The 72,089-nt window shown below is 41.2% G+C and overlaps 1 long non-coding RNA gene across 1 annotated transcript; it reads left to right on the top strand.

Annotated features, from left to right (window-relative positions):
- The first annotated feature begins 34,477 nt into the window (after positions 1-34,477).
- Positions 34,478-64,757, top strand: LOC127204564 (uncharacterized). Its single transcript, XR_007832482.1, has 4 exons — positions 34,478-34,573; positions 60,774-60,901; positions 62,108-62,364; positions 64,652-64,757. It is a non-coding gene; the product is annotated as an uncharacterized LOC127204564 (long non-coding RNA).
- The last annotated feature ends 7,332 nt before the right edge of the window (positions 64,758-72,089 follow it).

Below are 72,089 nucleotides of genomic sequence, written 5' to 3'. Positions count from 1 at the left end.
CAGACTAACAACTCAGAAGGGTTTCTTGTGCCAGATATTGGGATTTTTGTCCATTGCTCTTGACAATGGCCTTATTATCCTAAGTGGCATAATTTTACTTATGTGTGCATTATATACAACTTTAAGTAAATATAAAATAATATGCTTACCTATGACTGCATTAAACATACTTATTCTGCTGCACTAAAGAAGAACCAGAATTCCTCTCCTTGTTTGTTTGTTTGTTTATTTATTTATTTTGATTTGTGTGATAGTTTGAATGGGAAATGTACCCCATTTGAACATTTGGTCCTCATTGGATGGCTTTGTTCAGAAGAGGTTATAGAACTTTTAGGAGGTGTATATACTTCATTAGTTTCTATAAAAAGTGTCCATTTATGCTTTAATTTCTTTTATTACCCATTTGGGAGCATGTTATTTAGTTGCCATGTATTTTTACACTTTTGACTCTACACATTGTTCAACTCTGTTGTGGCCCATGACAAGATACAATACAATTTCAGCTTTTGAATGTGTTGAGAGTTGATCTATGGCCTAACATATTCTCCATCCTGGGCAATGTTCCATGGGCTGTTGAGAAGAATGTGTATTTGCTTATTTGCTGTTACTGGATGAAATGTTCTGTAAATGTCTGTTAATCAATTTGCTCTATGGTATACTTCAACACATATGCTTCTTTGTTAGCAATTGGTCTTGAAGATCAATCCATAGGGGAAGGTAGATACTGACGTGTCTCATTTTTATTGTACCAAGAGCCATTTCTCTCTTTACATGTAATGAAATGTGCTTTTTGTATTTGGATGGTCCCATCTTGGATGCAAATGGTTATCATTTTTCTATCTTCTTAATGACTGATTCTTTCATCAACAAATACTATATAAAGTGTTCTTTGCTCTTCCTTGTTTTATGTTTCCACTTGGAAAATAGTATTTTTTTAAAATCCTCTTCCAAGAGTTTCTTACAGGTAGTAAATAGTTGAGTTTTATTCTTTTGCCCACTCAACTGGTTGACTAATTTAATACATTGACATACAAAGTTATTATTCATAAAAACAAACTTCCTTCTTACATTTTTGTTAATTCATTTCCTCCTATCTTGATTATTTTGGTTTTCTACTTTTTATTATTTATTTTGTGATTTAGTTGTTTTCTCTCATGCTGAGGTTTAATTCTCTTTATTTTACGTTCATATATCTGTTCTTCAAGTGAACTTTATATACGCCTTTCAATCTATCATCTACCTATTTATCTATCCATCAATCTACTTTATATCCCAGTTGTAGCCCCTCCCTCCTCTCCTGCTGGTCCCACCATCCATTCTTCTTCCCTCTATTCCCCATCCCCTACTCTTCAGAAACGGGGAGCTCCCTCACCAATATACTCCAGCACATCAAGTCCCATCAGGACTGAGCACATCCTCTTCCACTGATGTCAGGCAAGACAACCCCACCAGGGGGGAAGGGATAAAAAAGCAGGCAATAGAGTCCATGTCAGAGTCAGTCCCCCACTCTCCTTACTAGGGGACCCACATGAAGACCAAGCTGTCCATCAAGTACTTATCAGTAGGGGGCCTAGTGCCAGTCCATGCATGGTCCTTGGTTGGTGCTTCATTCTCCACAAGCCCCACTTGAGCCCAGGTTAGTTGGCTCTGTTGGTCTTCTTGTGGAGCTTCCATCCCCTCTGGGTCCTTCTATGCTTCCTCCCATTCTTCCACAAGGCTCTCTGCACTCCACCCAATGTTTGGCTGTGAGTCTCAGTGTCTGTTTCCATCTGTTGCTGGGTGAAGCCTCTCAGAGGACAGCTATGCTAGGCTTCCATCTGCAAGCATAGGAGAGTGTTGTTAATGATGTCAGGTGTTGGCTCTTTCTCATGGGGTGAGTCTCAGATTGGGCCAGGCATTGGTTCGACATTCCCTCCATCTCTGCTCTATCTTTATCCTTCATATCTTGTAGACAAGTTACATTTTGAGCCAAAGTTTTTGTGGGTGGGATGGTGTTCTCCTACCTCTACTGGGAGTCCTGTCTGGTTAGAGGGTAGCTGTCCACACTGGGAGGCAAGAGTCAAAAGCATCAGTTAAGTTTTCCTTATCCTTCATAATGCACTCTATAGCCTCTGCCAATTCTCTTACTCTCCATTTAGAGGCCATTCTCTCTCTCTCTCTCTCTCTCTCTCTCATATATATATATATATATATATATATATATATATATATATATATATATCACATATCACACCTTTCTCTTCAAAGCTTATTTTCTCTTTTGTTTCCTTGACTAGTTCTGAAGCTGATTCACACTCACAGGAGCTATATTTAACCATCTTTACTCCCTCCTCATAATTTCATTTCATATTAGCTTGCTGACATGGACACTCCCTTCCTCACAAGAAGAAAACATCTTGACAAATGGGCACATTTTCCTCTTGAATTATCTACTTTTGATGACGTTCTGTGAAATTTTTAATCAACCCAATAACTATCACAAAGGAAACCAAGCAAGTCTTGAGAGCCACACTGTATTCAAACCTCTTCAAATATTAAAACTTAGCTATCACTCTTATAGTTGGACTTTCCTACTACAAATTTGTGAAACACTTTTTGATGTTTTATCAGATGCAATCTCCTGTATATCTTTACTTTACTGAATATAGTTGAAAAAAAACCTGGTTGTCCCCATAGGAGCCTCTAACACATTTTCCAGGAGACGAAAGACTGTTACATGAATCACAGACAGCCTAGGTACCTGGGAGGGACATGGGAATAAGGCATTTTGTCTGATTTACTCTTGACACTCAAGAAGCATCACATAAGGGGTCTGGAAAACTATTACTTGGAAGCCTCGGAAGTGATGAAAACTATTGATCCTTTTTTGATTCTTGTGTTCAATTTTCTCCCTCAAAATCCCCATTCACCATTTGCTGAAATATTGACTCTATGACAGTCTTTTTTATACCCCATTGAGTCACTTTATTCAGCAAGAATTAAGAATTAGCACTTGTTTCAAAGACATCTGTGAATTTTCAAAGGCAACCTGCCTACCTTGTTCTGGAGGAATGAATGCAAGAACCATCTTTTACTTCCAGAATGTGCTTACTTGCTATATTACAAAAGCTGATTGTACGTAGTCCCCAGATGGGCATCCCCACTGTCCCTTGCGACCATATGATCTTGGGTAAATTACAACTTTGGAGCATTTCAGTTCAGTTGCTAAAATGGACAGTATAAGATCCACTGCCATTGAAATCCAGCATCATATGTGGTTACTATTTCCCCTAACATATATGGTCATGCTGCTGACTACTACATGAGATCCACAAGACACAGAGGAAAGAATACATCAGACAGGATACAGGACAGAAATTATGAAGCCCCATAGATGGAGGCTTTCTTTACCACTGAGGTGTATGAAGCCAGTGCTATGAAAGATGATGGAAAGCCTTCAATGGCCCTTGATGAAGAAGAGGAATTGATATTCTTAAAGCTGTTCAGCATTCCCATTTTTGGTTATTATGCAATTAGTTTGACCTGCAAGCATTCACGAGATCCACAATGAAGGGTAAGTTATAGATATTTATATATGTATTCTAACTATATACATATATATCTTGAATTATGTATATATGTGTGTGTGCATGTGCGCGTGCGCTCGTGCCCGTGTGTGTGTGTGTGTGTGTGTGTGTGTGTGTGTGTGTGTGTGTGTGTGAGTCCTTGTTATTCAATGGATGGCCTCGTTTAAAGGATTTAGGAGATATGACCTGGTTGGAGACAGTATGTCACTACATGCAGGTTTTTTTTTGGGGGGGGGTAAAAAAAGATATATTTATTTATTATTATGTATACCATGCTCTGCCTGCATGTATGCCTTCAGGTCAGAAAAGGGCATCAGATCCCATTCTAGATGGTTGTGAGCCACCAAGTAGTTGCTCAGAATTGAACTCAGGACCTCTGGAGAAGCAGTCAATCCCCTTAACCTCTGGGCCATCTCTCCAGCCCCTAGAGGCAGGTTTTAAGAGTAAAAGGACTCTTGTCATTTTGAATTTGACCTGTCTACTATGTGTTTGTGGTCCACAATGTTAGCCTTCAGTTTCCTGTTTCTGCCACCTTGTCTCCTCTCTGACATCATGGACTGTCACCCTCTAGAACCACAAGCCAAATCAACTCTTCCTTTACAAGTTTCCTTGATCATGGTGTTTTATGACAATATAGAAAAGTAACAAGTACAGACACATGTTTGATTTGTAGTGAATAGAAAAAATAACAAGTGCAAAAATACTTCTTTATTCTCATGAGGTGCCTACATTAATTTCTCAATTAAATATGGCTATCACTGTTGTTACTGTTATCCTTAAGAAGGAATCTGAGAAAACAGTAATATCACATTGTTTTGAAGAGAGGACTTCAGAAGAGAAGTGTGTGAGTCATAGCTGGTCTCAACATCTCTCTTCCTAACTATAGTAGAACCCTGATGCGTACCTCAGCCTCCATTTCACTTTAAACCTTTCTTACTCATTTGGAATCTCTTGATTCCTAGTATGCTTTACTCTAGTGGAAGTTTTATTCTTCCAGTAAATGATCAAAAATGAGCCAGCAATTTTGTGTATGTCTATGTTTAAGCTTTTTGTTTTCAAAAAATTACAAGGTGGGAGGAAGGAATGTGAGAATACAAGTGATGGGATAACAATTGAGTTGTAATCTGAATAAATTAATAAAAAGAAAAAGAAAAAATACAAGGTTATTTTTTCAAAGTAAAACATAAAGATATACTTGTGTCATATACATTCTTAGCTCCCTATACCCAGAAGGGATGCCAGCTTTTGTGTTTTAAGCCTAGCAAGTAACTTTGATTGGTACTTGCAGAATAACTGCAGTGAGGCTTTGTTTCCAAAGTTCTTGTGCAAACTGAGGAAGCCAACATTGACTTTTCTTAAGTAAATATGTTGGGTTCTGGGTAGTCAGAAGAGGGAAACCTCTGGCTATAGAGGAAGAATGAGTTGGATCCCTGTGGCTGAATGTCAGGGACAAATGACTGGACCCAAGAGTTGCCAAGAGTTGCATGGATTGGTTATGCTTTGATGAGTGGTGAAGCCATAACCCCATTCAGGAGTATCTCTGACCCACACGTTCTGCAAAGAGCTAGGGCTGAGCCCTGTGAATGAGCTGGCTGTGTCAGCAGTAGATTCACTCAATTGCCTTTATAAAAACCACCTCAGCTTAGACAGTGGCCAACTCAGTAGTAGTCACTGAGAACCAGCATCATGGATTTCTCCACCATTCTGAGTTACATGAGCTGTGAAGTCCTAGGCCAAAGGAACCATAAAAACTAACCCTTTATTTAACCATAGGAAGTACAGCTTGAAGCTTGTTATAACCTATGTTACAAATATGGAAACATCTATCTACCATACTTTAAGTGACCAAGGACATTTCCTACTGCTTCAACTATTTTCAGGAGATGCCTTGTTTGAGCATCTGGTATCTCCAGGCCAGCACACTTACACCTAAGCAACTCTGACTATGTACCATTGATCTGCTGGTTTCCCTTCTATTGTGTAAGCTTTCCTGTAGTGACTACCTTTGAATGCCAATATTATCAATAGGAAAAATCTTAATTTTTTTCCTCATTCTTTTCATTTTCACCTTTCAGTTTATGAACTAGAGTTTAGGGTTAGACAGAAGAAAGCCAGTCAGTTGTAACTGTGTTAGGTAGCAAAGCAGTTGTTACACCATTAGTAATCTCTCCCATTCACAGAGTTTACTCCCTGGTAAAAAGTATTTAAAGAGAAAACACTTACTGAGAATCCTGAGAACAAACTGCTCTTCAACTAAGGTAGCATGGTGTGCTGAGCATCAAGATGTGGAGATTAAAGCACACATCAACTTTTCTCTCACACTAAGCTGTCCAACTTGTCATTTCAGAAGACTGGCCTATGAAGTTTGTGCTTTGATCATTTGCAATAGATTCTTTTTGATTGGCTGTCAATGTGAAAATTAAAATGTCTTGTTGAGAAAGTACAACAACAACTTTGGTAATTGAGGATTAACCATTTGTTCTGAAACTACAGATAACGTAGTCTAAAAATCAATCAATTAGACTGCCTGTTTGTTTGCTTGTTTTATCAGAAATCATGTCACATAGATCATTTAAATTATTGTAAACTGGGGGGCTGGAGAGATGGCTCAGGGGTTAAGAGCGTTGTCTGTTCTTCCAAAGGTCCTGAGTTCAATTCCCAGCAACCACATGGTGACTCACAACCATCTGTAATGAGATCTGGTGGCCTCTTCTGGCATGCAGGCACATATGGTGGCAGAATACTGTATAAATAAATAATAAATAAAATCTTAAAAAATATTGTAAACTGTCTTTAATATTATGATTTTTATTTACCTGTATACCAGCAATTAACTACAACATATGAGTGTAGTGACTCTAGCTGGCATATTAAATAACTAAGAAAAATTCTAGCCCCAAACAACTGTTGTTCACATATTTAAATTAACTTTATTATGAGACATTGGTATATTCTTAATCTTCTAACAAGTTAGAATAATGAAGGAAATGAGATCATTAAATACCATATGGACATCTATTTAGGAATGTACTTCACTGACAATAAATTTTAGATAGTTTGAAAACTGAATTAGCTTTGTTCTATTTAACAAAAATATACAGTATACATACATACATACATACATACATACAATGGCCCTATAAGTGGCAAAAATAATGTAGCTTTTAAATGTTCAATTGTAATAATTTAAAAAAAGGAACACAGGTAAACTAATCAATATAATCATCTGTCAGGAGACTGTGGACCTATTCTTATTTCCATTGTTTTATCAGAAAGAGTATAGGCACATGGTGTATGGCTTTTTAAAATCATGAACCAGAAATGGTTTCTATGTCAGACATCTTCATTTTTATTCATAATTTTAGTCCATCACAAATTATAGCTATTATCATTTGTACATGTTTTATAAGAGATATAGGTACCCTGGAGTCCCCAATATAGGAGCATGAACATAGAATGTGTAGTGGCTGTGACAGAGAAACTGGGTAGCTATCTATTCACAGAATAACAAAAAAGAAACAATACCGAAACATTGTGAGCAATAACTAGATGTATCCGCTCTCTGGCCTTCAACTGTAGAAAGCATCTATGTTTATATTTCTACCACATGTTCTGCTGTGTATTCTGTCAACCATCAAAAGAACACTTCTTTGAGTTAGTTCACACTGGATATAAAACTAAATGTAGCTAATATAGCACCCAGTGATCACTGTCCCTAGAAGAGGAAAGGTTAAAGAGGTTTTTTTCTACGTAGAGCACTATTTTCCAAACCATGTTGCCCCAGACCCTAGTTTTCAAGGTAGCTTGTGGTTTAGGCTTAAGAAGTGCTGTTTTACCTGACTTCAAGCTACACGTTAGAGCCACAGTGACAAAGACAGTATGAAACTGGTACCAAAGCAGAAATACAAACAATATAAGACCCAGAAATAAACCTATACACTCATTGTTGCTGAATTATCATAAAGATACAAAAAAAATGCACTAGAAAAGGGACAGCCTATTTATTAAATGGTGCCGGCAAAACTGGAATTTCACCTGCAGAATGATTGAAATGGATCCATAGCTCTTACTGCTCAGACATTTAAAGGTGCATCGAAGACCTTAACTTAAAGCCTAGACATCAAAACTTCTAAAAGAAAACATAGAGGGAACAAACACTTCAGGACATAGACCCAAGAAAGAGCTTTCAGAATAGTATTCCACTAGCCCAAGATACAGCTCAAGAACTGAAAAGTGGGATTTCACGAAATCAGAAATTCCAAAGGGAAGAAAAACTCTCATCAGAGCAAAGAGGCAGCTTCTAGAATGGGGGAGAATCTTTGTCAGCTATACTTCAAACAAAGAGAACTGCAGGGGACCAAACAGTAAAATCCTACACTACCATCAACAAATGGTCCAATGAGCTAAATAAAAAACTCTCAAAGGAAGGCATGCAAATAGCCAGTGATCACTTTGAAAAGTGCTCAGTATTCATGAAAAATGCAATAGATTTTCATTAAGATTACAGATCAGTCCAGTCAGGATGGCTATCATCCAGAAAACAAATGGTAACAAATGCTGGCAAGAATGTGGAGATATGAGAATCTTTAACATTTCTAGTGAGAGTATAAATTTCTGTAGCCATGTGGAAACTTATTTTTAAAATCCGAAATTTTATATTTATCTAATCTATATCTGTTATCTGTATTTGTAAATATACCTATATGCATATATATCTACCATATGATCCAGCAATACTACACCTGGATATATGCCCAAATGACTTTATATTCTACCACAAGTTCTACATGCAAGTTCATTTCTGTTCTATTCATGACAGCAAGGAAATTGAATCAGTGGGAATGTCTATCAACAGATGAACGGCTAATAAAACTGTTTCATACATATAGTGAAATTTTATTGTCCTAAAGAAAAATGAAATTATGAAACTGTAAGGGAAAGAAGATAACTGGAAGATGTTACAATGCGAGAGAAACAAATATTACAGGTCCTGTCTCATACACGCATCCTACTTCTAATTTTTATGTATGTGTATTAACATGGGAGTGAGCGTGGGTAAAGATCAGGACTCTAGAAAGAAGCCCATGAGGAGGGAGAAAGACAAGGGTCTGGAAGGGTTTTATAGGATAGATAGGACTTGAAAGTAGAAAGGACACTGATCAATACAAGTGGTTAGGAGGTGCAGGGAGATGGGGGAGCCACGGACCAGGAAAGAACACAAGGATTATGAAAATGCCATAAAGAAACCTGTGACTTTGCATGGTGATTAAAAGTAAAAAACAATATTAATGGGTGTTATGGTCAAATTAGCTGAGAAATACTCTCAACTGTATTCAGTCTCATAGAAAATCATGTATATAAAAAGACCCAAAATATACAGGGGGAGGTAATCCCCCTCAGGAACAGTCATAGGGGAGGGGAATTATGGGAAAATGGGGGAGGGGAGGAATGGGAGGATACAAGGGATGGGATAAACATTGAGATGTAACAAGAATAAATTAATAAAAAAAAAAAAAACTAGGCAAAAAAAAAAAAAAAAAAAAAAAAAAAAAAAAAAAGACCCAAAAAAGGATTTAAAAATTTAGTGAAGTGAAAAATGTATGGGAGGGAGTTCACAACTAGTTAGATACCATAGAAGACAACAATGGTGAATTTGAAATCAAATAATAACTAATCAAAATAAGTAGAGGTGAAAAAAGCAAAAGACTAAAGAAAAATAAACACAGCCTAAGGATACATTATGCAATAGCAATATGCTGATGGGCGTGTAAATACAGCCTTGGAAAGGAGCGATATGAAAATATTTAAATGTGTAATTACCCAGATCTGTTGTAAACTATAAACTCACAGATCTGAAAGATCAATTAGCACTGAGAAAATGAAGTCTAAAGAAAACCCTGCCAAGACACATGAACATCTAATTGCTTAAAATCAGCCTGGAAACCTTATGAATGGCCAGAGAAAGAGAGAGAGAGGGAAAAAAGCTGCAAAGAAACAAAGCAAGAATGACAGCAGATCTCTTCTCTGAAATTATATAACTCTAAAGATAATAAAAACACCACATTCAGCTTTTATGAGGAGAAAAAAACGATCAAATGTACCCTATCACTTCACACACACACACACACACACACACACACACACACACACTATATATATGTATACATATACATACATATATACAGACAGACAGACAGACAGAACAATAGCTTCCCTACACCAGACAGTAGCTAACACTAGACAGAGGAATACATGTAAAACCTAACAGTGTTTCTGTTGCTGCTAAAAGGAATTTTCAAAATAGAGGCTTGGGAGTTAGGATGGGGTAAAGTGCTTACTGTGAAAGCATCAAGACCTGAGTTCAAATCCTTATAATGTACACGAGGCAAGACCCATTAGGTCAGGGCTGAGACCCCAGTGTTCGCACACTGAGAGGAACTTGGGAACAAGAGAATCTCCAAAACTCCATAGGCCCACCACCCTGATATATGCAGCAGTGGATAAGAGATCCTACTGTTGGCTTTGATCTCTTTACAAACCTACTTTATTTGGGGTTCTTTAATGGCTATACCTCCCTCCCAACCCACCTACCCCAGACAAGAGAGAAACGAGGTTAACGCGGACAGGTGACGTAGACCTTTTTAGACTCAGTTCCTTGGGAGGATTCCATTCATCAGGATCCCAACAGACTGGTTAAACAGCAAACCAGAAATTCAGCAAAAGTGACTGCAACTAAGCAACTGGAACCCAGAGCACCAGCCAGAACCCAGAACCTTGAAGCGTTCTCTGGAATGTTTCTCTAGGAGCATCTAGAAGTGAAGCAATGAACAGCCAAAGGATACCAAAAAACAAAACGCCCTGCTGCTGGTTTGGGGGGTCATACAAATCTCTTCTTGGAGTCTATACTAGGATGTTTAGCAACTGGCAAAGACCATGCCCTCACAAGAGGGAGTTCCTCTTCTAGCGGACAAATACCACGTGTCCTCACACAAGTCTACTTCACATCCCACACTTTGGATCAAAACAAAAACATGTTTACATCCACTACATCCTGCCCTACACAAAGAGGGTGAGGACTCAAAGTTGTCTCTGACCACATGTAAAACAGATGTTTGTTGTGCATTGTCTGCACACACACACACACACACACACACACACACACACGACTAAAATGCAACAACAAAGAAACCAATATATTTCAACACTCTTCTGGAACAGCATCTAAGCAAAGCACAGCAGTGTACTGAGTGTGTGTGGGACTCTTTGCTTTAAACCCCTATTAGTTCACTGTTACAAAAAGTGCATCAACATTTTATAATCCTCAATACTTTTTTGTTTAACATTTTTTGGGGTTTGTTGGTACTTTTCTTGTTGATTTTATGTCCTAACACTTTCCTTACAGATCTAGGTGTACTAATATTTGCTGTCTGGCTCTAGCAAGGTAACTATTTTACTACAGTGTTAAAGTGTTCTGATTAAAACGCTTTTTATCATGCCTGGCCATTGCGTGCTTGGTACAGTTGCCTGGTTTGTTTGTTTGCTTTTATTTTGTTGTTGTTGTTGTTGTTTTGGTTTGGTTTGGTTTTGGTATTTTTTGTTTTGTTTTGTTTTGTTTTTACTTTCCCACAAGTCCCATGAATGAATCTCATCTTTTTGGTAAATTGGTTTTAATTTATTCCCTAGGGAAGGACATTTCTGTGAGTGAAAGTGTACGGCATTAATAATTATGCTCAAATGACAGATGAACAGTCAGATCTTCAAGTTAAGGGGGAAACGTTGATGAGTTTTCTAATTAAATAAAAGTTCTCATATATTAATACATTTAGATAGTTAATTTTGAAAAATGTTTCTATTCCTGAATATTAAATATAATTCAGATCTGGTTAAAATTTCATTTTACATTTAAAGAAAGTGGTGCCTTACCTGGAGCCTCAATATTTATCCATAGGTTTTTCATTGCTTACAAGCAAGTCAAGATTTTCTTTCTCTTACACTTTAATGATAAAAAAGTGCACAGTTCATAGTGAGATATTGACAAAAATTAAGCCCCAGGGATGTTGGTGTAAGTACACAACATTTACTATATTAACAAACACATCTAAGAAAATTCATTCTATCAACCCAGGTGTCTTCCACCAGAAGTACAGGAGAAGGTGGTACCATGCACAAGAAGTCAGCCTAGGAGTCCTTTTATCTGCAAATGGTCCCAGGACATGATAACTCCATTTGCATGCGCACACCCCGCTCCCACCCCCACCCCCCCTGCTCCCACCCTCCCGCATGCGCGCGCACACACACACACACACACACACACACACACACACACACACACACACAAGTCTGAGATCCATGGAGAGACTCAAGAAATTTTAGAGAGTTGGAAGAAAAGGCAACTATTTTTAGAATAGTTTTCTCCTCTACCAAAGATGATGTTAAAATAAATGATCTCAAAATTTTCTTCTATGCTTAATTTTTCCAAATTAGTACTGTATATATTAGCATATGAAAACATACAATTAGGATCAAGTATTATTTTATATTCTGTAGTTCTGTAGATCAGAAATTGGCATTTTGTTTCTATTTTCTGCCCCAGAAATGTACAGCAAATCCAATGTCTGCATGCAAACAAGCTGAGCGATTAAAGCTATAATTATTTATCTCTTCCCCCCATTAAATCCTCAATCTTTTCATTTAATTACTGGTGCAGAATTGATGTGGGAGAGGCTCCAGTGCTGGTAGTTTGGATGGAAAGGGCATCACTGGCAGTGCGTGCATGCGCGGCTGACTTGCTTCCAGCAGGCAGCTGAGGATCCCTTTCCTAGAGCAGTTTCATTTTCTTCGCTTATTCAGGAGTCAGCCTCAGCTTACATGGATTCCCAGCTAAGGTAGAGCTATATCCCTTGGGGTTTAGTTTGTACAAGTTACTGTATTTCTGGCATTGCTCTTTGCTGCCAACCCAGTCACAGGGACAGTCTCTAAGGGCTTAGGAGTCCTGAACGGATTTGATAAGGGTTTTGACTTAAACTCAGATGTTAACACACAAATCAGAGGGCTTCGGTTCTGTGATGAATGTGAGGATGATACTTTACAGAAAGGTTATTGTATATAAAACCACAAAAGTGGTTGTGGGGCCATGAGTCTACAGTCACTCGAAAAACAGAGTGGGCTGCAAAATGACCACTTCCATTTCCTAATTCAATTACATAGTTCCCTTGCCTGGAATCACCCTGAATTAGCTTAGAATGACAACCTGTCCGTGATTACCCAGTCATGGAGCAGTGATCCAAACCCAAGGAGATGGTTATATATTAAAAAAAACATAATCTCATTTTTTTTCACTATCCATTCTCTCACATCAGGAAACAAGAATGTCAAAGTCATCTAAGGGACTTTGTGACTCTGACCTGAAAGGGATGCAGTCCAGAAACATCACTACATCTAGAACAGTGGTTCTCAACCTTCCTAATGCTGTGACCATTTAATACAGTTCCTCGTGTTGTGGGGACCCCCCAAGCATAAAATTATTCCAGTGCTACTTCATACCTGTACTTTTGCTCGTGTTATGAATCATAATGTAAAAATCTGATAGGCAGGATATCTGAGATAAGACCCAATGGGGTACCGACCCACAAGTTGAGACCCCTGGTCTAAAGAAAACAAAACTCAGAAATAATTTGACCTTTCTACCACCTTACTGCCAATTGTGAGGTTAAAGGTTTAAAGTGGAATTTTGCTTGCACAATGATTGCTCTCTGAGCTGCTGTATCCTTCACGTTGGCCTAAATCCCCAGCAGCTCTATGCTGAGATTAACAGGAAGCAATAACAAAACACATTTAAAACCATCAGCGCTCGCTCTCTGTGTGTGCTGGTTAAAATCTGCCCTGGGTTAGGCAGGTGCCACCGGTGATGTCATCCATGGGATAAATATAGAAAGCATTTTTGTCTGTAGGGTGCTGGGTCTAGGAAGGGTTTTAGATTAGCCTGGTGCAAATCCCTGCTGCTTGTAGGTGAGGAATGAAGACCTAAGCAAAGCGATCCCAGGACCAGGCAAGCTGCTATTCCCTTTGCACTTGCTCTTCACGCGCACTCTGACACCCTTTCTACCACACTCTAGCTTCCTCTCCTTCATCTAAACTTGTTTTTTTTTTTTTTTTTTTTTAATCTCTGCACAGCTAACTCTAGGGGGGTGGGGAAGCACAGAAAAGAACAAGATAAACCATGGGGGAAATATAGACGTGGTTGATGTATGGACAGTAAATCTCAGTTTCTAACCTTGACTTCCCTTAGTGGAGAATTTACCAAGAAAAAAAAAAAAAAAAAAAAAAGGCTTCACGTTAGAGCAGCTCATTCATTGAACTTGCTTCTGCCTTTTCAACGTCTCTTTTCCACTTCCCAGAAACAGCTGCCAGCTTTATAAACACCAAATTTGGTTCTTTCATTCTTTCGTAGAGGCAGTTTCTTTTCTTGGCCTTCTAAAACTCCCCTGTGTCATAATGCCACTGAAAAAAAAAACACATCATTTTAAGAAGGATACCTACACCAAAACCTTCCACAGAGGCCTCCTGGTTAAATTACTGCTGCTTTCTCTCTTTTTAAAAATTTATTTATTTATTTTTATTATGTGTACAATGTTCTGCCTGCATGTGTGGCTATCCATAAGCTCTCATTATAGATGGTTGTGAGCCACCATGTGGTTGCTGGGAATTGAATTCAGGACCTCTGGAAGAGCAGATAGTGCTCTTAACCACTGAGCCATCTCTCCAGCCCCTCAAACACTTCCTCTCTCCACCTTGGTAGCTGTTGCCGAGCCTTCTAACGTGCAGTCTTTGGCAGAGAACATGTCTTTTTTACTTGTTACAGTCTTGGTTTATTTCCTTATATGCATGAAAAGGAATTCTGACCCCCTTGTCTCACCCACAGGAGGTCTTCACAAACTCTCTAACTGAATGCTGTGGAATGAGAGCCATGCTTAAGTAACTGCTCGCATAGTTCACTCATTTCTTACGTTAGTCTTCTCTGCACCAACTCCAGGGTTGTTTCATTTATTTATTTTGTTTTTTCTTTTCTTTTTTCAATAGTGGGCTTCTTTAAAAGAAAAATTATCATCCACTTCCAATTCTTGGTTTAATGCATTTCCCTCCCTCTCTCTTCCTTTCTTCTTTCCTTCCTTCCTTTCTTTCTTCCTCCCTTTCTTAACTCCACAACTTTCATCCCAGAAGGCCTCCCCAGGCCTTGCCTGACCCCGACGTTGAGAACTCTGGCATTTGTCTCCAGAATTCCCTTTCTCTCAGCTGTCACTTTCTCCAGGCTCTTATTATCTGTAATATGAAATGCAGTGTGCTGATAGATATTGGCAGAACCTGGTTAAAATTCATTTCACATAGCTTGCTCTTACTTCAAAGGAACAAAGATTTTATTTCTTTTGCTTCTTTCTTTTCCTCCCCCTTTAGGCTCCCCCCCCCCCCGCCCGCCCCCACCTAAGAACAGAAAAATCAAGTCATCTTTGTGGTGTTAAGCATGAAACTGTGTCTTTGTTTGAAAAGCAACATCTGATGTTTCCTCTCTTTTCAGCTGAAAACAACTGGGCACTTCTGCTGGATTCAGCCAGCAGCCCCACACCGAGCCTTGGGATTTTGTTGTGTCAGGCACTGCTGACAGCTGACAAACTGCTGTGTGAAAGGGATTCTTGGCCTTAGGAGCCCACCAGGTAAAGAAAAGCCCTCTGCTCCTTTATTTCATCAGGAATCCATCTCAGGGTCCCATGGCTCTGCCCCGCCCCAGGCAGAGCCATTAGTATCCACCCCCAGCCCTTCTAGCCCTCTGTTGAGCAGCACCCAATCAGCTTTCTATGCAGACAGACTCCATCACAGCTCTCTCTCTCTGCCAGAGCCTCACTAAATTTCCAGCCAGTTCTCTATCACCAGAGTTCAGCCCATAAATAACCATTGAAAATGTGATCTGTGAGTAAAACACAAAAACCCAACAAACACAATGGCCAAGTCATTGAAAGCAATCAGAGTATTTTTGTACTGATTGATTGACATGCACAGGGCTTAAATTAAGCATCCAAAATGAAGACAATAAAATTAATTATTGCTTAGGGTGGGAGGCTGGGCACAGAGCTCCCCTGCCTTCATTTTGTCAGCGCACTGCATTAATATGGGTCAGTAGTTACAACACCTCTAATGTCTAGCACATAACCCATCATCTGAGAAGCGTTTGACTTGCTTATCGCCATCTGTCATTTAAAGAGATCGTGTCTGCACTCCACTGCTGTCAACCTCATAAAAGACTAAATTTTTGACTTGGATTCTGGAGAGGCCATGGGGAAAATGTTCCTGCAGCATTTTTTTTTTTTTTTAATTTGAATCTTTTTTTTTTTTTCTTCCTTCCTCCAGAGAAAAAGACGGCATCCTAATACAATACTCACACATTGAAGGTATGCCACCCTGCAAGGGAGCCTGGACTGGTCATTTGGGAAGATGGGCACAGTCCAAGGTTCACCATTCCCTGTACATTTGTTTCTGTTCTGTGTTGCCTATGAACTCCTTGAAGACAAATAAACAAACTAAATAAATAACAGACTGCACTTAACGTGCTTACAGAATTATAGGGTTTTGAGAGATGACATGGCATCGTGCTGGAAGCCATAAAAATACCCCAGCTGTTTCATAGTGTGCAGGAAATATATTGGTTTGACGTTTTATAATTTCAAACTCTGTTGTCAACAGGCAACTTACATTACTTTATATTCCACTCGTCACAACCCACCATAATTCCTCATGGCAGGGCAGAGTAAAATATATTCCTCTGTGCTGACACTACTTATTGTTTTTTTGTCTTCTACAGATGATTTGTGGCCCTGCTTTGAATTTTGGTAAGAAAGTACGTTTCCGGGGGCTCTTATAAGCAGCCGCAGATTCTGCGGCCTGGGAGACTCAGTCTCTTAGGAAACAGCAATAGGCCATTTGGCTCTTTCCCACAGCCATTTATGTGTTCTGTGTTCCTTTCTGTCAGTGTCCTTCAGGCCTCTCTCTGCCGAGAAATTCATCAAACAGCTATTGACTCTGTTAATCCTGTTCCTGTGTGCCCATCAGCCCGCATCTGCCTCTGGTAGTCATTGCAAGCCCTTGACAGCCTCTTCTTAGGGTCCAGGTCAGACTCTCTTCCATTTCCATTTTATTGTTGATTCAGAGACTATCAGGTCATAATTGTCAAGAGCAGAGAAGAGTTGACACCATTGTCAGGGAATCTTAAAAAGATTAGGAGCTCTACCCGAGGTTTTGTACTGCTGTGGCTCTGAACAGCTTACCCAAATATCCACCGGCTATCAAAGTCACAAGAGGAGTCAGAGGTTTTGTTGTTGTTGTTGTTGTTGTTGTTGTTGTTGTTGTTTTAGATTTGTACACCTACACTGAGATATACCTTCGTGGAACTTTTCTTTTGAGTCTCAGGATCCTGCCTGTTTGACAAGGCTGATTTTTCAGGAACCGCAGTTTGGAATAGAAGGAGAGCACGGGGAGTGGATCCGGGAACTGTGGCTTTCCTGTCGGTGTGGAGATATTCTGTTCTGGGGCTGTGAGAGGCTCCAAAGACTACAGCATGGTATTTCACTCAGAAGACAGAAAAAAATCCTGCGTTCTCAATGTGGTTCAAGGTCAATTCAGCTGAGTCTAAAGCTGTCTTATAGCTGTCTAGGGAGCCACATTAAAAACCTTATGGCCGGCATGGAGTGATAGCTTGATCTGGGCTTGTTTTACAGTTACGAAGATCTGAGTTAGAATCCAGAAAAAACAGCCAGACATAATGGCATAGACTTGTAATCCTAGCACCTGACAGGTGGAGACGGGTGGTCCTGGTACGTGCTGGCAGCCAGGCTACCTGATTTAGTGAGCAATCGGGCCAGTGAGATCATGTCTCAAAAATCAAGGCCAACACAACCTGAGTATGACACACACACACACACACACACACACACACACACACACACACAAAGAAGTACCTTAGTTAGTGTTTCTGTTGATATGATAAAACACCATGACCAAAAAACATCTTGGGAAGGAAGGGTTTTATTTGACCTTACATATCCCAATCACAGCTCACCGCGAAGGGAAATTGGGGAAGGAATTCAAGGCAGGAACCTGGAGGCAGGAACTGAAGAAAAGGCCGTGGAGGAGTGGTGACTACTGGCATGCTGTCCATGGCTTGTTCAGCCTGATTTTTTGTACCATTCAGGAATATCCACCCACGGGTTGCTCTGCCCCCTGTAGGATGGCCCCACCCTGTCAATCATTAATCAAGAAAATGGCTCAGAAGCTTACCCATGGGCAACTCTGGTGGGGACATTTTTCTCAGTTGGGGTTCCCTCTTCCCGAATGACTCCAGCCTCTACCAACTTGACACAAACCCTAGCCAGCATAAGAGGTAACAATAAAACACTGCAAATCACAATAAAAGTTTTCATCTGAAAATAGTATTGTTTCCTTAGAGAGATTCTATACTTGGCGATACACGTATGCTACTTTGATTGAGAATTATGAATATCAGGAAGCTTTATCTTAAGCAATTTGAAATTCAGCTAAGCTCACATTAACTCTAGGAAGTAGTTGTTATTATTTACTTGTTTTTTAAAAAAGTACACAAAGTCCAGAGAGGCTAAATAACTTGCTGGAGGTTACCCAGGTTGTAGTAGTGGAGCTGAACGTACGTCCTTGCACGGGGTCCAATATCACTCTCACCACCATCGCCACCCAGGGACAGGATCATGCAAGGTAAGGGTTCCACCAGTGAACTGCATTCCACCTCACAGACCATCTTTTAACCACTGCCTCCCAAATAGCTATTGTGATATTCCTTTGAATCTTGTAAACCACTTGTGTTTTGCTTATTTCCTATAACTTCCCAATAAATATGCCCTTGCTTGTTGAAGTCTTCACTTTTCACAATGAACAAGTAAAAAAAAAAAAATTATATTTTACATAGACAGCTTTCTGCCTGCACACCAGAAGAGGACACCAGGTCTTATTATAGATGGTTGTGAGCCACCATGTGGCTGCTAGAAACTGAACTCAGAACCTCTGGAAGAGCAGACAGCGGGAGCTCTTAACCTCTGAGCCATCTCTCCAGCCCAACAAGTAAAGTCTTTAAACAAAACACTCTTCCTTGTTTTGTTTTTTTTTTTCACATGCATATTCGGGGGAAGGGCATTCCAGCTGAGGCCAGATGAGGGCATTGAATCCTCTGGAATTGCAACTATGATGTTGATGTCCAACATGAGTGCTGAGAACCAAACTCAGGTCTTCTATGAGAACTACTTCTCTTTACTGCTGAGCCATATCAGCACCTACCCCCCAAGTCTTTCTTCTTGAAGTTAAAGAGGGTTTATACTTAGAAATTGAAGCAGAATATGCTGTTCATTTTGCTGCTTACCAAGTTACCCAAGAGTCCAGCGAAGCAACAAATGGAATGGTAAACTCTCATTTGCTTCAAGCTCAGCAAATACATTGTAAATGTCAACTTTTTTCAAATAGTCATAAATGTGTCTGGATGCTATATATTTTTTCCCATTCTAAAAATAGGAAAATGGGATTTACCATTCCACAGCAGTGAGTTGCAAAATCCACTTTAAACCGGATGTCCGCACCTGCAAAGCCTACGTCCACTTCCATGGCCTCAAATCAATTTAAGTTAGAAAGAAATGCCTGCTTCTTCCAACCCATAATCCCCAGCTTACCTTTCAGAACAGCTGCAATCTTCAGTTTGGTTTGCTGGTGGGAGTGCAAACTTGTACAATCACTTTGGAAATCAAACTGGCACTTTCTCAGAAAACTGAGAATAGGGCTACCTCAAGACACAGTTATTCCACCCCTTGGAATAGACACAAAAGATGTTCCACCACACAACAAGGATGTTTGCTCAACTATGTTCATAGCAGCCTTATTTGTAATAGCCAGAATCTGGAAACAACCTACATGTCCCTCAGTCGAAGAGTGTATAAAGAAGCTGTGGTACATTTATACTATGGAATACTACTCAGCTATTAAAAACAAGGAAATCTGAAATTGCAGGCAAATGGATGGAACTAGAAATGATTATCCTGAGTGAGTTAACCCAGATCCAGAAAGATACTCATGGTATATATTCACTTATGATTGGACACTAGCCCAACAGCGATGTCCTCTGAGAGTCTTCACTTAGTAGAGGATTGGGATAGATGCTGGGATTTCCTATTGGGACTCCAGGTGAGAGACGTAAAAGAGAAAGGGGAAATAGAAGGATCCAGAGGGTCATGGAACCCTACAAGAAGATCATCAAGGCTGGCAGATCTGGATTGGGGTGTGTGTGCTCAAACTACTGTACCAACCAAGGACAATGCATGCAGTAACCTTGGAACCCCTATTCAGATTGAGCCAATGGACAGCACATTCTCCACAGTTGTGTGGAGAGCGGGGACTGGCTCTGACATGAACTCTGGTGCCCCTGATGGCACTCAAAGAAAGAATAAGCAGGCTACCAAGATGAGACCTGATAGGCTGTGATCATATGGTGAGGGAGGAGGTCCCCCTTTGTTACAGACCTAGGGGAGGGGGACTAGGTGAAAGAGGGAGGGAGGGGGGAACGGGAAGTTACAAGTGAGGGGATAACAACTGAGATGTAATCTGAATAAACTATTTAAATATAAAAAATAAAAATAAAACTCAGCGAAGAAATGTCATGCTAGAAATGTTTTGTTTCAGTCTCCGGGGTGGGGAGTATTTAGTCTGCTTCTCCGGGGAAGATGTTCCATTTTATTTCATTAATCTGAAGTTAGCAACTCATCTTTCTACACAACCTCATTTCCACTCACTCATCTGTACTCATCTGTGGCTGGTTTCTTCGTCCTCTAGGAGAGAGAATTCATCAACTAATGAAAGGAATAACCGCTCTATCCCCAGCAAAGCTAAAAGCATACAACCATTTCTCCACCAATGCCAGACGCGCTATCAGTGTCCTGATCTTTGGCCTTTGATACTTTTAAGAGGTGTCCCAGGGGAAATCTCTCCCAGGAATGTTAATCTGTTGCTTCCCTGACCTTCTACACATGTACCACATTATTATTACAAACCACATGCTTCTCTTTTCACGCTGTCATTTTGACAATAGAACCATCGGGCAATTCATCTTTTGGCTGGAAGGCTGGAACAAAGTGCACGTCGGCGAGTGGGATCAGATTGGCTAATGGTATTGTTTAAAATGCAATAACATTTCTCTTCTGAAATCCGCCCAGGTTTCGAATGATATGTCGTGCCTGTGGGATGTGCTGTGACAATTAGCTACTGGCAATTCATCAAAGAGTCTCGGTGTGGGGATTTTCTTTTTAACTTTTTTCTCCACATGATCTTGGAACATAAATTAGTCCCGAAACTGGATTGCTATGGATTTATCACGCACGTTTCCTGTCTTTACTCTCTTTCTTCTTTCATCTGGCAGATGTTTGTTTCATGGACAGAGTTATTGAAAGGAGTGTGGGGAACTGAAAGTGTTCAGCAATACCGAAAACCCAACCTTTAAAGACTGCTCAGATTTCAAATGTCACTTCCTCATCTGGGCCTTCTTTTGGCCACCCCATATGATATGGCCCCTCTCCTCTTAGTACCCGCTCTCTCTATCCTGTTTTATTTTCTCTTATGTCTACCATCCAGTGTCATGGTATATTTTTTCCTGGATTGAAAGTAGCCACCACCTTCCAGTAGTGAGTGTCAACAGTTAACTTCATGTGCTCCCTGCTGTCTCTGTGGGGGACAAGGACAGTGCCCAGTTCAGAGCAGGGGAGACCCTTATATTTGCTCACGGCTGTCTCTATGGGGACAGAGCAGGGTGACCCTGTATTCTTTTGAAAGATGCTTAAACAGGACAGATCGCAACAGGAGTCACAGGAGAGATGGAAAATGGAGTCATCTGAGGTGTGGGAGGAAACTGCCGCACAGAGCCAAGGGGCAAAGATACAATGATGGCCAGGGGCAGAAGGCAGGATGGAAGAGCACATTAAGCTACCGGGGAAATCAAAGCATGGCGAGGGAACAGTTTAGGAAGTTGGAGTCGTTGTGAGGGACTGTGGACAAAAGATCTAGCCCCAGCCACTGGGCTTTGGCCTTGAGATGATTAAAACACAAAGTTAGTGCCTTCCGGTATGAAGGGGTCCTCTAGGGCAGGGGTTCTTACCTTCCTAAGGCTATGATGCAATTCCTCATGTTGTGGTGACCCCAACCATACAGTTATTTTTGTTACTACTTCATAACTGTATGTCTGCTCCATTTATGAATCACAATATAAATTATTTGATATGCAAGATATCCAATATATACCCTGCAATGGGCTGTGACCCACAGTGAGTATCACTGATCTAGAGAAAGGAAGATTTGGGGCTTATTAGCTTACACATTGAAGGCAAGATCTAGTTGGGTCTCCTGAGTGGATGCATTCTATCCACAGCCAGAAAAAATTTTATTGTTGTTGTTGTTTCTTAGAAGTCATAATACCAGGGGCTACAGTGATGCTCAGCAAGTAAGAGCGCTGGCTGCCCTGAGAGAGGACTTGGGTTCAGCTCCCAGCACCCACCTGCTGGTTAACAACTATCTTGTAACTGCAGTTGCAGTGGTCCTTATTCTATCTTCTGACCATCATGGGCATAGTATGTACATGCTGTACTTACATACAAGCAGGCAAAAACCACTCTTATAAATAAAATAATAATTAAATTAAGAAGTCATAATATTACACTAATCAGAAATATTGGTGGTAGTCCTGGCTCACAGTAGATTCTCAAAAAGAATAATATCTCTAGAGTGATGTGAGACTCTCCCATGGAAAGTACAAGGAGAGAGTAGGGCTCCTACTGAGGTGCATGAGCTGCAAATCCCAGTATTAATAAGCATGTCTCTGTTATACCCACATGATGAACACAAGAGAAAAATATTAAATACAGAGGCCTGCTTCTCTATGGCTCCAGCTTACCATCAGAGCATTTGAGAAATGTGCCGCTGGGAAGCGGTGGTCCATTTTTCCATATTTCCCCCTATGTTTCATATCTTACTGTCGTATTCATGAATATAGATAGTAAGTAACCAATGTTTATTTTAAAGGACTCCATGTTAGAGGCCAGGAAAGACTTAAGCTATGGCAAACCAGCTTTCTTCAGTATGTTTGCAAAGTCCCGTGCACAGCCAACATTATAAACTGTGCTTATCTACCCACGCTCATGGGAGATCATGTATTTTTGTAGCATACTTTCACACCCAGAAGGAGTTCACTCGGCTTCAAAACTATCGATCACAGTAAGAACTGTTCCTACAAGTGGCAGGAAAAGCTCCAAGCTAGTGACGTATCTTTCTTGGATGTTCCATCAACCACTCTTATTTTCTTTCTCTTCTGAGAAGATGACCAATCTTTCTTGGCAGATTTGATAATGACCATATTGATGTAACAGCAATTTCCAAGAGTTGCTATGGAGCTCAACAATTCAGTCTTAACTGGTAGACAGCATGGACCAGGGATGGACTCACAGAAAGATGATGTTTGTGATCCTGTGGTCATAATACTTAAAATAATGTTCCATCGTTTAATCATTTTAAATATTTATTTATTTTCATTTTGTGTGTTGGAGTGCTTGCCTATATGCACGTGAGTGTACTTTGTGAGTGCCTGGTACCCACAGAGGCCAGAATTGGGCCTTGAATAACCTCATACTGGAGTTAGAGATAGTAGTGAGCTGTCATGTGGATGCTGAGAGCTGAACCTGGGTCCTCTGCAAGAGCAGCAAGTGTTATTAACCACCGAACCAACTATCCAGCCTCCCTTCTTAATGTCTCCCTTTCATTGTCCATAACCTTCTGAAACACGAAGTAAAATGTTTGAGGAAAACAATGATCACCCATACACTGTTCCCTAGCAATGGCAGCACTTTCAAACAGAATCCTTTGGTTAGTGAGCAAGTGATCTGGGGATTGCCCAGAAAAGAAAGAAAGCATGTCATGAGTTCAAAGTAAGCATCTTAAGGATAGAAATGCTGAGGCTGAAGAAAAACATCAATGCCAGTCCCGTCTTCCCCTCCTGGGAGAAATTTCACACCCATTTGAATTTATCACAGCAGGCCACTTGGTCAACAGTACATTCTTTGAGTGTGGAATTAAAGGAGGTCTTTGCTGTCTTCAAAGACTATCAAGGGAGTAGAGAGGGAGGACAGTAGACCATAGTCCTCACCCTCAGGATCTTTTCTTCCTAAACAGGAACTTGTCCTTTCAATTCTGCATCCAATATTCACTTTCCTTGGTTATTGCTTTTAATCTTTATTGTTAGCTTCCTTTAAAGAAATCTGTTTTTTAAAAAATGTAATGACACATTCCCAAGTGTCTTAAACTAGCATAGAAAGCTGTGAATTTCTACTTCATCTCAATGCAAATTGACTTGTTCAGACCAACCTTTCATTCAAGGGAAACAGGTGTAAGGGAAGGATTGTTTGGACTGGTCTTTCTACATGAATGAACCAGAATTCCTCAACTTCAGTTTCCTGTTTCCTACTCAACAAAATGTATGAGATTAAAAAAAAAAAAAAAAAAAAAAAAAAAAAACTAGAGAGGGGAAAAAAGTAGACCTTGAAATTTGGCTCTTGTATGAGCATTTGGAAAGATTGGAAAACCAGAAGTGATACCAATGTACAGTATGGATCTATGAATAAATTCATCCTGGACTATGATTTAAGAGTACATGTTCCTTCCCAAGCTGTGTAATGAAATTCATCTCTCAAGGAAGGAGCATTAAAAAGGGGATACTTCTGGGAGGCAGTTAGACTGGGGAAGAGAGGTGATAGTCTACTCTAATGAACAGGATCAAGCTTCACGTACACAGCATCTGGTCTTTCCATCTCTTGTACCCTACGAGGACACACCAGAAAATACATGCCCTCACCATGCACCATATTTGTTTGTGCCTTGTCTTAAGTTTTTTAGCCTTTATAGGCATGAAAATACTCTGCTATTTATGCTCATCTATGCTGTTTATAAGTTACTGAGCCTGTAGTATTAAGTACAGCAAGAGTGGACTAAGACCACCAGCATGTATCATTTGAGCACCCCTTCCTTTCAGGGTATAGTTTAGGCTCTAATCACAGCCATGTTGGCCAGGCACTTGAAGGTTATCTGTGTAACTGTTTAGCCCCAGGAATACGTGAATCACCTATACAAGTCAAGTGTTGTCCTTAACTTGGGCTCTGGGTCTCACTTACTCTTTTCAATTCAATTCTTAACTTTTTGTGTTACTATAAAAAAATAATTGAGGTGGACAAACTTTATAAGAGGCCTAAACGTCCAAACAGTATGACACAGGATTTGCCAAGGTCCTCATGGAAGATGGTGATGACAGGAGAGAGAGAGAAAGAGAGAGAGAGAGAAGAGAGAAGAGAAGAGAAGAGAAGAGAAGAGAAGAGAAGAGAAGAGTAGAGTAGAGAAGAGAGAGAGAGAAGAGGAGAGGAGAGGAGAGGAGAGAAAGGGGGAGAGAGAGAAAGGGGAGAGAGAGAAAGGGAGATCTCACATCAACAAGTAGCAAGACAGCCAGCTAGACAGACAGACTCAAATCCTACAACTCCTTCTGAAGACACACTCTTAATTGATCTAAGGACTTCCCACTGGGCCTCATCTCTGAGAGACAGAGACAAACCTATGGCCATGTCTGTGAGAGAATTTCTAGTTTGGGCTACACCCTTCCATGGTCTCAGATCCTGGGATGCATTTAAAAAAGGAGCAGCCAGGTGCAGTGCCTCACACCTGTAACCCCAGCATTTAGGGAGGCAGAGGCAGGCCAATCTCTGTGCGTTCAAAGCCAGCCTGGTCTACAAATTGAGTCCAGGACAGCCAAGGCTGCACAGAGAAACCCTGTCTCAAAAAACAAAACAAAAAAAAACAAAAAAAAAAAAAAGGAGCAAACTGGGTGTGAATATCCATGTACTGCCTGAATGTTAATACAACAGGAGTAGCTCCCTGTATCTTCCACTGCAGACAATTAGTACCAGGAAGTGGGCCTGTTGCTGTGATTCCTAGGCCTTTGGAACTGGAGCAAGGAGAACACGGGGGAGTTTGCCACAGTGTGCTGCCAAAGTCCTAGAATGTTGAACTAAGAGGGGTTTCAAAAAACAGCATACAAATGGAAATGTGGACAGTAAAGGCCCAGATCATGAGATTCCAGAGAGTGATGAGAGCTCTATCAGCAACTGGGCAATTGGCCATTCACTTTGTATTCTGGCAAAGACCCTGGCTGCCTTCTGCGAATGTCCTAAGATTTCGAGTGAGGCTGAATTCAAAAGTAATAACCAACGTGTTTGATAGAGGATATCTTTACAAAAGATAGCACTCAAGCCAAGTCATGGTTTCTGTTCACTGCTCCTACTCATGTGTAGAATGAGAGACAGCAAAAGGCGAAGCAAAAAAAAAAAAAAAAAAAAAAAAAAAAAAAAAAGAAAAAAAAAAGATGTGGAAAATATTCAATCTGTTAGATAAAGGAAAGAATTTAAAGATCCAGAGAATGCTGGTACTAAAAATGCAGCTTTAATGTTTTTAAAGATATTGCATTGAAGAGAAACCTCGTGCCCTGCACTGGGACCATGTGAAAGGTACCCTGAGAGTAAGACATCACCCATCAAAGATTCCATCTTATGAAATTCATTTGGAAGTAGAGATCCTAAAAAGAATGCCACTGGAGAGGTTCTGAGTTCAAAACCAAACACCTCAAGAAATATTTGTTCAGAGTCAGCCTAGAAGGTTGATCACAGCAGGTGATACAAGCGTGGCACAGAAGAATCAAGCTGCAGCTGCAACTGGCAGAAGAACTTAGCAGAGGCAGCCATGATACACTACCTGTGCAGGCCTGATAGAGATGCAAGAGTGAGGGAGTCACGGAGGCTTTCTCGAAGGTTCCAGAAGACTCTTTAAGCCAATCAGCATGATTTATGTTGGATTCTTTGAAAAGACGATCTAGAGGCCACTGCATGAGCTGTGAAGGTTAAACGTAAGTTACACAGGAGACCTCAGGATGTTGGAGAGGCCAGGACTGTGGGACATCCACCAAGAAGAGCTGCACGCACTCAGTGGAGCTGCTCCAAGAGAGAGGCTTTGTGTGGTCCAAGTGGCAGAGCAACCAGAGGAAGGGCTATTTAAGGCCTCTGGAGACACGATGGTTTCGCCACAAGCCCCATGGAAATGTAGGACTGATTTTTTTTTTTCCTGCTGGACTTTAGTCTTGCCTTGTTCTAATATTTCCTTGCTATGCATTTTTTTTTTTCTTTTGGAATGAGAATTTTATTTTGTGATATCATGGAAATATGTAAGTTGTTTGTTGATGTTGCAGAGGCTGAGTGTCAAACATTGCCTGACCTTTGTATTTATAGTTTGTTAAGACTATTGGAACAGTTAGACACTCTGAGGACTTTCAAAGGTGGACTAATTGTGTTTTCCATTATAAAATGATCATAGGGAAAACTTGGGGAGATAAGCGGTGTTATTTCTTGAAAGTGATATTTTTGAGTTATCAGTTTGACAAGGAGTGGACTTGTATTTTGTGGGGCTCTGCTGGAAAGGTGGATAATAGGATATTTTGGTGTCTTAGCTTTCAACCAGTGACCTTCGACTTTTCCTGGAGATCTTCCTCCACTCATAGGATAGTATTGGATTTTTCCCTCTTATGATAGGACTGTTTTGTTACATGTGGATTAAGTATCCTGGCACCCCTAGCCCCAATGAATCAACACCTTCACCCTTGAAACCCCTCCCACTGCCCAAAGTCTGTAACTGTCTCAGATTCACGAAATAAACTCTTGTGCTCATGACATTCCTCTACCATGACCATCTGAGACTTATTTTATTCTGAAGAAGGGAAGGTTTCCCTCTTCCATGGATAATCACCACTGGACTTGCAGAGTTTGTCACTCACCAGGCCTCCAAGAGCTTCTGGACCACCTGGAGTTTGGTTGTATGTCAGTTGGCCACATGCTGCAAGATCGGTACTGATCACCGGTGAAGCACCCACTGGGCCTGCATTTCACTGGACCTGTCTTCCTCCCGCTCCCTCTGTCCTGCTTAGCATGGCAGCTTAACAAAGGCCTGTAATACTTTTGGTATCACCACAGGTTTTTGGAATATCGGAGTTTCTACTGCCATCTGGTACCAACAATCTCATTCTAAAAGAACTGTAACACCCAGTGTAAAACTCATTTCTACAACTCCTGGTGAGACGGAGAACCTTACCTAGTACATGGGGCTTTCCCTGAGAGCTCTAAGCCACTCCTAGATGAGACACAGGCCTTTTGTTCTCGAAGTCCATCTGTTTACTGTCAGAAGGCAAACAGGGCCTGGACCAGCCCCCTGGAATCGGAACCCAGGCAACAGCTGACAATGAATGACAGTAGTTGTTAATATTGTCAACCTGTCAGGATCTAGAAATACCTAGAGAAAAAAAAATACCTCTCATCATGTCTGTGAGAAAGGATCTAGACTGGGTTAAATGAAAGAGGGAATTTCGCTGTGGGTGACACCATTCAATGGGCTGAGGTCCCAGCCTGAATTAAAGGGAAGACTTGAGCCATCACCTCTGTTTCTTGACTGGAGATGCTGACTGTGGTCAGCTGCCTCAAGCTCCTGAGGCCATTCCCTCTCTGCCATGATAGACTGACCTCTCAAACTCTCAACCAAAACAAAGCCTTAATTAACCACTGTTGTCAGATATTTGACCCAGGAATGGGAAAAGTAACCAATACGCAGGAGAAACAACTACACCCCTGCAGAGTCCGCACTCTTCCTTCACTCCTGCTGCAGCAAAGCATCCTGAACGTAGTGGCTGAAACAGCCCAGGTTTTCTTACAGAAACCAAAAGTGGGTCTTGTGAGGTCAAAATGAAAGTCTCCACACAGTTACCTCCCTTATACAAAGCCTAAGGTAGGATTCTTTTTTTTTTTTTTTTTTTTTTTTTTTTTTTTTTTTTTTTTTACCTTTTCCAATATCTATGGGCTGCTTACGTTCCGTGGCTCAAGGCTATATTATATAACACTTGATACACTTGAATCTGTTAACATATCCCATTTTTTAAACTGAGCCTTCTATCCCTTTTGTGATCATATTGAACAACCTGAGAAATCTCAGATAATCTCTCCATTTTAAGACCCTTGATTTAATAGTTTCTGCAAAATATATTTTGCCACATGAAATAACTAGCAGGTTCCCAAGACCAATATATGGATATATTCAGGGGAGGGCATAATTCAGCTTGCTGTAGATTTGAAACATGATGGTTTGTTTTATTTCTTATTTAATCTTTCACTCACTATGATATGTTCTTGGCCCACTTAGAAACAGCCCTCAATTCTCCCAACGGCAATTACATCTCCATAGAAACTGCTCTTTGCAAGGTTACTCAGAGGCTCATCATGGCCTCAGTAACCTGTGCAGTTTTGGGCTTATCTGTCTTTATAATGGCAGAGTATGACATATAGGCAGTCATTCCCACCTCCTTACTAATAACAACAAGGCAGCTCTCAAGGTTTGTGTTTACTGTGCCCCAGGCGTTGAGGTAAAAACTCACAAAGACTATTTCACTTGTTCTTTCCATAACCTCCCACACTTTATAAATTTAACACAGAATATGAGGAGCAAATTCTAAGACTGCCTGGTACTTTCTAAGCCTCTCTCTTCAAGGATTTTCTTCTAAGCCACAAACCTAGAAAACAATCCAACTTACATTTTCAAAAATAAATACTACAAGAAAAAAAAAACTACACTACAATTACAAGTAGAAAAACCAGGAAATTATTTGCCTATAAAGACATTTTTTTTTTGTAGGAAAATAATCAAGGAAATAAGTCAGGTTGATTGAAATGTCAGAATGAGCTAATTAATTGCAAGATGAAGTTATAATATATAACAGCTGGTTTATTGGGAAAAGCTCTTGGTTGTGAGGGGGTGGGTGGAGATGCGGGAAAAGAGAGAAAAAGAAGAGGATGAAAAATACAGAAAGAGAGAGGTGAGAAAGGGGGTGGGGACAAAATGTATGGATCATATAGTGATGGGCCTGTGGGAGAGGGAAAGCCCTGCCTGGGCTGGGGAATTCAGGGTAGAGGGAAGGGTATGCCAGCCACACTCTGCAGCAGGAGGAGACTGAGGAAAGTCTAAAACCAAACACCCTAGCCTTTTGTTGATAATTAATGGATAAGAGTCAAAATAATCATCTTTGGTTACTTCCTGCTGACATTGGTGCATCAATATTGGGGGTAGGAAGGAAAAAAGCTGGAACGTTTGCCAACTCCTGGAAGAGTAGGCTGTTCTACTTGCTGTCCAGGATCTGTGAGACCATCAGCAACTAAGAAAGTGCAGGCCCAGCTAGGTCGGTGCACCTGTGTTCTGGATGCTGCTCTTGTGGAAACATCTGGACCTGACAGGATTCTGGGAAAAACATGTATTAGGGGCTGAAGATGAAGGTAAGGAGTTTAGGGAGAGAATTTTTCCCCTTGGGGGTGCTTTTGAAACGGTTAGGTCTATGTTCTTGGTAGTTGGGGAGGGGAGAGTCCTAAAAGCAGGGGCTGGGGATCCTCTACCCTCAGTATTAGGTAGGTGGAGCAACAGGCTGTTGGTTGACAGTTCTTATCTGGAGTCCATTTGACCTGTGGATTCCCTGAAGCTTATAAGAATTTAAGTTTACAAAAAGAGGCCAATTGACTTGGGCAACAGCTTAAAATCTGGTTAATGTTAAAGCTTTAAACAGTCTTAATACAACAGTGCCATAGTGAGGAGATGATATCTGAATCATTTTTCATTTTTCAAAAAATATACCTCAAATCACTTCCTTATTACCAACCTTAAGACATCTTCTCGGACCCTCCAACGCTTTCTTAGAAGCTTTCCATCATAACTTGCATTAACCAAGCTTAAAACACCTTCTTAGAACCTCAAACACTTTCTAAGATCCTTATAACTTACATAAACTTTACATTTTTTTTTTCTGAGAAAGGCAGATGAAGCCCTTGATTGTGCAGTTAAACTGATCTTCAGACCCATCAGAGATTCGAGAAAGATAAATTACAGCAGGAAGTATACTTCCAACCACCTATGTATCGATTAACATGGCATAGGCTTACCCATTACTGAGGCAGACTTCCCAGAAGGCTCCTGTGGTGTCAATAGCTTCATTGTGGGCACACATCCCCAGGTAGCATCAGTCTTCAGCTGCCAGGCCCAGCAAATCTGAGAGGCCTTTCTGTGGAGGAGGAACTTGGGAGACTGACAACCTTATGTTGTCTAGGCAAAATGGGGCAGTCAACCCTCTGGGTGACCTGTTTTTCCACAGTTCAGGCAAGGCCTTCATAGTGGGAGAGGCATTGGGGCAGTCTTGCCTACTAGCTAATTTACCATAAACTAGGTGGAGTCATTTCCCATTGGGCCTTTAACTTCTTGGAGGCCTTAGAGTCACTGCTAGAAGCTGAGATCTCTCTCATAATGAGCTTCTTCATTAAACACTTAAATGCCATATTCTGCAGATTCTCTGACAGGTTTGAGGACCATAAACTATTGAGTAAACTATTAAGTGAACTAAAAGAACTTTGTTTTTGGTTACTCATCCTAGGATTAACCATGAAAACATAAGAGACTAGATAAAGCTTAATCTTGCAATTAACTGCATTGGTTCTCAGCATGACTTTACCACAAATATACTTCTGAACATATTAAAAGATTTGATCATTTATTATGTGACTATTGTATTTGTTAGTTATTCTTAATGGTTTGCGATAATTTTGTAGTTTTAGTAACATTAAAATTAAGTACCTTTTATGTGTATCTTAGTTTATCCGAAAAGCCAGACTAAGCAGGGATGTTAGATTTGGCCCTGAATTCAGATCTTCTTGCTTCTGTCTCCTGGATTAAAGTTACGTTTGTTTTCCAGTCATATCCCACAGACCTAGAAGGTCTTCAGCTGGCTTGTTAAGCTGTCTCCATGCAGCGAGATCTGCTTCCTGCATCATCTGCACTGCTGTCTTTCTACATCTCTTCCTCGAGTCATGACTTTCATCTAGAAGCTTCTTATTCTCTCTCTCCCTTCTTCCTCCCCCCCTCTCTCTCTGTCCTTTTCTCTCTCAGCTTGGGGCTCAGGCCTTCCTGGCTAGGTTGAAAGGCAGCAACAGCCTTCCTGTCTCTGCCTACCTCAGAGTCGAGAATACAGGCAGTTGTGCAGATAGTTGGTTTGTTATACAGGCACTGGGATTTAGACTGTAGTTCTTCAGGATTCCAGATGGAGAGTTCCTAACTGCTGACCCATCTCCAGGTCCCATGTACCATTCCTTCCCAAGCTGTGTTAGATCTTCTCAAGTCATTGGACAGCAGGTAGTAATATTGAGTGAAAGAGATGGCATTCTGCTTAGTGTGGTGCTGCCCTGAAGCAAAAGCAAGTTCAAGCCCAGACATAACAAGTTCCAGGCCATCCAGTTCTACATATCAAGTTTTAAGCCAGGAATAGCTACACAGTGAGACTCAAATTTAGAGAGAGAGAGAGAGAGAGAGAGAGAGAGAGAGAGAGAGAGAGAGAGAAATAGATGTTTCAAAAAATAAAAATAAATGAAAAGGAAGCTAGGCAGTTTTGCAGAGAGAGCAGATGGTTTTTATCAGGACAGTAATAGAGAGATGAGCTGCAGAGAGAGAACTCAGGTGAAGATGGAATAATCCAGAAAATGAGAAGAAGCCAGAAGATTAGAGCAGATTGCGGAGTTAGTTTGAGGCCAAGCAGAGTAATTCTGGGCCAAGAGAGAAACCAGATTAAATAAGTCAGCTGGGAGAGGAGTTTGAGCCAGAACAGCTGAGTTGAACCAGCCAGCCCAGAGCTCAGAAAGAACAAGTTAAGGTGAGCTTATTAAGCAGTAAGTCTCAGGGGCTGAAAAATTCTAGGCCTAAGTTAGATTGTACGAAGCTAGAAGCTTCCAGGACTAGGCCTAGGTTAGCAGAAGGAGGCAGTAAGCCTCTGAGACAACTGAGCCAGGAGAATAAAAGTTGTTATTACAAATCCTAGCTTACATTAAACACTCTAATGAGTAATGTGTGCTGTTGGCGGGGCCCTACTGCTGAAACTTGCAGCCACCGTGAGGGACAGATCTCTGAGCTTGGCACAAGATGGAGGAATCCCTTCCCCCCAGCGGGGCTTCCTACTCTTTGCCTATATTTATTTGGAGGATGTCCCTGAGCTAGTTGCCTAGCTTATGGTGGAAGTAGGCTCTGTCACAGCTTCCTGAAGAATGCCACCTCCCCATATAATTAGGTAGTGCTGTTTAACTCAATTAAAGTACTGTGGGCACCTGTCAGAGTGCCTCCTGGATGCTTCCCTTTTCTTATTTATTCCCCTCACCCCGGGATAAAGTTAATCTGCCTCCCTGCAGCTGGTCCAGGATGTCATCCTGGCCAGTTCACGGCCTTCTGAGCCCTGTGCCTCGCCTCTGCTTCTCCCTCCCTCGTGAGCTGGTGGCCAATGGCCCCTGAGGGAAGAGGAGACCAAGACCCGCAACATGCAGCCAATTTTGAGAAATGCTAACCACTTGGAATCTGGAAGCATGGTAGTCATTTGTAATTTGAAGGGAGTGTTTCTAGCTTTGCCACTCACAGGTTATCATACGGACGTCTATTTAGCATCTCAGAATTTTGGTCAGTCTACCTGGAGGGAAAAAAGTGCCCAGTGCAGACCACATCATGGAGTACTCTCTCAATAACTGACATTCAAATGATCATGCAGGCTTTGGAGCCTGCATTCTAGTGTCAGACAAATTGATGTCTCTGGAATCAAGTTTTAGTTTTATTACCTTTTGTCCATGCCACTGTACAGTCAAGCAATGTGCCTTAGCGTCAACTTTTGTGTCATGGATTGAGTTAGTCAGATTTATGTTATAAACTTATTAAAAGTGTTAAAGAAATACTACATATAAATGTGCACAGCCATTAGTCCAGGGCCTGATATATAGAATATCATCAAAAACTTCCTAGTAGTCCATAGAAGATGGAGTGATTAAATGCAGAAGTCTCAAGATTTTTCTTGATGAGTTATAAATGGTAATGAAGACAACTTATAAGTGACAATTCATTGACCAAGAAACAAAATCATTGCTAGAGTAAGAGTGAAGTCATTAATAATGAGTGTTGGGAAATAATGCTGTTGGAGGGCCCTCCGGCTAGAGGTTGCAGCCTCCTGTGTGGACAGCTCTCTGAGCTCTGTTTTTGTTAAGTGTGATGACACACATCTGAGATCATAGCACTTGCCAGGCTAAGGCAGGTGGTCACAAGTTCAAGCCTGTATAATAAGACCTTGTCTAAATAAATAAACAACGGGGTCTTCTAAAGTTAAAGGAGACAATTCAATCAAAATGAGTCTTTGAAGAACAGTATTGCATCTAAATACCTTTTATTTTTAAGTTGCCTCCCACAACAAAAATGGCAAAAAGTTGATCAAACAGATTGTCATTCAGGGTCAACTTCAGACATGGCTGCTCTATAAAACCCAATGAGTTATAGCCCTTTAACATATTTTCTTTAAATATTCTTGTCCTTTTATTATTAAAGTTAGAAGAAAGAGTCAATGGCTTTACTTACAAGAAATTGCATGTAAGAAGTCATGTATTAATGTCATTATCTATAAAAGAGTGGATAAATGAATAACCAAGGATCTCCCACTTTTTTTTTCCAGTTTGCACTGTCAGTTTCCTTTTGCAATCTTCTAAATGGGAGAATATCTTGGGAAGCAAATTAGAGGCTTTAAAATTTAGATGATTAAATGAAGTCTCTTATTCTTGGTAAGCAGAACAACATGTATTATTGATTTGCGGACCGAGCTTTCAGCGAGTTGGTGTGTGATTCACCAAAGTGTTCCCCACAGACAGGCTGCCACTGCGAGGAGTGAAACCAATTTGCATCTTGCCAACTTATTCCAACGATGTTTCAGTTCTCCTTTTGGAACTGCAGCCTAGGTGAGTACACAGCTTGCTTTCTCATTAATTTGCCTCTGAATTCTACTCCAAAATCTGTAGGACACTGAAACACATGAGGGAAAAAAAATCTGTAAATGTGACTCTTCTAGGGAAAGCAATTCTAAAGGCAATACTCCTTAGGAAAATGCCGGCTGTTGGGTTATTAAAAAGTGCTCCAGGTTAAGCAGCAGGAAGGCATTAGAGAGGCAGCAGCTTTCATGATAAGCACAGTAATTAGGCTGGGTCAGCTGGCCCTCCTTTGAGTACGGAGACGGAATCCACGAGTTTTATGGTGTTCTTTTTCCCAAAGCATTCCCCTAGCTAGAGAAGTACAATCTTCTCTGATAGAGATAAAACCTTCCTCAGACTACAGGCACTTCAGGTTGCCGGTGCTTCTTCAGGTGACCTGGCATTACTGGGGTTGCTGGGGGCAAGAATGAAGATTCTGGCAAGAATTTCCACGATAAAAGATTAACGGGAATGAATGTGGTGAGCTCAGAAGAAAAATATTCCAATAGATTGGCCTTTCTCTTTCACTTTCTTACATATTTAATAACATTCTCCACAGATGAGTGGAGAGTGGGGTATGACTTTCACACGAACTCTGGTGCCTCATATTTGACCATGTTCCCTGGAGGGGGAGACCTGGTGGCACTCAGAGGAAGGATAGCAGGTTACCAAGAAGAGACTTGATACCCTATGAGCATATACAGGGGGAGGAAATCCCCCTCAGGAACAGTCATAGGGGAGGGGAATAGGGGGAAAATGGGAGAGAGGGAAGAATGGGAGGATACAAGGGATGAGATGTAACAAGAATAAATTAATAAAAAATTTTTTAAAAATTACCCCTCCCCCAAGGCGAAAGTCAGCAGGCCACAGCCCTCCTGATCAATGTGTCCTCTAGTGTCAACTGCAAGTTTGTGTGTAGGGGAAAGTCAGGTTCAAAAGATGTCACACTCTTTTGCTGCCAAGAGCAGAAAATCTCCTCGAAATTGGAAAGGAAAGAGAAAGGGAATGACAGCAGTCTAGGACATGATCCCTTATTCATCGGGGTGGTTCCCTCTGCTCTGAAGTCAGTTCTATGTGACACATTCCTGATTCGGGCAGTTCTTCACTTCATGAAGGAAGTTGTGACCATTTGTAACCAACTAAAACTCACTATGCTGAAACTACCGTAAATGTGCTGATATTGACATTGAATGAGACTGTGCCAGCTACAAGGGTAGAGGCCCCTCTTGGGGAACTGGGTTTTCTCAAGCAATGTCTTTATTTACTGTGAGCAAAGAAACCAAAAGAAAAAAGTAAGCTCAAATACAGCACCTGAGTCAGTTGGTAGCGGGGAAAGGTGTAGGAAGTAAGAGGAGACACTGTTGATTGGATAACAAAAAGAAGTGACTACTCAGCTATTAAAAACAAGGAAATCCCAAAATTTGTGGACAAATGGATGGAACTAGAAATGATCATACTGAGTGAGTTAACTCAGAAGCAGAAAGACGCTCATGGTATATTACTCCTTATAATTGGGCACTAGCCCAAAAGGCACGTCCCATGAAAGTCTTCACTTATCAGGAGATTGAGACAGATGTGAGGACATCCCACTGGGACTCTAGGTAAGACAAATATAGGAGATGGGGAAATAGAAGGACCCAGAGGGTCCTAGAAACCTACAAGAAGAATATCATGATGGGTGGATTGGGGCCTGGGGGGTCCTGCTCAAACTATGGCACTAACCAAGGACAATACAAATAGTAAACATCGAACCCCTACTCTGATCCACCCAATGGACAGAACATTCTCCACAGTTATGTGGAGAGTGGGGACTGACTCTGACATGAACTCTGGTGCCCCATATTTGACCACCTCCTCTTGGTAGGGAGGCCTGATGGCACTCAAAGAAAGAATAAGCAGGCTACCAAAATGAGACTTGATAGCCTATGACCATATAATGGGGGAGGAGGTCCCCCTCGATCATAGGGTGAAAGCAGGAGGGAGGGAGGACCGGGAGGATACAAGTGATGGGATAACAATTGAGCTGTAATCTGAATAAATTAATAAAATAATACAAAACAACAACAACAAAAAGGAGTAAGTGGTAGAGTTCTTTGCACATGCGCAGATAACTGTCATACCTCTACACATATTCAAAGAGAGTCAGTTAGGTTGTTTTCATGGGGTTTGGGACTTCTTAACAATTTTCTTTTGTGCTCATCCATTTTTGAAAAGCTGCTGCAAACCTGGACCTTAACCAAATCAGGAAGGCTTTTCTTTTTCTTTTGTTGTTATTGTTGAATTTGTTTAATTTATCCCCTCTCTCATCTCCTCCCAGTCCCACCCTCCTTCCCTTTTCCCCCTTTCCTCTCCCTTAGCCCTCAGAAAGGGGGAGCCCTTCTCCCCTACCATCTGACCTCAGCCTATTAAATCTCATCTGGATGGACCACCTGCATCCTCTTCCTCTGTGGCCTGGGAAGGTCACCCCGCCAGGGGGAAGTGATCAATGAGTGGGCAACAGAGTCCATGTCAGAGGTAGCCCCTACTCCCCATGTTATAGGACTCACGTGGAGACTGTGCTGCCTATCGCCTTCTTCTGAGCAGGAGGTCTAGACCCTTTCCATGCATGGTCCTTGGTTGGTGCATCAGTATCTGCAGGTCCTCCAGGAACGTTTTTCTTAAAGACAATTTAAGGATGTTGTTGAAGAAATTTGTGCCTGGGTGTGTCCAGGCTGTAGGTGATTTCATTGTTAAATGGTAGGACCTTTGAGATATGACTTTCCTGAAGGCTAGGATGGGATTGCCAATTGCCTTTTCATTTGCTCCATGAGAAGGCTCCATCCTGTGCACCAGCAGTGAGTCCCCACCAGAATTCAATCTTCTGTCATCCCAATCTCGTACTTGTGAGCTCCAGAACTGAAAATAAATGTTTTTGCTAATAAGAACTGGGTTAACAAATAGCAGCTTAGATGGACCAGGGCAGCACTGACTGTATGAATGAACTAGGGGACATTAAAAACACTTAACTCACTTTACTTTGCTCTGCTGTTTCCACAATTCTCTCAGATTTGCTTTTTTAGAAATTTCTATTTCTTAAAGAATCTCTCTCCCTTAAAAAGATACAGGAGTCAACATCATCTTGATTGATCTTGAATTCTTAGCCAGCCCTGTCACCACTACCCTGATGACCTGCACTACAAAAGTATCAGCAGCAACAATTATAGTAATTTGGATGCTTTTTTTCCCCTTTGATAATGTGTTTTGATCATAGTCACTCTTTCTTCAGCTCCTCTCAGACCTACCTTCATCTCCCTATACATAACCCAGAGTCTAATTTCTGTTCTCCAGTTTCTCTTGGCCTGCCCTAAGGTGTGATCAACCTACCAGGAGTCACGTCATTGAACAAACTGGCTCTCCCTCTCTGTTCTTTCCTACCAGATCTTGCATGCCCACCTCACCTGTCCCACTCTTGGATTTGTTTGGATTGCAAGAGGCTTGTGATGCTGAACAATGGCTGTGAGTTAATATGTGCAACAGCCCTATTGTGTCTGGAAAGTACTGTGTCCTCTGTGTTATCTAAGGCCTCAGGTGCATGCAGTCTTTCTGCCCCATCTTCCATAAAGAGCCCTGATGCTTGGGATGATGGGTGTGACAAACACCCCATATAGGGCCGAGCATCTGCAGCTTCCTTGTTTCTTGTCGATATCCTCAGTGTTCATAAACTAAAGGCAATCTGTTGAAACTGATTTCTTTAAATACTCTTAATATTTTGACATTATCAAGGATGAGGCCAAAGCATTAGGAATACAAAACCACCAATTTTATGTTTACCTCTTTTGGGGGCGGCAGAGGGAGAAAACATTCTTTGTGAAAAATATGCGTCCTTGGAGATCTCTTCCTACCCAAAAGTAGAAACAAATAAAAAATGCCCTTTGGACCAACAGGTGTGACTTGTGCTATTTCTCCTCCAATATGAACATCTAAGGTTCTTCTCAGTATGGAAAAATATTGTTATTACTGCATTTTTTCTATGACACTGATAGAGAATTTGCCCCTTCAGTATCTTTACAAGATGTTTTAACCCAGACATACTCTACACAGGGTACCACTGCAAGTCTGTGAAGTCCCTGCTATCTGCTACCTTCCTATGTACCACCATCCCCTCTTACCCCCAACACCCATAGCCCAGTGGTCTATACTCTGCTCTTGAAGGAACACTGAGGTTGATCTAAGATGCTCATAGCTAAGCTGTGGGTTAGATCCCCTCCATACAAATGCTAGGCTCAGGCCTCTTCTACAGTATTAGAACTACATGGATGACCCCATAACCTGGGCATCTAGTCCCCGTGCTCTCTTGGAAGGACTTAACTAAGAGAGTTGAAGTCATATGTTTGGACACAGATTCTACAAGTCTATACCCCCTCAAGTGGAGTGGTACATATCTCAGCTCACCCTAAAAGACTCATGATAAATCTCTCTAATCTACATTTCATATTTTAGCTCCTCCCATGAGAAAGGTTTCTATTTTAACTTCACCAAATTGCTGTGGGAAAAAATCATGGGTTTGGGAATGAAATATATCGGTGGCAGATGTATTTTCAAAGATGCTGACGAAAGGGCTTCCATACTACATTAGCGTCTGAAATCTCAGTGCTTTCTCATAAAAAAGGCAGGGTCTAGTTACATTCCATTTAAAGTTATCAGGCTACCACTTGCTCATAACAGATTACGAAAGACGCCGAGTGTTTTCGGAGGTTGGTTCACAAAAGCAAAGATGCTTCTGTCTTATTGTTGTTCTTGCATCCTCATTCCCCACACAAGCAGATGGACGACCCTGAGTCTGCCGTGCTGGTAGGCAGTCCAAAGGCTTGCAGAAAGATCTCATGCAGCATTGGGCTATGTGGGGAAAGTGGATGCCCAGCTGGACTCCAGCTGTTCAGTTCCAGTCAAGTTAGGCTGTAGCCCTAAGAACAGAAACATCAGAGCTGCCTCTTGGCCCTTTCCTGAGCTTTTAATCAACAAAACGTATATGGCTGGAGAGATGGCTCAGCACTTAAGATCCCTTGTTGTTTCTTAGGAGTTTGATTCCCAGAACCCACTTACTCACAGTGGTCTGCACAGGCCATGGTCACTTACTCACCAAAGTCTGCAGCTCCAGTTCCAGGGATCTGACACCCTCTTCTGGCTTCCACGGGCAGCAGGTATGCACATAGTGCACAGACAAAGTACACATACATATGGAATAAAAAATTTAAAATGAAAATATTGCATTGTTTTCATACCCTGAAGTGACCATGGCCTGAACTTTATGTCAAGCACAAATTTAAATTCCGAAAACAAAAATCACCAGTGTGATGGATTGGTTGGTGAGACCCTTGGGTGATTACTGAGCTATAGAGGGAGAGGCTTCACTCATGGGATTGCTGCCCCAATCAAAGAGCTAGGAGAAGATACCCAAAGTGCCATCCTAGAAGTAATCCCTCACCAGGTTCTCAGCCGTTGGCACCTTGATCCTGGACTTACCAGCCTTCAGAAACACGAGAAACACTTGTTATTTGTAAATCACCTAATTTCTAATTTTTTGGTAGTCTAAATAAACTGACAATTCACTGAACAATTCCTGGATTAGTCTGCTCAGGCTGTACATTAGTTAGGATTTACTAGAGGAATAGAACTTACAGATTGAATATATACATATTCATATACATATCCACATACACATATAAATGTATATGAGAGAGGGGGTATTTATTAGATTGATGTACAGGCTGTCTTGATGAGGTCTATGAGCTAGTTGCCTCAGCTGGTCTTCATAATATGCCAAAATCCTGAAGAAGTAGGCAGTAATGCCAGTGAAGGAACAGACTTGCCAGGGGAAGCAAGAGTAAGGACACAAGGTTCCTTCGTCCATAGGCTTTATATATAGAAGGTGTGGCCCAGACTAAAGGTGGGTCTTCCCACCTCACAACATCTGGAGTAAAGGTATATCTTTCCACCTCAAAAGATTTGGATTAAAAGTGGCTCTTCCCAGCTCAAATAATTTAACTAAGAAAAAAAAAATCCTTACAATATATACTCAGCCACTTAGGTTTTAGGTAATTCCAGATGTGATCAAGTTGCCAACCAAGAACAACTGTCACAGGCTGCATCACAGAGTGGTGACTGTAACAACAGAATCCATTTCCTTAGAGTTCAGGAGGCCAGGCATTCACAATCAAGATTACAGTATACTAACTAGTCTTTGATAAGAGTTCTCCTGGCTCACTCACGGCCACCTTCTACATTGATACACATGCTTCCCTGGTGCCTGCACACATACATGTGTCACCTCTAGTGAGAACGCCATCTGATTGGGCAAGAAGATGAGAACATCAGTCATGTGACCATTTACACTTAATTATTTCCTTAGGAGCCTTGTCTCCAAATATGGCCATACTCATGGAAAAGGCTTCAATATATGAAGGGGGAAGAAATTTTGAAAAGGATGCAAATACTCAGTCCATAATAACACTTGAGTTTAACTTAAAGTTTTGCCACTGTATAAATTTATTTAGCCTGAGTATGATGGCAATTTTTGGTTGTCAACTTGACTACACTTAGAATTAAGTAAATTTTTTAAAAATGGAGGGCAGGCACACCAATAGGAATTTTTTGCTTAATAGAAATATATGTATATAATCATTTTAAAATTTAAATATAAAATAAATTTTAAATTTAAAAAATAAATAAAATATATATATGGAGAGATTCCCTTTATTAGTTCTGTTACTCTAGAGAACCCTGACTAATACACCAATCAATTTACTTAATGTCTTTGATCTTCAAATTTATTTTGAGTAAACATAAAAATAATAATCCCTTCCCACCAGACTGAGAGCTAAAGAGGAATGTTTTTAAATATTTCATTCAGTTCTAGGAGGAGAAATGACAAACCCACTTAGACCAGTTTAGTCCATCATCTTCACCACCTTCTTGTCTTTAAGTAGACAGGAATCCAAGATGCCCTTTGTGGCCTAAGTTGGATCATGGCTTTGGATGAGCTAGCCAAGAACTAATACTTCATCTTAAAAGTTACCAGTCCATTCAAACACATTATCATACCTATGAGAAGGTATCTCTTAATCTTGCAAGAAAATCTAATAAATATGATGCTTTTCTCAAAGGACACACCTTCTGATGGAGCAGTGGGACTCCTACATAAATATTTATATGGCAACATGATGAATAAACAGTTAAAAGTGCCATCTGTGAGAGGAATCAATGATTCATGTCACTAGTCAGTTCAGAAAACGAAAGTTCAGAGGGATTTGGTAGCCTTCTGGTCCCAAAGTACCCAGTTGATGAGCCTCCCAAATTGAACTTGGCTTCATATGATTGATTCACAATATTAGTGTTTTTAAAGTATATGAAAATTTAGAGGTCACCTACCCTGAGGAATGCCTTTCTCCCCTTCAGTATCCAAGGGTAAGATGGATAAGAAAAGGGGAATACATAATACATAGCCTGAACTTCTATGTATTAATGACTCACAGTCTGTAAGACTCTCTAACAAAGATCTAGAAGACACTTGTCAAGTTGACAACATAGAAATCCCAGGTGTGACCTATGCAGAAGGAGAAAGATAAAAGGAGGATGGGCACGGGAAGGGTGGGGGGTGGGAATGGAAGAAACAAAAGAACCAAAGGTGCCTCTGTATTAGTGTTCGAATGGCCTAAGTAACTAATGTTATATGTATTCATAGATGTAATCTCAAAGCCAGATATGAGAGAGAGAGAGAGAAAGAGAGAGAGAGAGAGAGAGAGAGAGAGAGAGAGAATTAATAAGGGCTGTTTCCAAGTAGAACTACAGATATGACTTTTTCCTTGTTCCTTGCATGTAACCATTATTTATTTTAGAGTAAATTTTTTCAATAAAAAGTAACAATGGTAAAAACCTCCATTTAAAATACCTGTTGGATCATTTTACTGAAAAAAAAAAAGGTGATTTAATCACTATATCTAACAGTCAGTATTGTAATTGATCACAATTTAGAATATGAACACATTGAGAAATATGTCCACTGCAAGTGCTGTGGTAAGGTATTGTAAAGTGGTACTTATAGAGAGATTTAAAATTTATTTTCTATTTTAAGTTTTACTCTGAAGCATACAGCAGCCAGAGAGAAAAAAAGTTCAAGAAAAATCTCTCTCTGGACAGAGCTCTGCTGAGGACAGGTCAGTTCTGTCTTACTAGGAAACCCCAGTGTTGATGACATTATCTGGCCAACAGCACTGACTCAGTACATACTATGTAGCCGCTCTCTTTATCAGTCAGAGTTCTCAGCATGGGGTGGGGTGAGGGGAGGAGAAAAAAGAACAACTTTCAGTCAGTTCTCACCTGCTTTGTTTTTGAGGCAGGGGCTCTCTATTCCTTGTTTCTGTTGCTGTTGTACATATGCCAAGCTTTCAGTCTACTGTCTTGTCTAGGGATTGAACTCAGGTGTTCAGGCTTATATGGCTCCTGATTTTACACATGGGGCCACCCTCCTGACATGAAAATCTGCATACTTAAGAAAAACTTTATTTTTTCACCCTTTTAATCACCCATATAAAGACAAACTAGAAGCATATGCTGACAATCCTAGCACTCAGAAGGCTAAGCAGGAGATCCTGAGTTCCAGGCCAGTCTGGGCTACATGGCAACACCCTATCTCTAACACATAACAAGAATATATCTCTAACATAAAACAAACCAGAATAACAACAATAACAAAGCACAAACTGTAGTGATAGCTTTTACTCCAAAAGTCAATGGGAAGAAGCGCTTTAATAATTTCAATATGGCACCCAATCACTTTGGCTTTATAAGTGATGAATGAGGAGTTGCGGGCCCCAAACCATCTAGGCAAGTGTAACAGCTAAAGGCCAGGCAGAGAATGCTGTTTAGTGATTTGCTATTTCCCAACTCAGCCAGCAACAAGAGAGTTTCCTCCCTTTCATAAGTGGGGAGAAAAAGGACAAGACCCCGTGAGGTCAAAGAATTGGGAATTTCAAAGCATATATCCTTGCTTCTATTCCTAGAACCAAGGGTGGGAAGGAGAGAAGGAGGGAGGGAGGGAGGGAAAGAAAGGGAAGGGAGGGAGGGAGGGAAAGAAAGGGAAGGGAGGGGAGAGAGGAGTGCAATAGATGCAGTACATGTTTTGAAGGCACAGATAATTCTGTTTACGTCCTTGGAATAAGCATGTATATTGAATAAAACACATAAATACTAGGTTTCGGGTATTGGGTCAGGAGTGTCCAGAATCTTTTTGTAGCACAATTAAATGCTAGGCCTGAACAAATTCTCATGTGAAGCAGAGTAATTTTTTTTTCTTTGATTGCTGTCCTCTGTCACTAAAAGCAGACAATGCTTCAGAAACCATTTCCTCGTTCCATGTATGGAGTACATCTCTCCACTGGGACGATTCCCTTCGTCTCACTCTTCCCTTGATTCCCTGATGTGAGAGCCATTAAACAGAGACTCCCATGGCCACCTAATGATGTATAAAACTGTGCTACGCACTGAAATGGCGGTAATTTATACACACCAGGAAACTGTAGGCCGGAATAATGTAGCGAAGGGAAGTAGCTGGCGCCCGGACGGTTTGCTTACTCCAGTAAAGGTCAAGAGACACAAACCAACTTTGAAACACAACATCCCAGTAGCTGAAGTCAGCAAAATGTTCTAGCACTGTGCAACAACCAAGACCTGGGGGACTCAGGCCTCCGTGTGGGTTTAGGTGGAATCACGCATGTGAGCCCAAGTGATGAGCTTTCTTTTAGACTGCATGGGCAATGATGCAGAACGTGGGGGTGGGGTCTGGTTTGGCCTTTGTGTATGTTTGGATAGTTGAAAGACTGAAAGGCAAGCCACACAGCAGGAGAAAAATGTTGTCAAACGACATATGTGACAAATGACTGAAAAATGTCTATTTCCGAATAGACAAAAATGGCACATGGGGATGGGGTAAGTGCTTGCTGACACACAAAGCCCTGGGACAGAGCCACATGTCACATAATGGAGAACGCAGGAGGAAGAAGCATGAGAATTTAAACTCCAAGGGCATCCACAGCTGTACCACGAATCCCAAGCCAGCCTTGGCTATAAGTGACTTTGTCTCAGAAAAGAGAAAGAAAAGGCACACAATTGTCAAGTGCACACATGAAAACACAATCAGTATCTAACGATTAGGGAGTGATAAATTAAAACCATATTCAGATGCTTTAATACACCTATGATAAACTTAAAATTCTGACCCTACACCCTGGAGACGATGGAGCAACAGGGACACTTTGACAGCTGTTAGAAATGCAAATGAGACAGTCCCTTGGAAAGAGTGGCTTCTAAAAACACTAAGCATTCTCTTTCCACCTGATTCAATTTACTGAAAATTTATATCTTCAACATAAAGATTCCATACTCAAATGTTTATAAAACCTTTTCATAATTGCTGAAATATGAGAATAACCAAGACATCAATCATTCAGTAGATAAAAAAGCCTACGGAAAATGTATACAGTGAAATATTACTTAGTCTTCAAAAGGCGATAGGGGAGGGGAATAAGGGGGAAATGGGAGGGAGTGAAGAATGGGAGGATACAAGGGATGGAATAACCATTGAGATGTAACAAGAATAAATTAATAAAAAAAATACCACTGGCAAAAAAAAAAAAAGAAAGCTTAAATTCATATTGTTTTATAAAGAAGACCAATCTGGGGATAGGAATATAACATATGGTCCCAACTATATGATGTCCTGGAAAAATTAAACCACACTGAAAGTATTAGAGGCTTGGGGGAAAGAGACAGAAGGGTGAATAGAAGCAACAGAGGATTTTAGGCTGGTAAAATTATTCTGTGTGATACAACAGTGATAGATACGCATCATTTTATATTGGTGCAGACCTATGCAGTGTACATAACAAGAGTGAGCCCTTGTGTAAACAGCAGGATCTGAGTTATAACAGTGTACAAGCAATTGATCCTTGATTATAACACTTACCGTCTTTTATTTTAATTAATTAATTTACTTTACATTATCTCCTCCCTCCTCTCCTCCTAGTCCCTCTCCCTCATCTCACTGCCTTCCCCATTCTCCTGTCCTCCCTTTCCCCTCAGAAAAGGGATGCCCTCCTATGGATACCAGCCTTCCTTGGCACATCAGGCTGTAGTAAGACTAGGCGCATCTCCTCCTACTGTGGTTGGACAAGACAGCCCAGTTAGGGGAAGGAGACCCAAAGGCAGGCAAAAGTGTCAGAGACAGCCCCTGCTCCTGCTGCTAGAAGTCCCACATGAAGACCAAGCTGCATAATGGTTACATATGTGAAGAAGACCCAGTTCTGTCCCACGCACGCCCTCTGTTTGGCTGTTCTGTGGGCCCCTATGAGACCAGCTTAGTTGAGTCTGTAGGTTTTTCTTGTGGTGTCCTTGACCTCTCTGGCTCCTCTAATCCTGCCTCCCCTCTTCCACTGGTTTCCCCAAGCTCCACCTAATGTGTGGCTGGCTGTCTAGCATTCTTCTCACTCTGATGGGAGATGTTTATACTTGGAGAAGCCATAACTGTTAGAAGGGGAGTGCATGGAAATTCCCTGAAATCTCCATTCAGTGTTGGAAATATTTGCATGGCCAAGTGATTTCTTTGCTGTTTCATTGCCTCACTTTTATTTTCACTTGTAGAGTATTGAAGAAAATTACACAAAAAGGGAAAAGTCTACTTACTACAGACATTTGTGGTTTTCTGATGGCTTCTGAACTCTGTACACTTACTGAGAGCGCTTGCCCAAGAATTTAGTTCTGTCGTAGGAAATCATCATGAACTCTTAGTTAGTATGCCCTCTTTTGGTTTACATAAATACCATGACCTCATCTAGCACAGGGTGTGATGGCAGCACTGGACTCTGCTGTGGTCATTAAGCATCACCCCTGTTTGCTCCCTAGATGGATGCTGAAATTTCTGTACATTTCAAAAGAAGTGGCTCCCTAGGCTACACTCTCTGTTGCTTCTGAGAAATAGTACTCACATGATTTGGTAACCATCCTAGAATATGAGTGAAATAACAAATAGTGTGATGGGTACATTATTGAACACAAACTGGCTTTCACTGGCCTGTGCCTTTGTTCTCTGCTTCCTGGAGGTAAGTCTCTCTCAGGGCTGTCCAGAAGGCCTGCCCAGCACAGATGCTCATCTGGGAACTCATACTAGGAAGATTCTGCCTCTTCCACCTCTTTCTACCTTCTCTCTCATTGTGTGCTGAGAGCCACTCACCAGTTTTGTTCCAAATTTAGGAAAACCCAGGAGGCTCTGAACTTTTCACTCACTGACAGGTACCTGGTATCACACAAAGCCAATGCGAATCAATAGTTCCTCTCCAAAGCTTTGCCAAGTGGCTGCTGTCAGCACTTTATATTCTGAAGTCTCATTGCAGGCTTTCCACAGGCATGAATGGAAAAATAATGAGGAAGAAATACAGTCTAATGTGGGGTGGTTGGTACCAGAACAAGGCTAGTAAGAATAAGACCAGGCGACACTAGCCTCAGAGGACTTGTCGGTAAGGGGCAACCAGCATGTTCCCTTTCAAGGGTAAAGATAAGGGGGTGAGCTGTTGAGCCGAGAAAGAGCGATGAGTAGACTAAAAGGTTGTACATTTTAAAAGGCCGATTCAAACAAGGTCTGATAGGCGATCGGAGAACCGCGTGAGCCCCGCAGCCGAGGAGAAAGGCCCTCAGCCTCCTGGCTCCCTTTGCAGCTTGCTTTTGTCAGCAAGATAGAATTTCTTCCCTCCAAACACTTGGGCACTGACATCACGTCTCCATTCTCATTGGCCGTGGGGATGGCAACATCTTTGATCTTCAGCTTACTGAAGCAGCTGCCTAGTGTTGTACTTCAAAGCGTGCTTTTCTAACTTAAGGGCATTTTAATAAAGAGTTCTCCAAGACCCTGTTGCCTATCATCTGGAATAGTAAGGAGCTGCATAGCTCATCGGGTCATACAATGCTACAATCACAAGGATAAAAAAAAAAAAGCTCATCAGAAGAGGAAGAGAATAGCTTTTTCCTTGGCTTTGTAAGGTGCACTCCTGTGAGCTTTGGCCTTCTGCTTGCATCCAGGCTGCTGTTAAGAAATCAATTGCACCCTCAGAGGAGGATAAAGAGAAGTCCGCCATGCGTAAGGACACATCAATAGTCTGGTGTGGAAAAACCCCGACTCCTCTTTCGTACCATATGGAAAATGGCCACATGCAGCCCGAGATATTTAGGTCAAGAATGGCTCTCTCTTATAAGGGAACAGTTTCCCAGGTCGTCGCCAGGCCCATGCATTGGGCGCTATGAGAGAAGTGGCAGATGTTTTTCTTTTTCTGACTAAAGATGCTTCATTATGTGTGGAAGAGGGAAGATGACACACAGATCCGACCACACTGACCTACTTAGAGGTAGCAAAGCTTCAGAGACCTCCAAAAGAAGGAAGTGAAGCCGGGACGTCACTAGAGACATCCATGGTGGCCAGGGACCAAATCTACATTGTAAAGCATTTAAGCCAGCTTTCAAATACTGCCAATAAATTACCATTAAAATACACAAGGGAAGTTTTAGGTGTTTATATTAGTAGTTGGATTTTTTTTTCTTTTTCCTTTTTTTTTTTTTTTTTTTTTTTTTTTTGAGATGAGTTCTCAGTATGTGACTTTGGGTGGCCGGGAATTCATTATGTAGAGCCAGCTAGCCTCAAACTCAGAGAGGTAACCTGCTAAGATGAAAGGTGTCACTCCAAACTGCTGGCCTAAAGGTTGAAGTGTCAACATTCAGAGCGGTTGGCTAAAAGCTGATTTCTGCAGCAAAAGGAACAGTCCAAACAGCACAAACAGAAACTTCAAGTGGAAGTCCCACCCAGCACTTCATCTCACCATGGGTTAATGTATCTTTCCATGTACTTTGTTTTCCTTCCTCTTTCTCTACAGGCTTTCGCACACCCATCTTACCCACACCCCTCCTTCTGTACTATTTGAAAATAAACTTAAGACACCGTGACATCCCAGCACCCCCAAACAGTCTCTTCAGGAAACGGCTTTCTTTTGCCAAGCCATCATCTCAGAATCACACATAGGCATTAATTACTCTGCATACCGTATAACCCATTCTTAATACTCTACAGTTCCAAAAATACCATTTCACTCAGTTTCTCCTACAATCAGGATCTAATCCAGTGTAACTCATTTTGTTTAACTTCCCTGTTCCTTTGCTGTCTCTAATTTGCAATTCTTCACTTGATGGTATTTTTTTTTCTCTCTTGTCATTTAAAAAGTTTTAATGTATTTATTTATTTTTGGTGATTTGAGAGGAGAGGGTTTCTCTGTAATAAAACACTGGCTGTCCTAAAACTCACTCGGTAGACCAGGGTGGCTCTGAATTTACAGAGATCTGCCTGCCTTTGCCTCCTGAGTGGTGGAATTAAAGACATGTGCCACCACTGCCAGGTACTCCCCCCACCCCAATCCCCTTTGTTTTAAAAATGTTGCTGATTCAGTTACCACTGTCATCAGCAAGTAAGGACAATTTTGTCTACTCTGATTCATGCAGTTCCTGTCTCTTGCTTTCTTGTTAGATATAGGATCTTGGATACTGCTGCAGAGGATCTTCCACCACAATTTCTTTCTCTCTCCAGTTTTTATTGAGAGCTAAGGGGGTGGTTGGGAAAGACTCTCATGGATCTAACCTGTCCTCAAATTTACCATGTAGCCAAGAATCATTATTTATTTGTTTCTTTGTTCAGTTGTTTGTTTGGTTGGTTGGTTCGTTAATCTTTCCACACAGGGTTTCTCTGTGTAGGCCTGGCTATCCTGGAACTCTCTCACTCTGTCGACCAGGCTAGCCTTGAACTCAGAGATCTGCCTGCATCTGTCTCTCAAGTGCTGTGATTAAAGGTGTGCACCACCATCACCCAGCAATATCTTTAATTAAAAAAAAAATTATCTTATGTGTGTAGATGTTTTCCATGCAAATGTATGTATGCCTGGTGCCCTCAGAGGCCAGAAGAAGGCACTGGATCCCATAGGACTTGAGTTCCAAATGGTCGTGAGCTGCCATGTGGGTGCCGAGAGTTAACCCTGAGTATACTCTGGAAAAGTAGCCAGTGCTCTTAATTACGAAGGACTCTCTCCTGCTTGAAACCTTTGAAAACTCCAGAAAGATAATTTGAAAAATGCCTTACAACCTGAAGTCATTCATTTACTTCCTTGGGTTTACATGGAAATTAATGTTTTTAAGAATGGCTCTATGTTTTTAAAGTAATGTTCTTGCCACTGCTTTACACTGTCAATGTAAGAAGCACAGCTGTAGCTCTCTTGTTATTAAAGGGAATAAGAGGTAATTTATTCTGGAGCCATTCTGAGTAGCCATGGCCCCAGAACACAGAGTCGGGTAACCTTGAGTTCCATGCTCCAACATAGAACAGTGTCATGATATTCTATAGTTTTATAGAAGAAATAAATTTATGAGTCAAGGCAGGTTTAAAATACATGAGTGGGCACATCACAGAGGTAGTTAAAAGGAAATGGGAAAGTTTCTCCATAGGCCCCAGATGCTGTCTGATGACATGGTCTGACGTTTAGGTTGGTGGTGACTAGTCATCTCTTAAGTTAATAGATATCACAGGGTTTTCATCTAATTGGCACAGGATGTTAGTTCTGGCACAGAGGTGGGTAAGCAATGGCTGTTCTAGGGGCTAAAGCTAGCAGAGATAAGATAGGCCTTTAGACACACAGTGTTCCAACTTGCCCACAATACTGCAGTTCGCATCAGTCAGTCAGTCTCTGTAGACACAGCTTCTTTCCAGGAGTTCTAGTTCACAACATCCATAGGCCCATAATGTCGACTTCACCCGTTATCGCTGCCGAGGCTACATCTGTACTCTTACTTAAGTTAGTGCCTGAGACTCTTCCCTTTGGTCCTTTGTAGCGTTCAGATAATCTGAAGTATAAAATGGTGAGCACATATAAGTTCCCCCCCTTCTTGCTGCGGACAGGGTAATATACTCTTCCTAACTTTGCAATGTCCAAGTTCCTACACCTTGTTAATACGTTAGGTGTTGGGATGGTTTAGTTCAGAGTCCCTATGCCATGAAGGAAGAATATCGGAACTTCAGCATTGCGTGCTTCGAAGAGAAAGGAAAGGGGCCACAAGCCATGGAATGCTGGGAATCTTTAGAACTGAAGAACACAAGGCAACATTTATCCCCAGTGTCTACAGAAAGGAATGTCACCCTACTGATGCATCACTTTAGCCTCAGAGACCCATGGGACACATTTGACCTACACAGCCACAACATGTTTTCATGTTTCAAAGCACTACACTCTTGTTAATGTTACAATAGTAACAGGAAAGCAACATATGGTCTAGAATTGTATCTGGTGATTTAGCATACACAGGCATCCATTGCTTCACTGACTCTTACAATGGAAATTGCGAAATACTATTTACTCATCCTATAAATGTTTTCATCATATTCTCTAGCATTCTTCTGAAAAATAATCTACCTTCTTTCTTCCTCTTTCTGTCATGAATACTGTAATGAATTCGTAGACCTTTTTCTTTGACTTCAGGATTCACCTACATAATGGCCTTTATTCTAAATCAGATCACTAATCTACTTCAAGCGACTCCTGTGCCCATCTGAAGTTGTCTTGTCAATCTTAGAGCTCTTCCTTAATTTCTGGACTATAATGCTTAAGTTAACACCTTTTCAGTCCCAAACCTGGAATTAACCATTGAATGCCAATGGTTTCTTTTAGTTGAAAATGACATTGAGAAACCTAGGTAGGTGACTTAGGAATTTTATGAAAAATTGGCATCTCAGTTTAGTTCCCCCTTGGCAGGTGTGATTTTTTTCGTATGAAATGGGAAACTTTCATTAATAGCTTTATACATATGGCTTTTAATTCTTCTGTGAACAGTTCAGGTATTTTGCCCACTTTTTTAGATAGGTTATTTTTCTCATTTCACCTCATCGTTTAATAATAAAATTAATTTTTACCTTAATACATGCCACAATTTTCTCTTTCTTTTATTCTTTTACTCTGAAGTTTTTGCAATGCAAGAGGGTTTATCTAGCACAGCAGAATTTATTCATCTTTTTTCACAAATGGATTTTCAGTTGGACTTAGAAACAATTCTCTACATCGAGACTATAAACAAATTCACCTGTATTTTACCCTAGGGGTTCAACATTCCCCTTTACATGGAAAGCTTGTCAATTTATACAGGTGTTACTGTTTGAATATGACGTGTTCTGCACTGGCTAGCATGTATGAACCGCACTGGGGCTGGTGGAGATGCTACGGAAAGCAGTGCAATAGCCAGGGCAGGAGTACTCCCTGCAGAAATTGGTCAAGGGACAATCCTTTGAATGGTGTAACCTAGCCCACTTCGAGTTTGGTGGTCTGCTTCCGTCTCTCCCCAAGATGTATGGAGCCCTAGAGGCATGCTCCCATGTAAACACAGCCACGCCTCCCCTATCATGTCTGTACCTTCCTCCATTAAGTGACTGTGTAAGGTGTTTATTCACAGTGACCAGCCAAATCACTGTTGACCCTGGTCCAAGAACAAGTACTGTGCAGCTCATCTTCCCTCTCGTGCTCTGACATTCGTTCTTCAGTCTTGTTACATTTCTCCTCATCGTTTGGTCCCTTTCTGCCCTGGTGCTCGGTCTTCCTGCCTCTTCTTTCATCGGCATCAGGGCATCCTTCTAATCACAGTTCTGATCGTACGTTTTAACATTACTAGGGCCACTCAGCCCTCATCTCTCCTCCCCTCTCCTTTAAAGCATTTCCTACTTATTCACGTTTTCTTAAAGCCGCAGCTGTTTTGTGGTGTCGCTCTGGGAAAGCAGCTGGAGTGTGTCCAGCGCTGCACTAACCTCACTGTTGCCTTTAGAATAGCTGGGATGTGTCTGAGTCTCGTTGATAAGACGGCACTTCAGTCATTCAGTATGCATATACCTTGCTTGTACATTTCTTCTATTTTACCTAGCTGCTTACTATTATAAATATTATCTTCCCCTTCTAAAAGAAAAGCTATATGAGCCGTGGAAGGTGGCTCATACTTGTCTGTGTTCCTATCTCTGGAGGCTCTGAGGGAGCCTGATGAGTACAACGCCAGCTGGATTGTTAGCCTGAGCTACAGAATGAGACTGTGTCTCAAAAGGAAAGCTAATTCTAAAATCCTTCCTTTTTATTTTATTTATTTATTTGTTTGTTTGTTTGTTTGTTTTTTTTTTTTCTTTTATGTCTCACTTCAGGGCTTTCCAACCTTCTTGGTATATTGGAATCATCTGCGAAACTTTAACAATTATTGAGGCTCCTGGCGTTAGGGAGAGGACTCAGCTGGTAAAGTGCTTGCCACGAAAGCTTGAGAACCTGGCTTTGGGTCTGCAGCACCCACTTTAAGAGCATGAAGTGGCTGTCACCCTGACATTGGAGAGACAAGAGAGAGGAGACGGGCCAGTCCCTGCAGTCAGCTCACTGTCCAGGCAGTGCAGCAGCTAAATCAGAACATCAGGTTCAGTGATGTACTCTGTCTCAAAAAAAATAAATAAATAAATAAATAAGGTAGGGAGTGTCCTAGGAAGACATCTGATCTCAGCCTCTGGCTTCTGTGCCCTCCCACAAACATGTACACACACGTGTGAACACAACACATGTGCACTATACATACACACAAATGCACATACAGCCTCCATAGGCATACACATGCATGTGCTCCCTCCCACAGATACGTACACATACATATGAACACATCGTCAACACACACACACAGATGGGGTCGGGGGAGGGGATTTAATTAGAATCTTAGAATCCCTGGATCAGAGGCCACAGCAACAATGTTTGTGAGGCCCTTAAGTGAACTCACTGTACAACAGATATGTGAGAACTACTGGTTGACTTGAAAGGTGGAGGCTATATATGAAGGGGAAAAGGGAAGCAGAGAGTGTTTCAAAGTTCCTGTCAGTAGAAATAGCTTTCGTTTCCAGCCATTACCTGCTCACTGCCAGTCTGGGTGCTTGGTGTCTCCGCCAGGTTTACCACCTTCTAGTCTGAACCCTGCCATGTTTGCTGGGTCTCATGTTGCCTGGAATTCCATGGAATGCATTGCCCAGTCTTCTTTTTAGCTTCTCTCACTCACTCTTGGATATGCCTCTCAAATAAGCATGCACTAGCTTGTTTCTCCGTGAACCAAGCTGAAAGCTCTTACACAGGTGAAGTGAGTCCATCTTGCATTACTTAACATGGCAGATGTGCTGGCTCTCATTTCATATCCACATCTACTCTTGCCCTCTGCATTTGCTTTCACTGTAGCTCTCCAGGTAGCTTGTCTTATTTTCTCCAGGTTAGATGAAGCTTGTGTGATGTCTTAGCAGTTCTTTGCTTTCTTAGATTTTGTAAGAATGGATCACCAGGCCAGGGCCGGTGTGTGTTTCCATGCTCAGCTTGCTATCTGGCCTTGGTGTCTCACAACAGTTGCTCTAAAAGTAAGACTCCTAGCTCACACACATTTTCTCTTCCAATTGTTTTTTAAAGTGTTTCTCTCCACATATTTTATTTTCTGCAATACTTTTTAAAGGTTTTATGCCAACCAATTATTTTTAAGAACATACTCTACCTAGAAATCTAAAACATTTTCCCTAACTACATGGTTAGATCATCTGAGGCATGCACGAGGCAGGATTTTTTCTTGCCTATTATCATTTGTTACCCTCAGAATGTTTAGATTATAACTTTAAAGTCAAATATTATTTCTATTCCATTATTTTGCTTTTCTTCTTCAAACTTCCCATGGTTGTGTTGCTGTGATCTTTCACACCAGCCATGCTCTTTCTGTTCTTTGTACCTTATTTTCATATCATTTTGTGTGTCTTGGCTATTTATGAGTTGCTTCATTTTCTTGTGTGATATTTCCAATTCAGGCTTTTCTCTGGTGTGATTGATCAGTTGATATATTTTAACCTTGTGGTTTATTTTTCTTCAATTTCCTTTCCTAGTTCAATCTCCCTCTCTGAGTTTGAAAAATAATTTATTTAGCTGGGTGTGGTGGTGCACGCCTGTAATCCCAGTACTCAGGGAGGCAGAGGCAGGTGGATTGCTATGAGTTTGAGACCAGCCTGGTCTACAAAGTGGGTCCAGGACAGCCAAGGCTACACAGAGAAACCCTGTCTCAAAAAGAAAAAAAAGAAAAAGAAAAATATTTATTTTTATTTCACATGCATTTTGCTTTGCCTGAATATATGTTTGTGTGAGGGTGTCAGGTTTCCAGGAACTAGAGATACAGCTGTGAACTGCCATGTGGTGCTGAGCATTGACCTCGGGTCCTCTGGAAGAGCAGCCAGTGCAGTGCTCTTAAGCCCTGAGCCACCTCTCCAGCCCTGTAAGTTAACAACATTTAATCCCATCTACAGATGCTTGCTTGGGAACATTTAGTTTATGTTGTAAGTGTGACCTTATGGCTTCCACTTGCCTTATTCTTATTGTAGAATTTTTAGCAGCTTCTCCCTATACCCCATGACTTTGTACAGCTGTTGTCTGTCAACACACAGCTGTTTGTACTGACTTTGAAATGTCTTTTATTTCACTGGTCATGGTGGTGTTTGAGGACTGAAGTGAGCAGTGTATTGAGATTCTATTCACAACACCTTCTCTTTGTGTATTAAACAGTGGTGTTTAGAAATTAATAGCACGTGACCTTCGCAGGGAGGGAAGCAATTTGTATCTTCTGACTTGAGGAAATTATTTTTCTGCTGGACCCTAATTCCTAAGGGTGCTACCTATTTTTAGACACAGCCCTGCCCTTGCAAGTCATTTCCTGGTCCTCAGAAGCTGTGGTCCGCCATATTCTCCAGGCTCCATAGGCACCTAAGCAGCCCCAGCCTCAGGGCTCAGTACTGCTGTAAGGTGGGATATGGGGAGGGCAGTTTTCTTCCTGAAGGAGAAGTGGTTTATCTGTCTTCTCTCCACATAAGATTTTGCTCTGTTCTGGTTTTTCACACACTTTCTACATCTTTCCTCTCTGGGGCTGTTTAGACTTGCTATGCTACAATGAGTGTACAGTCTTCTCTGGTCTTCACTAATGCTGTAAATGTGGGCTCTGAACAGCTTTTTTTTTTAACCACCCACTTTGTTTAAAAATAGTTAAAGAATAAATCAAAATAGCTGAGAACTTTCTCACATATGTATGTGTGAACATGTGTGAAAGGACATGTATACATATGTGTATGTGGAATACTAATGTCTGCCTCAGCTGCTGTTCCTCAGATGCCCTGATCCATGCTTTTAGATAGAGTGTGCCATTGGTTGGTAATCACCATGTAGGCTGTGCTAGCTAATTAGTGATCTCCCAGGATCTGCCCATCTCTGCCTTCCCAGTGCTGGGATTGGAAGCTTTGCACCACCACACCATGCCTAGCCCTTTTCCTGTCTGTAGGATAGACTGAGATTTTCATGCTTGCAAAGCAAACACTTTATCACATGCACCATTACCCCAGGCCCAGAACTTTCTTATATTCTCCAAAGTTGTCATTCTAACAATTTTCTTTATAAGGTTAATGACTTATATTCACTCTGTATTATTATTTTCCTCATGCACTGCTACAGACAGTCCTTTATCTGCCCAAAGAGCCCTTAAAAAATAAGCATAACTTCAAATTAAAAAAAAAGCTGAGGCTGAGAAAGATTGAGTTAATTTTTCAACGTCACATTCCTCTCTAGAGCATAGCAATTCAAATTCAGATCCCAATATCAAATTTATCACTCTCTCTATCACACACTTTATAGCACACTTCTGTCATCTTCATAGAATAACAAGGGATATGATACTTCTTGAAAACAAAGTTTCCCAAAATACTAAAATATCTCCCCCAAATAAAGTAGTATTCCTAGGTAAGATATTGAAAAGTAAAGCATTCTGCCCCTACCCTCTCTCTCTTCCTTGATCTTTTTCTCCTTCCCCGTGACTATTTTCCTTCCCCCATCCTATCACCTTTCTCTTCCACTCCCTCTTCCATCTTTTCCCTAGAATACATGTGGTTTCCCTCTCAGCACACTTAAGAACTATAGCTGCTTTCCCAGGAACAATGCAATGAGACTGAACCGTGAAAAGCAACACTGAGGGGTCTGTGCAGTCTCTCACCAATGATCATGCCTCATCCTACTTAAACTCATGAGCAGGACATTGCCGACATGATGATGTACACCATGGCATGCCACTGAGAACTGTTGGCATACTTTTAAAATCTATTTTTATTTTGGGTTCCTTGTATCTCTTTCTCCCTACTCCACCCCAATCCCTTCCAACATCCAACACCAGGAAGGAGAGAAAATAAGGTTAGTGCGGAAAGGAGGCACAGTTTTCTTTAGCTTCTAGCTGCTGTTTAGAGTCATTGTGGGGGCAAGTCCAACCTTCATTTCAGGGTATCTCCATCTCATTCTTGTTGAACTGCATCAGCAGCAACCAGGAGCAGCACAGGGGAAGCAACAACAGCCTTCCAGAGCCCCCAGTCTCTCTCTAGGTCTGGCGTTTGTTCCCACTGGCAAAGATCATATCCCCTGAAAGAGGTAGTTCCTAGCTGACAAAGATCACATGCCTTCTCAGGCAATTATCAGCAGTGGACAAGCTGGAGCACCTCCCATATCCCACACCTGGGATTAAAACAAAAACAGGTTACATATAAACCAAACCTTTCACTACAAAGTACCAATGACTATAGCATGCAAACCCAGTACAAACTACAGCAAAGTGAGGGAAGTTTTAAGGTACTCTAACTCATGAGTTTATTTAATGCAAGAAACTGTGTTGACATTTGTAAAATAGAACTCATGTTACATGTTTCAATATTTAGAAGAGGAGCAAGAAATTAAAAAAAAAAAAGACAAATTCATGAAATTAAGATTACTAAATACTGTGCCCCAGATGTGCAGGTGGTTTCTTGTTAACTTGATCTTTGAAAAGAGAACTTCACTTGAGAAAATGACTCCATCTCATGGTCCTAAGGTAAGCCTGTAGGGTATTTTCTTGATTAGGGATTAATATGGGACAGTCCAGCTCACTGTGAGCAGTGCCATCCCTGGGCTGATGGTCTTGAGTTGTGTCAGAAAGCAGACTGAGAAAGCCAACAGGAGCAAGCCAATAAACAGTATTCCTTCATGGCTTCTGTCTCAGTTCCTGCCTCCAGGTTCCTTCCTGGAGTCCCTGCCCTGATTTCCCTCAATAATGGACTATGACATGCACATGTGAACCAAACAAACCCTTTCATTCCTAAGTTGTTTTTGACAGAATATCTTATCTAGCAAAAGAAAGCAAATGCACACTCTAGGTCTGAAAATAATTCCACTCAGTTGAATAAACAATTTCTTGAATGTTGGGAAACCTAATATTTTGTAACTTGGATTACAAAGTTGGATTAAAGACCATATACGTGCACAGCTTTTTTTAAAATTAATTTATTCCCATCCCTTGCATCCTCCCATTCTTCCCTCCTTCCCATTTTCCCCTTATTCCCCTCCCCTATGACTGTTCCTGAGGGGGATTACCTCCCCCTGTATATGCTCATAGGGTATCAAGTCTCTTCTTGGTAACCTGCTGTCCTTCTTCTGAGTGCCTCCAGGTCTCCCCCTCCAGGGGACATGGTCAAATGTGAGGCACCAGAGTACGTGAGAAAGTCATATCCCACTCTCCACTCAAGTGTGGAGACTGTTCTGACCATTGGCTAGATCTGGGTAGGGGTTTAAAGTTTACCGCCTGTATTGTCCTTGGCTGGGTGCACAGCTTTTGAAATAATACCCACTGAATAATTATTCAGTTAATATCAACTTTCTGAGAGTGCCCAAGTAGTAACCCCATGGAGGTCTCTAGCTCTTAATTTACATTTGTAATCATTGATAAGACTATGATTAAAAGTAGAGAACAAATATAAGATTTATAAGTAACTCAAAATCAGTATGAAGTCACTTGGAACTAGAGGAGCAAATTAGAATATAGCACATACATAAAACATATGATTTGGTTCAGAGAAATTCAGATGTATAGTATATGAAAAACCATGTCAAAAAAAAAAAAAAAGAAAAAAGAAAAACCATGTCAAGTGTTCACTGCCACTAAGTAGTGCCTCAAAGGCTTGTTCATGTTAAAGAATAAGTTGTCTTTATGGTTTATAAGTCTGAAGACTGAAGTCATCAGAAGACATTAGGGCATGACTTTTCTGCACAATGACTTTAAGAGACATGTTAGCAAACAAGATTGTGTCTAGAGAAGACTGGAGTCTGCAAATCATGTCAATTAAGCACTATTGAAGGATCTGGATCCATCTAGTAACTAGAAAACATCAAACACAATACAAATGCTTCCAACGTTAAAAGTTAGGAACACTAAAAACCCAGCTTAGACCACACTCCAGAGAAAAGTAGGAGCCAGTAAAGTGAGATTTATGACTTTATCTCCGTTTAATGAAATTTCAAGCGATGACAACTCTTTCCAAATGAAATACAGTCACATGACACTCAAGGGCAACAATACATTATTAGAAATATATTGTTAGGTGACTTCATCTTTGGGTGACCATCACAGAGGACTTGCACAAATTAATATGGTGACAGCATCACTAGGTGGTATGGTCTATCAAGACCACTGTTGTATGTGTTTTATTGTTGATGGAAACCCCAGAATGCATTGTAATGTTTCTAATGCAGTAACTCCCTACTATCCATCATGCCTATCTCTTCCCCACACACACCTACAAGTACCTCATGCACATCCACACTTAAAACACCTAATCAGAATTTAAAATGACTTACTAATCCATAGACCACACTTCTGCAAGTCAGAAGCAGTTCACAAGTGTAAATTTTAAAATCAATAACCAGACCTTCAACCAGTAAACTGCAAGCACAAGTCATGTTGTCGGATACTACGACAGAACCATAGCATCCTGGGGCTTGTCACTGTAGGGCTTATAGCTCATGGAAGAGATGATTATCAACAAACTACATAAATGAATTAAGTAACACAACTGTACAGCTGGACAAGCAATCTGAAAAAGAAGTATAGAGAAAGTAGAGGTGTCAGTGATTTAGACCAGGAGTTTCCCTGGGTAAAGGGCACTTAGCTAAGAGTGACTGGAAAAAGTGAATAGCTAAGAAGGAGCGGAGGAATCAATCTAGTAGTTAATCAGAAAGGCTTGGGGCGAGGGAGCCTTGGCAGAACTACAGCATGTACAAAGTCCTGTGGCAGAAATGAGGTTGGTGTGTTGGAATAACTGAAGGAGGGAACCATGACTGAGTCACAAAAGAGAGTTAAGAGACTGAGGAATGGGTTGAGAACGCTGATGTAGGCAGGGGCTGACTGCTGTAGGGTCATGAATTGCATGTGGAGGAGTTTGGCGTTGAGCCTAAGAGGAAAGGAAAACCAGAGATGGATGGATAGTGTGTGTATATCAATGGGATGTGAACCCTCAGTTGTATATTTAAATGATAAGTCTAGCACCCTCATTAAAAAAAGTTTGTTGGTTGAGCAGAACACACATTAGCTATGATAGCATCACAGACAAGCATGCTAAGGACAAAACAATGTCCCAAGGGGCATTTAGGGCAAACTTAGGACTTAGAGATCCAGTTGATAGGAAGGGTTTCCAGACACAATTTTTGTGTTTAGGGCCTATGTGGGTGACTGAATGGCAGCATGATTCACTGGGACAATGCCACTGAAACAGAGCATACTGGCTTATTTTTAAACATGTTGAAGTTGGAACTGGTCTTATGATATTGAGATATACTTATTGGATATTCCATTACATGCAGTCCAGAGCTCTAAGGGGAGGCAAGTCATGAGTTCATCCTACTTTAAAATATCTTACTAAGGTAAAACAACCATAGAAACAATCCTTAGGTATCCTTCAAAGTAGGGACAGCAATTGCAGAGTGCATGTGTGGTTCAATATCAGGGCTATTGACATCTGTCTTGTTGGTGTCATCTGATAATTAAATTAGCCACAATTTTTAATTGCAAAGATAAAGCCCATGGCCCTTGGAGTTGTAGCTAACATGTGCAGCTCTGTCAGCGTTGTACAACTCTGATTCTTTGGATAATGAGATAGTGTGTACACTCTCATGGGAGCTGAAACGACTTCAAAGAAAGCCTCACCTATCTCTCTTTGTTTCTACAGGAAGAAAAGGCAGGACATGCCGAGTGAGTGAACAGTGTGCATAAGGTGAGAAAGCAGTCCCAATTAACTGTCAGGGAGGATGGTAGAAGTGAGCAGGGAAGAAGACTTACACTGTCTTTGATAAGCAAGTAAGTCTGAAGAGAGTTAAAAAAAAAAAGAGAGAAAAAAACCGCAGGCACCAACTATACTGTTTCTTTTCTGACCATTTCTCTCCTCTCTCTCTCTCTCTCTCTCTCTCTCTCTCTCTCTCTCTCTCTCTCTCTCTCTCTCTCTCCTCTCTCTCTCTCTCTCTCTCTCTCTCTCTCTCTCTCTCTCTGTGTGTGTGTGTGTGTGTGTGTGTGTGTGTGTGTGTGTGTGTGTGTACTTCAACTCACATTATCACCTAACCAAAGTTTCACAGGAAAATAAACAGACATATCTAAATTAGGAGAAACATCTCTAGAAGCCAGAGCATTTCTGAAGGAAATCATTCCAGGAGTTTCCTGGGCATTCAAGGAGAATGTTCTCTGGGGCTTCATTAATGACTTACAGAGACTGACCAGATGCTAGCTGGACTTGGGTGTCTCCATCAGGAAAACTGAAGCTTCTTCACAGTAGACTACAGGAAATTTGAAAGCTGCTCTGAAAAAATTCTTCCAAAGCCCTTGTTTTCCTGCACTTGCTTTCTTTCCCTTTTTATAATCGTGCATATTTGTTTTCATTAATTCTGTTCCACATATGCCCTTTGTGGATGAGTATGTCGAATTAGACTCAGAAAGTGGCACATACGAATTACATGTACATACGGTGGGACTGGGTAAATTTGAGTCTTCTGCACACACAAGCAAAGCTGGTGCTGTTTTACAGACTTTCTGTGCTCTAGCCTCCTCTTTCTCTATGGAAAGAATCCTAGACATCTGAAAGCTGTGGGCAGGCAAAGCCACCAGGCAGTGTGAGCATATGTACCTCATCTCCCCTAGGTAGTCCAAAGCAGGACCAGTTAACCCCATCAGTACACCATGGAACGTGTCTACTCTTCAGTCTAGCCTGGTTCCTCAGCCCTTCCACGCTGGGTTTCCCCCATGGTCCATTTCTGCCCTGCCCCAAGGCAGCAAAGGAGCCTCTTGCAGTGTTCTCACTAATTATCTCTGATGTATGGTTGGCAACCTTATTTGTGAGGCTCTGTCTATATCCTGTACTAGGTTGGCCTCTCCCCTTGGGAGATAAGAAAATGTGTGTCTTTGAATCAAAAGATCTGAAAATACAGTCAAGATGTACTCCTGTGATCCCTTAATGTAGTTTAAGCCAGGGCCCCTTTATTGTCTCTCAAACACCATTTCCCAAATGCACCGCAGTGTCAGCCTGTTCTTCAAAGTGCCCGTTCAGAGAGCACTGACGTCTCCAGCTGGAAGCAGACATGAAGGACAGACTCAAGCCTGCTGAAGAGGCCCTGCTTCTCCATGGAGGCCAGGCATGAGAGCAGAACACCTCTGAATTTCAAAGTCTTCTGAGGCTTGCTTCCTGAAGACAGCAGTGCGAGTTTGCTCTCGGCACAACACTGTTTGCGCCAATGACATCGCTTACATGCAAAATTAAGCAAAAATCACACAAGGTGAGCTCACTTGCTTGAGGGAAGCTCACAGATTTGAACATCTGTTTCCTTCTTCCTTCTTCTCTTTAATGTCTTCCTTATTCCAACCCTTTCAACGTGTGAAAACAGTTCTTGATTCAATCGCTGTGCAGAAGGCAGGGAGCATTTGAAAAAAAAAAACTGTCTTAGATAATCTCAAAGAATAATTATATCTTTCTCTCGGCTTTTAATTTAGTCTAGGGGAGCAGGGCAAATGCTCTGTGGTATGGTGTTCCTTGCTTTTCTGTTGCTGGGATAAAATACCGGGGCCAAAGCAACTTACGGAAGGAGTTTAGTTGCACGTACATTTTCAGAGGGATACGGGTTCCTCGCGGCAGAGCGGCAGCACAGCCCAGCAGGCATGGAAGAAAGAGGAGGAAGCTAAGTGATCATATCTGAACCACAAGCATAAAGAAGAGAGAGCAGACTGGAAGTCGGGTCAGGCTATTTACTCTCAAAGCCTGCCCCCTGTGCCAGCAAGGCCACTTCCTAACCGTCTTCAAGCCGCACTGCCAACTGGGGACCAAGAACTCAAATGCTGGAACCTAGGGGGGAAATTTTTTTCATTGAAACAACCACAGGTGCTTTATAAACCCTTTCTATTCTTCCCCTGTGTGGTGGAAAACTCTGTGATCTATGACCTGGATTTCACGCTGCTCCTTTTTTTTTTTTCTTTTTCTTTTTTCTTTTTCCTCTGTGCTGTAGGGGAAGGTGGTCCCCAGTTAGGGAGGATGCTTCATGCCTGCCTCTGTTCTGCTTTCCTTTCCTTGGTACAGTAGCTGAGCACTTAACAGCAGCTGTGGGGTGCTCGAGTACAGCCAACACTGTTCTAGGCTCTAGAGTTAGGCCAGAGAGTGCAGTGTTCTCTTACACCCTAAGAGGAGAAGGCAAGAATTAAACACAATTACAAAGTAAATGTAGGTGACTTTGGAATGATAAGTGTTAAAGGAAAACTGAATCCGAAGAAGTACAAAAAGGTATGAACAAAAAGCTGAAACTTTAGATAGGGTGTACAGAAAAGTCTTCGTTAAGAGAAATGAATTACTGTATGGGGAAAGAGCATTCCAGATAACTCCTTCTGGGGTCTTGCAAAGGCCTTTTCTGACCTCTTCAATACCCTCAAATTTTCTAAAACTGTTCAAGGTCTATGCTATGTATCAATGCTCTCGGGTCTTTCTAAGAGAACGGGGGAGACTTACCAAGTATACTTGGTCTAAAGTAGCAGTTCTCAACCTGTGGACCCCAACCCTTTGTGGGGTGGAACGACCCTTTTACAAGGGTCACCTAAGACCATCAGAAAACACAGATATTTACATTATGATTTGTAACAGTAGCAAAATTATAGTTATGAAGTAGCAATGAAAATAATGGTTTGATTGGAGGTCACCAAAGCATGAAGAACTGTATTAAAGGGCCGCAGCATTAGAAAGGTTAAGAATCACTGTTCTACAAAATTTTTTTAATTCCATGATTTTTTTTCTTAAAACCAATAATGAATGTTTAAATGCACAATACAAATCTATATATTATAGAAAATCTCAAACACACACAACAGCAGGTAAAATGGTCTAATGAGCCTCTGTTCTCACTATCTGTCTTCTGTATTTCCAGCATCCTTCCATTCATTTTTCATTTGCTCTTCACTCCTTGATAAATTTATCCTGCCCTCGGTTTTCTTTCATTCTCTTTCTCTCATTCTTTCTATTTTTAAGGGGGGACAATTCTTTTTTTAAGATTTATATATTTATTTAATGTATATCTGTGCTCTATTTGCATGTACACCTGCATACCAGAAGAGGGTATTAGATCACATTGTAGATGGTTGTGAGCCACCATGTGGTTCACTGGAATTGAACTCAGGACCTCTGGAAGAGCAGACAGTGCTCTTAACTGCTCAGCTATCTCTCCAGCCCCACCCTCACTTTTCTTTGAACAATATTCTGAAACAAATTCCAAACATCATATAATTCCACCTGTAAACATATAAAGAGATGTATAGACTTTGTTTTAAAAAATTGAAGCAAATTGCTAACGTGACATATGTGGATAATAGATACAGGAATATTCATAGAATAGTTCTATATAAGTATTCTTTTTTATTTAGCTAAAATATAATTATACCATTTCCCTCTAACCCTTGTAACACCCTCTCCCCAAATGCACAGCCTCCTCTTCTTTACCCATAGTTGTTACACATGCTTAGACATGAACAAATATATAAATACAAAGTGTTGAATCTGTTTAGTTGCCTTTATACGTATGTTTCTAGGACTGGCCACTTGGTATTGGATAAGGAGCCAGATATTCATCCTTGGGGAAGACTAATTCTCCGTCTCTTGGCAGTTGCTGACTGCTTGGAGCTCTTCAGCTACTGGTGGGGCCCCATGATATTTTCCCCATCTGTGCTGGGATGTCAGCTGTTGGTGGAGTTTTTCTGATATTGTTTAGACAGCCACGTAGTTGAGATTTCCCGGTCATAGCTAGAAGGCACAGTCTCCCAGTCAACTTCTTCATCCTCTCAGGATCTTTCCATCCCCACTTCTGCTGTGTTCCCTGAGCCTTAGGTGCAGGAGTTGTTTTGGAGATATGTCAGTTGGAGATGGATACCCTATTGTCATCAGCTGTTGTTCCATTTGACTAACTGTGGCTTTTTGTGATAGTCTCCTTCTACAGCAAAACCAGGCTTCTTTGATGAGGTATGAAAGCTGCACTTATCTGTCAAGGGGATGTTATCACAGCAACAGGAAAAGTATCTAATACAAGTGGCCACACCTCATGAGTTAGGGGAGTGATCACTGCAACTGAAGGCACTGAGAACTGATCTCCCAATGGGGCAAACATCACCAGGAGTGTTAATGGCTTCCTTCAGAAGGAAAGGCAAGAGACAAAGGCAGGTTTGGCAGCCAGGAGGGATGAAGATGGGGTCTCTCCTAAAGAAACAAACACAGCAGGAAGGGAAAAAAAAGCCTCTTGGCCATTTGAACCCCAGAAGGGCTCTTCTTTTCAATTTGATTCATTTTCTAAAATTAAAATGACAGAGTGATAAGAGAGAAATCAGCTCTGAGGAGAAGAGATTGCAAAGATATAAAAAGTCTATTGCAAAGTTTAAGACATAATTTCAATAGTGAGAGATGGGGGAAACGTCCTGGGCAGCAAAAAGGAAAAGGAAAGTCTGATGTGGATACACAGAGAGGGAATAAAAAGCAGTAACATAACTAAAAAAAAACTTGAAAGACGTCGAGAAGAGACCAAAGTGTGTGTGTGTGTGTGTGTGTGTGTGTGTGTGTGTGTGTATGTATGTATGTGTACATGTGTGTATGTGTGTGTACATGTGTGTGTATATGTGAGTGTTGTGTGTTTGTGGACATAATTGTGTCATTATTTTCAGGTAGCTGGTCTAGCTAGTTTTCTGCCTTATTTGCTTGAGACGAGGTCTCTTACTAGACCCGGAGCTCACTGTCCATGGTTAGGTTGATGCCCAGAAGTTTCAGTACTCTTCCTCCCTGCATTCCCATCCCCACCCACACCCTAAGTCCCCCAGGGCAGAGGTTACAGATGCACATGGCCATGACCAAACCCAAGTTTTTAATGTGGGTTCTAAGGGTCTGAAATCAGGCCCTCATCCCTTCCTAGCAAGTACTATTACTCTCTGAGGCATCTCTCAGTCCCTATTGTGTTCCTAAGTCACACACACACACACACACACACACACACACTGCAATGCTGAGAGCCAAATCCAGGATGTGTACATGCCAGGCAAAGAGTCTACCACTGAGTCATATCCTCAGCCCCAATTTTCCATACTAAAGTATAATACTTGGAATGACCGAAAAGAAATAATTATTTAATGAAGTCAAGGAAATAACTTTGCTTGAACTCTGAGTGGTCTCTGAATATTTTTAAATTAGTGTGTGTGTGTGTGTGTGTGTGTGTGTGTGTGTGTGTGTGTGTGTGTGTTAGGTGGAGATGACAGGAAAGAAAGAATGTAGGGACTTAAGCATGCTAGACAGGTACTCTACTGCTCAGTTACATCCTCAGCCCTAAGATGTTACCTTTAAAATGTGATATTTGTTCTTATGTTCAGTAAATATTTAAGGTCACAAATAAATAAACCCAGTCATAATGCATACTTCCTCAAGAGACAACTGCCAGTAGCATTGTATTTTGCATGGAGTCCCATATGCCTTCCCTGTAATTAAGATGCCAGAACATATAGTTCATTATGCTTTGCTTTCACCACTTACATGAATGCTCCAACAGCTTCCTAAATTAGCCTCAGTCTAGACCTCCCCATCAGCTTCAAATCCAACTTCCTGCCTGGCGTCCCCACAGGGAAAGGAAGATGAAAATGCCTAAATGAAGGACCTGATCTACATAGACAGCCCTCCTCCTCCTCCTCCTCCTATCTTTTCTCTCTGAAATTAGTAACACACACACACACACACACACACACACACACACACACACACACACACACTGGCTTTTTTGTTAAGCTTCACTCTGCACTTTACTCACTGTTTCTCTTCCCATTCCTGAGACCATCCAAATGATGAGAAATCTCTAGCTAACCCAAAATACATCTCAGGTGTTGGCTGTACTAGTTACTCCCCTGTAGCTGTGAACACACCTGATGGAACAACTGGAGTGCAAAGTCTGGGTTGAGCTCCCGGTTTCTGAGGGTTCAGTCCTTCAAGTTGGGGAAGGTGTGGCACAACAGCTCCGGCATGTGGCATCAGGAATATATGGCAGAGGCTGTTCACAACAGAAGAGACCAGACTGAACACACTGACAGGAACGAGGGTCTGACTAGCACCTTCAAAGACCCTCTCCTGAAGCCTCACCCCCTCTGTGAGGCCCCACTTCTTCATCTCGCAAATAAGTGTTGAAACTCTGAGTCTGTGGAGGATCTAGAGTCAAATTTTGAAATGGCTGGCATGTAGAACACAGTCAATCTCCAGAAGCCAAATTTCTATTTCATCTGGACCACTAGATATTTGAGAGTCTGTTCTGTTTACTTTTTTATGCCTGTTTTCCATGGATTTTTTTTCTCCTCAAGAGAGATATAACTTTGGGCAATCACATGAGAAACATTGCTCTAAAAAAAATCTATATGAAAAACAGAAACCAAATCACAATGCCTTCAAGTCAAAGCCCTGCAGAAAACCATTAATGCTGTGAATTCGCAGGTTACGTAGTGAGCCTCAGATCCCCAGTGCGGTGAGGTTGCTTCAGTCCCATGCACTTCTATGGACTAGCTCTTCCTGGACTCTTCACGCATGCTGTCACCCTGGCCTGCACAGCTCTTCCTGCCCTTCACTGTAACACTATGTTGCTCTACTGACTTGCCTTTTATTGAACTACCAGATCCCCCTTTGGACCATTGGATATTGGTTATCTGTATGCTTTTCATATTCTTCATATTCCATCAACCTTTGCAGTCATATTTATTGATTTATTTGCTGTTCCTTGAGATTCTAAGTTCCATTCAGGCAGGACTCACGTGTATCTTATTTGTCACAGTCAGCCCCTGGCACTACAATATTTGGAACTGGATGAATGTTCAATAAATATTTCCAGAAAGAATGGAATCTAAACACTTTCAACTGTATTATATAGGCCTCAATGGTACGATTCATTTTCTTCATTGCTAAATATCTCAACACAGAAAAGAATTATGATGTATTTAATCATTCATTATTATTAAATATTTGATTTTTCCCTCAATTTTTCACATACCAAAATGCCATTGAAAGCAAATATTTTTAGCCATATTTTAAAAGTTTGGGGAAAATAGTTCAAAATGGGAGCCAAGTTAAATTATAAAAAAGTTTACATGAGAGCTAGAATATGTTTCAGATATTAAATTCAGATATTTTGAGACACCAACTTTTGACAAAATGATCAAGTAGCATTAAGTGGTGGCTAATCTTGATTGTCACTCTCATTGTCACTCCAGTCACCTAAGGGAGATAACTCTGGCCAGGTTGGTAAGTGTATATCCTGGAAGGATTAACTGAAGGGGGAAAGCCTTCCAGCAGTGGCCAAGCCTTAGGGTAGATCTAGGGAAAATCTACAGCTTTTTCACTTGCTTGTCTTCATTTCTTACCAGGAAGTACATTGCTGCTGCTGCTGCTGCTGCTGCTGCCGCCACCGCCACCACCATCGCCACCGCAGCTGCCACCACTGCCATCAGTCTTTGCTGACCAGCTTCTTCAGCCTCCCAAGATGAACTGAAGACCACTTGTTCTTCAAAAACCCTTGAGGCTGAAATGCCATACTGGAATTACTGGGACTCCCAGTCTCATAGAATGAGCAGCTGTGAAAAGAAAGCTAGGCGAGGCTGAATGCAGTGATACTGGGCCCACTGAGCAGAGATTCTTGGGTGTAATTCATTCCTCGAGAGCTAACTACTTTTTTGAAAGCATGGTCTCCTTTCCCCCCGATTCCTCCCAAATCATTCCCATCTCCCCAAGTCCACTCCCTTTTCTTGTTCTTTCTCATTAAAAAAAATTGGCATCTAAAAAAATAATATTAATAATAATAAGATAACATAAAAATACACCTGACTCTTATAAAACAAACAAACGGGGTAAGGGAGCCATAGAACAAGCACAAGAAATACACACAGACACAGACACCCACATTCACACATAGAGAAATCTCCAGAAACACAAAACTGGAAACCATAACGTATAAACAAACACCAAAGACCTTCGGGGGGGGGGGGGCGGGGGGAGGAATGGAGAAACGAAACATACAAAGAATTATGAGAGAAAGTTAAAAATAAATAAATAAAACCCTCAAAAACATCACTGAGTTCATTTTTTTTTTCTTTGAGTGTGTTGGCCCTCTATTGCTGGTCATGGGGCCTTAAGTGAGATTTGTATACCCAGTGAGACTCCATTGAAGAAAACTAATTTTTCTTCTGCCAAAGGTCACCAATTGAAAATCAAGTTTGGGTTAGGGATGGAGTAGGGGTTATATCCGTTTTCTCTCTCAGCACTGGGACCATCCGACTTAGACCTGTGCAGGCCCTGTGCGTGTCGCCACAAACTCTGTGAGTTCATTTGTGAGTCAGACCTGTTGTATCTAGAAGACCTTAATTCCTTGCTGTCCTCCATCCCCTCAGACTCTTACAGTCATTCTCTAATCACTTTTTAAAAAAGATTTAATTTGTATAACATATGTATATGTCTCTCTCTCTCTCTCTCTCTCTCTCTCTCTCTCTCTCTCTCTCTCTCTCTCTCTGTGTGTGTGTGTGTGTGTGTGTGTGTGTGTGTGTGTGTATGCTACATGTGAAAGGTTCCTGCAGGGGACCAGAAGAGGACCCTCTGGAGCTCGAGTTAAAGGCAATTGTGAGCCCCCGGCTAGATGCTGGGAACCAAATTCTGGTCCTCTGGAAGGATAGCAGGTGTTGTTAACTACACTTTCTAGCCGCATCTGTTCAGAGTTTCAAGACAAGGTCTCTCACTGTCCTCGACCTTAAGTAGGTTAGGATGGCTGGCCAATGTGATCCAAGGATCCGCCAGTGCCCATTTCCACATTGCTAGGATTACAACTTGGTGTTACTAAGTCTGGATCTTTAAAAACACAGCTCTAAATGAGATATCTCCATCAAATCCCTGAGCCCCCAGAGCTCAGGGAATCCCATGGAAGAGGAGGAAGTAGGAGATAGGGAAACAGATGGGACGGAGGACACAAGGCCCTCCAAAACAACTGATCCGAGCTTATATGAGCGCACAGAGTCTGACGCCACAGGCGCGGGACCTGCACAGGTCTGCACCAGGTTCCCTGTGTGCATACTGTAGCTTTCAGTTTAGTCCTGTTATGGGACTCCTGAGTGTGTGAACAAGTGGGTCTCTGATTCTTGTGCCTTCTCTTGGGGCTCTTTTATTTTCCTGTTGGTTTGCTTGTCAGTTTTGATTTTTTGTTGTTGTTGTTTTATCCTCTTATATTTTATTTTGTTATGTTTTGTTGTTACCTCTTAGAAGCCTGTGCTTTTCTAATAAGAGACAGAAAAGGAGTTGATCTGGGTAGGAGAAGAGATGGGGAGGGACTGGAAGCCGTAGAAGAAGAAAATTGTATCCAGAATGTATTGTATGAAAAAAGAAGCTATCTTTAAAAAAGAGGGGGAAGTAGGCTCTGGTAAGAAACTTAGGTCCTCATGTTTATAATCTAAGTGTTCCCTCCCCACACAGAGATGAATAAGATGTGGAAGTAGAAGGGGATTTTGTAAAGAAGAAAAAGGTCCAAAGGGAAGGGTATGGCAGAATAGGTAAGAGTAAGTATCATACTTTGTCCCATTTGCAGAATCTATAAATTCATATATATCATGTCATAGTTATTATGTACGACATAAAAGCATAAAGGAAACTGTTTTGATGAGGAAAGTAGATTAGTATGCTGTTTAGTGGAGGAGGGAAAGAGGGTATAGGGAAGGGTATAAAAATGCCATCATGAAGCCCACCATTTTGAATGATAACTAAAACAGTTTTAAAAGATATGATTCTAGAAAAGTATGAATAAAATGTGCATATTAAAATGTAAAATATCAGCTGGGCATGGTGGCGCATGCCTTTAATCCCAGCACTTGGGAGGCAGAGGCAAGTGGATCTTTGTGAGTTTGAGGCCAGCCTGATCTACAAAATGAGTCCAGCACAGCGAAGGCTACAAAGAGAAACCCTGTCTCGAAAAACCAAAATAAAAATAAAAATAAAAAAGTAAAATATCAGCACATATTCGTAAGGAACATCCAAATGCAATCATGAACAAAATTACAGTGTTTTAGTGAACAACTGACCATATATACCACAGCTGTACTACAAGATTATATGATCTGATAAATTATAAATGCACTTAATGGTCACACATCTCTCAGAGCATAACCCCATTGGTAGCGAATGCATAATTGTAAATAGAAAAACAACTTTTAAAAAAGACTAAAAACAACCTTCCCAAATTGATCAACAAGTTTAATGAATTCTAAAGATCTATAAATTTTACATACATGAATCCCAGACATTCAAAAGCGTATATACAAATGCAAAAGATTTAGGATAATGCTAAAATACCTGAAAACTAAGTTTGGGTTTGGAGAATTTATGCCATGGCTTAATGTAAAGCTACAGTATTCAAGACAATGCTCTGTTATATTGAAATACATAGATAGAAAAATACAGCCAAGACTCCAGAAATAATCCCCGCATATTGGAAATAGATGCTATACAAAGGAAAGCATCCAAGCAGTAAATGGCAAATGAATTAAACAGACAGTCCTCAAAAGAAGATGTACAGATGGCCAATCAATACATGCAAAGACAGCCAACATCCCCACTCATCAGGAGATGTAAATCAAATCTACATCACCATTCCATCTTTCTCCAGTTAACAACAACAACAACAACAACAAAAACCCAACAACTGACCTATGAAAGGCAAACGAAAGAACACATCCCACCTCTTAACGCCTGAACCCGCACATTTTTATCGTTATCCCTACAATACTGCTCCTTACACAGGTCATTCCTCGAACTTGTAGAACTTCTATTCCTTCTCAGCAACACAAGAGGATGGCACAGGAGCATCCAAACTCACCAGTATGTTGATCTTGGATTTTAAGCCTCTTCTGGACAAGCTGCTTGGGGTGAAGTATTTTGGTACAGCAGGCTTAGTAAACTCATTCTCTATATATCCAAATTACTATGCCA

This window comes from Acomys russatus, chromosome 20, assembly GCF_903995435.1.
Source record: "Acomys russatus chromosome 20, mAcoRus1.1, whole genome shotgun sequence".
Classification (NCBI taxonomy): domain Eukaryota; kingdom Metazoa; phylum Chordata; class Mammalia; order Rodentia; family Muridae; genus Acomys; species Acomys russatus.
Note: the sequence above shows the minus strand (reverse complement) of the source record. Positions and strands in the feature narration are given on the sequence as shown.